The following is a 60,948-nucleotide window of genomic DNA, read 5'->3' on the forward strand; positions in this document are numbered from 1 at the left end:
TCATGCCACCAAGGAGGTACTATGCCACGTCGTGTCATATAAGTCAACATGCTATTTTGCATTGCATAGGTCTTTTAAACAGCTAAGGGAAGTAGCAAAGCTCACTCACGACCGCCATCCTAAAATCCCATTGACATTGCATGCAACCATGCTGCCCTTGAGACTGAAAGGAGTAGGTCGGGCGGTATTTTGATCAACTCTCGTGCAATGAGTATCGAAAGAGTATTCATCAACCTGATCGTGTTGCGAATGCTGGTATGCGAAACACATTTGCACATCCCATCACAATTATAGACAGCTCTCAATACGCGCTTTCTTGCGAGTTCACTAATTGCCACACTGCAATCAATACAGGTGTACCGATGAACCACACTTACAATTGATAACGCATATACAAGCGAGGGCGCAAATAGTAAATTTCCACTCTCCATAACAGCCAAAGAATACCCAGCTCCATTTGGTGTGTTTGACGTCATCATCATCATCATCATCACCACCACCACCACCATCGTCATCATCATCTTCATATGCAATATGCCCACTTGATTTTTATAATCAGTCTTTGCCGTGTTTGTTATGTCTAGATCTTTTATTTATAGAAATGAAGAACATCCGCAATTTCGAAAGAAGCTGGTCATTAGGTGCTCTAAGTCTATGACAGCACATCGCGTGTTCAACAAAGTAAGTGTCCGATTCTCACCAAATCGTCTGATTGGTGTCTGTACTGAATACAGCCGTTGCCCGCATCACCATCAAAATGTTGACTACAACACCATGACTGTAACCAGGGAGGTGGGCCACCTCCCTGCTGTAACATAAACCAGACAACGAGAACGGTACGTTCGGCAACTTCATCTCATCCATAAATCAACCCCACCCCCTTCAAAAAAAAAAAAAAAAAAAAAAGGGGGGGGCGGAAAGTGAGTCGATCCAAGCAAAGAGGCGTGTAAACGTAAAGCGGACAATTATGTTCAGTTCAGTTCATTTATTTGAATTCTTTTTTTCCGATAAAAACATAACACAGAATGACATAGAATTAATTGAATTGAATTGAATTGAATTGAATTGAATAAATCAGGAGTTATAAAGCATACATTCAACTGTGCAGCAATGACAGTTAATAAATAAAGATATACATGCAACTGGCGAAATACAAAGTTTTTTATGCTTAGAGGGAAAAAAATTGAGAGGTCCACTAAAAAGCATACTTGTCTACTGTGAACCACTTAAAGGATTCTTTAATCTATATGAAACATACTGTTTACAAATAATTAACATGAAGATAGTTTAAAACAGGACGGAACAAGACAGGATTAACACAACAACAAAAACGTGACTAGACTGAACGGTATACCATTGAAAGAAATGGGGCACAAGAGAATAAATGGAAAGAAAGGAAAGAAGGAGAATGCCTACACGCTGAACACGGGAAGCGGAAGAGAGAATTGAGGTGATTCGGACAGCAAACTTGGGCAATTATGACAATGTGTAAACCCAGTTTGAAATGACGAGAAATGCCGCTTTGTCACTTTCTGGTTTAATGCTCGATCTATTATGCCACTTCTCCTCATGTTGGCAGCTCTTGGAATAATTATTTGAAATTACCAACAATGATCATATATTAAAATAAATGAATATAAGAAAGAATACTGTCTACGAAAATACGTGATCTGGATTTTAGGCTGCAGAGTGTGATTAATTGGGTACCTCCTGAGACGTGGCCTGCCTATAAAGATTCAGTTTTCGAGGTTCCGTAAACTCCATACGGTGGACACGGTATTGATCATCATTTCATTTAGGCTCCATTTGCGATGTGTTGTTGTCATCATGAGGTGATAGGAGATGGGATGGGAGCGACCGGAGGTGGAGGGGGCTGAAGGTAGATTTGGATTGATTGCTTTAAAGGGATAGTACAGTATTGGTGAAGATGAGAATTGGACTTTTAACTTTTTGCGAGATACCAAGAAAACACTTACGAAATAATACAGAGCATATACCATTTTAAGAGGAATTCAAAGTTTATTTGATGAAAATCGAGTTTGGAATGACTGAAACATCCAAAAACAAAGTAAAACAAAGCGATTGTAATAAAGTGTGGGTCCCACACTTATAAGAATCGCTCTGTTTTGGATATCTCAGCCATTTCATAACCAATTTTCATCAAATAAATGTTGAATTAAATTCCTCATAGAATTACATGCTCTTTCATATTTCAGAAGAGGTTTCTTATTATCTCACCAAAAAATGTTTGAAACCTGAAATTAGGTCTCAACCAAAACTATACAATCCCTTTAACATGCATTAGATTGTAAGACATAACATAGAACCAGGATAGAACGAGTATAATGACAGACCCTTCATCACAAACCAGAACGCTCGTATCACTTCTCAAGTATCATGTATATACATGTGAAGCGGCGGGAAATAGTGGTGATCGTTAAGAAAGGGATATAGATGTACACTTCATGCAGGAAACATTTTCAGACCACACGAAATGTTCGTTTCCCTTTATCTTGCCCTCAGATCCAAGGAATGGGTCTTATCGTAGAGGCGACGCCCAGGTCTGTTCTGGGGCGTACATGATCGGCCTACAAACGTCCGCCTCCGTCCGATCAACTGACCGATATTGATCACCATAATGGAAGCGATGTCGAGACCCGGCTGAAGATCAGCACCGCTTAATGGCTATATTCAGAGGCCCCTGATGTTTCTTTTTCTTGGAGAGAGAGAGAGAGACAGAGGAGGAGGGGGGGGGGGGGGAGAAGGAAAGAGGGGAGGGGCGGGGGATAGAGAAGACAGAGTGAAACCATAAGGAGATGCACGGGAGATGCGCCTCCCCTGGTGCAGACAGACTCAAAGGGGCAGCGAAAGGGGGGGGGGGGGACTACAGGGCGGGGTTCAAGGGGCAGTGGTACCCCTCCCCCTTGTTGTGATTTTCTTTGTGATTTTTACCCCAGATTTTTTTCTCGCTTTTTTTAAGACCCCCCCCCCCCAATCAAAAAAAAAAAAAAAAGTGTGGGGGTGGGCCGGTTACGCGGCCCCTGAAACATACTGACATGGAAGGTGAAAGCAGACTGAAGTGCGCGTTTAGAAATATCACTGATCGAAAGACGAAGGGGCCAGATAAGGAACTAAGAACGGCAAGTAGGCCTATCGAAACATGAGAAAAACGAGATATGAATCCGTTACACCAAATCGTGGACATGAGTCAACATTTTCTTTTATTTTTTTTTTAGTCAACATTTTCTAACATGCTCTCCTCGATGACTGTTACTATTAATCAATTGCAAAAAAATAAACACCTGGGGCATAAATTCTCAAGATCTCCATCACGTGCGAAACTCATCGAATATACAGATTGAATCGACTATCTTCATTACGCACCTCTTTGATTGTGCAAATTATTGCATGTCTCCAAAATGTGTATCAAGATGTACACATTCCATATTATCATAAGTCCTGAGATCCGCTCAGACAAACGAACAAACATACAAACAAACAAACACCAGAAAGCCTGAAAAGTAATAATCAGATAAGCAGTCACAATAAAACAGATGTAAGCTCCCTACATGTAAAAACTAGAGGGCGAACAAATTTATTTCAAGAAGTCTGTGAACACGATTGAATAACTAAAAACAAACCGTGTAATCTCACCAACGCACTTGACAAATTCAGGCAGATGCTGTTGACTGAAACAATAGGACCCAGCGACATACAACGAAACTCACCAATGGGACTGTTGGCAGGGATCGTCGAACTTGATTTGAGATTACATGCTGGCGTGTCAACATGGAAGAGTAATTATCAAAGAGGGAGGAATACCCGACAAACATTAATAAATAACACGAAAATGGCAAACTAATGCCCTATCTAGCAGGAAGCCATCAGTCACGCCAGTGCCATCCTTGACGAGTTCGGAGAAACGAATTGGCGAACTGCATTAGTTATAGAGAATACGTTTAGCGAACTTTGTCTATAGAATGCGGGATATTCAGTGTAAAAATATCTGATCCGATTCTATGATCAGCGGACAAACTACGGTATGTGGTGATGCATAAACGTCGTGGATGTTTATTTCGTTTTCCATAATATTCATCACAGTCGGATCATCACCGCCACCATCACCACCACCACCACCACCGCCATCATCATCATCATCATCATCTCTGTTGCAAATAGCAGATTGTCTCTGTTTTATCACAGGAAGTAGGATTTTCCACATGCAAGAAGATGTTTATGTCTGAAGACCCCCTCCTTTTTTTTTTCAAGCAAGCTTGTCTAGTCCTCGAATTTTGTACCTCAATCACGACTTGCTGGACCAGATGGCTAACTCAATGGACTCGTTAATGATATCTGCATCAGTTTATTGATGTGTTTTGCACGCAAAATAATTCTGTAATCGTTAATTTTCTTTGTGACATATCAATATTGTAATGAGACAGTAACACGCAGCATAGAAGAACATAACAGAATGTGATGAAAGAAGACTTGCCTCATGATAGATTTATTTATCTTAAAGTGCGTAGAATGAACTGACGTATATATGTCAAACAAACAAGAAACGTAAACAAATAGAATCGAAGACAACACCAATCCACCTCCATAACTTTAATTAAATCATACAAACAAAGTGAAACGAACAGAATGGTTGAATTGTAATTTTTATTGTCAAATCTGACTGTAAATAAGAATGTTATGCCCTTGAACGGTCCACATGCTTGCCATCAAACAATGTATCCGCATAATCCACATAAATTAGCTAGGGCCTTTATTGTTATCATCTCACATGTGTAAATCTATGTTTTAATTAATTAAACATGACTGTTTTGTGAAAACTTCTGAAACATGTGAAGAGTTTGTTTGCAAAAACCAATAAGTCCATATCTGCCAAATGGAGATATTTGCGATTTAAGGTCAAGAAAAATAAAGAGAATAATAAAAAAAAATGCTTCTTTTGACCATAACTTCAAAAATGTACCTTCATATGTAGTGACCAATATATCATTTAAAAGGTATTAATTTGTACTTTATGACAGAGACCGTACTTCAAAATCTTCAAAAATGGACATCGGTTTTTGCGAACAAACTCTTCATGCTTTAAGTCCGAATTTTATGCAGATACCATCATTGTTTATTTTGCTGCAACTCAATGTTAACTTAGATATGGTATTGCTTCCAAAATTTATAAGGCTTTATTCATCGGAGAAATTTGTTTCTATGCCATTCAGAAAAAAAAAGAAGAAGAAGAAGAAGAAGAAGAAGAAGAAGAAGAAGAAGAAGAAGAAGAAGAAGAAGAAGAAGAAGAAGAAGAAGAAGAAGAAGAAGAAGAAGAAGAAGAAGAAGAAGAAGAAGAAGAAGAAGAAGAAGAAGAAGAAGAAGAAGAAGAAGAAGAAGAAGAAGAAGAAGAAGAAGAAGAAGAAGAAGAAGAAGAAGAAGAAGAAGAAGAATGCAAATGACCGCAGCGTTTCGCAGCGTTTACCCTAGGCGCAAGCATCACGATTCACTACAGAATTCAACGCTCGCACAGAGTCGTAGATGGCACTGTTTACGAGTGCCGCATCTCATCATCAGGCAATAGCTTCTTGTTGCGTAATTTACTCGCATGCATTGATGTGACGATCTCTTCAGACGGTAAGACCTAAAAGCTTTACCACTATTTTGTAATGGTTATTTCACAAAAAAAGTTAAGATTGTCGGGCCAGGTTATCAGTCATTATAGAGAGGAATCGATCCCAGATTTAATATGGCATGATATTCATCAATGTACGCTGAATCCTAAATATAATCAGCCGTGTTTTAGATCTAGTACAAGTTTCGCCCAGTCCCATGCGCGTAATTTCATGCTGTCTGTCGATGTTTACGCAACATGATGGTCACCGCTGTAAAGTAATCAGTAACGCTAGTATTTGAGTAGTATCGTAGACACTACTCACTAGCTAGGTCTAGATTCTATTTGGAATCTTCAGAATCTTCAGAATGTTGACCGGACATTGCTGTCATCAGCATCACGTCCAGACATGACTAAATGTCAGTGTGGTGTGGACACAGATTAATTTGCTTCCAAGGAGGATTGCAAGTTTTTAGAAGATGGCATATTTTTGGTTTCAATAGTACTACTAGTCAGGGCCGGTGTTCCAGTCTTTGATGGTTTGTGGCCAGAAACTACATGAAGGTATGCTTTGGTTATAGTAGGTCTATACAATGTAAAGTTGTAGGCCTAAATCTATTGTTGTCATCTCCTCTTGAACAGTCTGCTTTTATGATGTAGGGTGGCATCTGGCATATCTACAGATAACCGCACTTTCCCCATGTAATATTTCATACTGCATTATAGAGTAGGGTAAGTCGAAAATGACGTCTGCTTAGCTCAAGCGTAGTCAATTGTAGATCTTGGAACATGGCCGTGACGCTGGAAGTCCGGTTGAGGACTAAGCTCGACACATCCACGTGGCATGAGCTCATTAACTGGAACTGAAGTTTTAGAAGTGCAGATTTGCTTTTATATGTCCTACTCGTATACTGGTCCCAGAAATCATGCATTATCTATTTGATATATCATTAGATAGCACTCGACCAGTCCTCCCCAACTTCTGACAACTGTTTCTGCAGGTTTGGGAGGAGGTGGAGGTAAATATTGTGTTCCACTGCATTAGCTACAGTACACTACGTACATAGCACATTATGGAAGCCCTGCAACACGAATGGGTACAAGAAACTTGATATGCCTAGTCCGGTGCCAGAGTCGTGAAAATCGATAATAAACGAAGAATATGTGCCAAGTTTTGAGTCTTGGTTTCAATATCATCATCATGACCATTTATTGCTTAGGATGTAGACCAAACTGCAGAAAATTGAAGTTCTTAATTCAATATCTTTGATTTTCTTTCAAGCATTTGCCATTGTCGTCTGTTTCAGCATTCGTTAATCTTGAGCACTGTGAATTAAGCTCAAGGACAAGGACAAGCTCAAGGACACAGTGTGTATAAATATATAAACATGCTAATTGGCCATGACTTCAATCTCTGTCTGGAATTTTGCCTTTCCTGCAAATCTCTTGTCTTTGTAAAGTTATATTTTGCTTACAAATTGAATACAATCACATGACTTGTTTTTAATGGAACAAAAAAAAAACACCTCGCAAAAACAAATGCAAAACTTTTCACAACCTCTATTGTATCTGTCTTTGCATGCTAGAATAAGATTAAAAGGAATGCTTGATAATGATAATGGTAATGATGACGATTGCATTATTGATTTATTATACCAGAAGTGTTACAAAGGGTTGAAATGCCCTGCTTGTATGAATTGTATGTCACAAGACTTAGAAAGATGTTGCATATCTAATCCTAAAGTCAAGAAGCAGCTGCAAGAAGAATATTGATAACAGAAACAAGCATTGATAGTTGTCAGCTCTTTAATTGATTTAGTGCCTTCCAAACGAAGGTGTCATGTATATTATATATTTTGTGTAAAGATTGTTTTCCAAGTATTGCATTCTTTCTCCTTCTTCCAGCAGTTTGGGAGGAGGCTGTGGTCAAAGACTGCAACAGGATCCAAGGTGCACAAAGCTACTTAAGCAGTGACTTTAGGCTGTGCAGGTCAAATCATTACTTCAACATCACGATTTGAGTGCATACGGGTCTATCATGTTCAGGCAACGGAACACATTGCTCATCGCTGGATTCGTCAGCTGCATTGGCCTTGCCCTGTACCCAATTGTCTTTGCACCAATGCTCAACTCATCAGGATGGAGTAAGTATTCATTCTCACCAGTCTGCTGTGCCTTCCATTCAGAAAGACCCCACCCCCACCCCCCCCCCAAAAAAAAAGAAAAGAAGAAAGCATGAGGAAGGTATGCTTGTCAGAAAGAGTGAGAAAATTCAAACTGTATCAAAGGCTGGATGTCATATACTCGCCCTGTCCTAGAGGAATCTCTGCAGCTACAGAGGTCAAGTGACTGCAGTGCCATTTGGAATGCTATCTATTGTATACGCCATATTTAGTGAGTCTAAATTTTCGCGAATCGGGACTACCCGACGATTTCACGAGTGGTTAAATTCGCGATCGTGGAGTACTGTACTAAAAGAAGAAATGTATACTTGTCTGTGTGTGTCACATTCATATTGGGATCAGAGTCTTTCATTTTGCGAATAGCACCTGACTCGCAAAATTCGCGAAAATAAAAACCTCATGAAATATTCCGCATATACAGTATATCCTTGGCCTTATTCAATTACCTGTCAAATCAAAGTGAACCCCCCCCCCAAAAAAAAAAAAGAAAAGAAAAAAAGAAAAAAAAAAGAATCCCTACATCATTTTAGATTTTTAGATTTAAATATAGACTCTTCATCAAGGAGTACATTTGATTCCAATTCTTCATGAAAGTGATCATTAATTATTTTTTGACCAAATAAAAAGGTACTTGATTTGCCTATTGATTGAATCAGTCTATGAACTTGGTATGCCCAATGCCCTTTGTAGCTGTGTCAGAAAACCCACCTTGGTGAGCTTCCTTTTGTCAAGAACAACATTTGATATTTTATAGATGCCAAATGCTTCGCGAATTGGGAGTTGAAGAAAACTGTTGGTCTGTGAGCTACAAGCATGGAATGTGCCCAGAAAAACTAAGGGCTTTAGAAGACAACAAGAAACAAAGAAAACAGAACAAAAAATAAAAGCACAACAAAAATGAGACAAGTCACACCTAAATATGAAAGCTCTCACAACAAAAAATGAAAGTTTTTCTCATCTGGCAGGTACTTATCACTTGACAGTATTGGACATGCCTGTACTAAGAGATGTAATTGCCATCTGTCGTAATCCACATATGAAAGTATTTGAATATGAAGAAATTTTTATTCTCTTCTTAGAACATGTGTGTATTTGACATCTGGGTCTTTTTTTAATTATTATTATTATTTTTTTTTGACAGAGGAAGTTCAGAGAGAAACAAGGAAAGGTGTAGATCAGAAGACGATACAGCCAGGTGGTAAGTATACTTTTGTATGTTACTAACAATAAAACAGAGAAATAGACATGAAATTTCTATTTTCCAGTTTGGCATAAATGCTCCAGTCCTAATGTTAGCCTGACTTTATCAGTTGAGTGATGGTGTCCTCAAGGTTATCGCACCTAACTTTGGTTGCAAGAAATGATGTATGACGTGATTATGATATTTGATTAGCCTCCCATATCAAACTATGATTGCAGACACATGTATATCAAATAATATTTGGCAGAGTACCTGTCAGTAGTCTCAAAATTTTGCTTAGAGTTTTGTGCTATTGGTAGGGTGTGCTTTCTAGTTCATAGAATGCACATTGAATGTTCATTTACAGTGTGTCTTGAGAGATCAAAACTCGCTCAAACACACACACACACACACATTTGTTTTAAAGGGATCGTATCATTTTGGTTGAGACCTAATTTCAGCTTTCTAACATTTTTTTGGTGAGATAATGAGAAACCTCTTGTATGATATGAAAGAGCATGTAATTCTACTGTATATAGAATTCAATGTTTGTTTGATAAAAAATGGTTTTGAAATGGCTGAGATATCAAAACAAGATCGATTTTAATAAAGTGTGGGACCCACACTTTATTACGATCGCTTTGTTTTACTTTGTTTTTGGATTTTTCAGACATTCCAAACCGGATTTTCGTCAAATAAACTATGAATTCCTCTTAAAATGGTATGCTCTGTACCATATCATAAGTGTTTTCTTGGTATCTTGCAAAAAGTTAGAAGCCCAATTCTCATCTCCACCAATACTGTACCATCCCTTTAAACTTTAATGAATTATGATTATTAAGTGAATCGATATATAACATTGGTTGCATGTACTTCATTCTAAAGTAAATTATCTGTTGTGCCAGGTAAATATCATCTCTACACATGCTGCTGCTGTCTTCCAGGGACATGTTGTTTGTGATAGTTTCTGGGGTTTTTTGTGTGTCTTGTCTTGATTTTTTTTTTTTTTTTTTTTTTTTTTTACAAAGCTATGATGTGAAAATATAAATTGCAGTTTTCATGTGATAATTGAGACATGCTTTATGAGCACCACCACTTACATGTTATTGCACATCCAACAAAATTTGATATCACAAACTGTTTATGTGTTATTTTCACCACTTCATTGGGATATTGGCTGAAGCACTTTAATTGTCCCTTATTGACATGAAATGATACCTAAATCCACAGGGCGTAGTGTAGTTTGTGGGACTACACAGTAGAGTGATATGCTGGCAGTGATAGGCCTATGGATCCAGAGACTCCAACTCTCCCGCTTTCGACAGGAGATCTCCTGCCGAAAGCCCATTTTTGCAAAATCTCCCGTTCTCCCGCTTGAGATTAAATTTCTCCCATCCTGGCTCTGTGTCTCCTGTTGGAAAGGATTTCTTTTTGCTATCGTATGTTGAAAAAAAATAAGCCTTTACAGCACCAGAGAACATCTAGAACCCTAGGAACTTCGCGCTTCGCACACATCAATTTGGAGTCTCCCATTTGCTAATGGTTTCGGGCGGGAGAATCTCCAGATCAAAAGGTGCTTGGGGTTGGAGTCTCTGTGGATCGCTAACATCTCCTCCTCACCCATGCACTTATTCCTTTTAGTCTACACAATGTCATAGCATGTGTGTACATGTTCCTGTTGCTCGGTAGATATCAATTGGTTTAAGAGTGATTGTGCATGGTTTAGTGTAATATACATATAAACACTATACAGCAAATATTTCGCGATGTTTTTATTTTCCCGAATTTTGCGAGTCGGGTGCTATTTGCGAGTCGGGTGCTATTTGCGAAATTAAAGACACGTAAATATTGACTCTGATCCCGATGTGAATGTGACATATGCGTGTACATTTCTCCGTTCAGTGCAGGACTCCACGGTCACGAATTCAACCACTGGCGAAGTCGTCGGGAATTCCCAATTCGCAAAAATTTAGACTCTTGAAATACATGGCCTATACAGGACTGGTTTCATGTGGGGTGATTTGCATGGATCTATACCAGCCACCATTTAAGTGGAAGAAAACTTGTTGCCCAACCCCTCCTGATTAAAGGATGGGGGCCGATGCGCTAGGTTTTTATTTACATTTAATATCTAGACTAGATTAACTGCAGTTTGAATTTGTGATTAAAAGAAACAGCAATGAAGAACCTGCCCTGACACTCTATTCTAAATCAACAAACAAGAATAGAACATTTGATATTGAGTCAGAAACTCCGAGAATACAGGTTCAAGTGATCATTCATTCTCATTTTTATGTTTCAAATGTCCAATTGTCTGTTTGTGCTTTCATGAGACTGGAACAGTGGAAGCCAGCATTATCCTGCGTGTGCTTTCTTTGTAGTGCAGGATTACACTCTGCCGCAAACTGTGCCATAATGTCTTGTGTAACCTGCAAGACAAAGCATACAGTTTTTATCATTTTGTGTGCGTTTGTGTGTGTGTGTGTGTGTGTGTGTGTGTGTGTAAATATGCAAATGTGTGCAAATGTTAATTTGATAGGATGAATATGGAAGATAACATGCCGATTGTATATACAATCACTTTTGTGTCATTTTTTCCTCTCTCTCTGGTAGAGCATAGTTATTCACAAAGGTTTCAATTCATGATATTTTCCTCCACCTACCGAGTACTTCTTCTGAACACATACTAAGAGCTAGCACTTGTTTGTTGGCTTGTTTCATGTTCATTTTTACCTATGCTTTTCTGGAATTTACTACTGTATACGCTATTATTTTTTCGTTCAGATATTTTCGCGAATGACGAGATCATAGACATTTTTGCGAGATGTTGTTATTGCGTATCGACGCCGATGCTTACATTAATGCTCTATATTAACAAAGCGCATAGAGACATTTTCTCGTGTTGTTAAATTTGCGATTTAACTGTGATTCGCGAAATTCGTGAAAATAAACCCTCGCAAAAATAACAGCTTATACAGTATTCTGAGCAGCAGCAAACCATTTGATTAGCCTAATTTGAAAATCTCCTACGCAGGGACACATTAGTTAGCTAATTGCTCAGTATACAAGGCATGAAAGTTTGATAAAAAAGAAATCGACGAGCAATAATTATTAAATAAGCATGGTACTTCAGGGAATGTGTACTTTCTTTCAAAAAAAAAAAGAAATCTTGTGAAATTCTCTGTATATATTCCTTATATTGTTCTATGCATGTGACATCATCAATTGTAGTAGTCTTCCTATCCAGCAGTGACTGCACAGAAACTTTAAATATTCATAACTTTTGAACGGATTGTCCAGTTATTTTCCTCAAACTGTCACTGATGTGTTCTACTTATGTTGCTGCATCATCTCAATCCACATGTACTTTTAAAGTGGATGTTTTCGCGCAACTAATTTTTCGCGCTCGGCGGGGTAAGAAGAGTTTCGCATGTTTTTAACTCTGCGGAATCAAGTCATCACCTGCTGGAACATATAAATGGCAAACAAAGTATTCGTGTGCTTTTATTTTCGCACTAGTTTTGGGTTGCGCGAAACGCGTGAAAATTTCAACACCGCGAAAATTTCCACTTTTACAGTATATGAAGGTGAACTTGTCCTTTAATCATCCGAATTGGAAATGAATCTAAAAGTTGTTTCACTAGAGACCTCTTCTATCCAAGGGGTCTGGGGAGCATGCTCTTATGAACAAAATCCTTCTGTCAATGGTTGCAATTCCCCTCTGTCCCCTTCTTCTGGGACCATGGAGGTTGCCAAAATCAGAAATGTATACAGTCAATGGATATATAGAAGTGTATATGGTAATTGGTTGGATGAAAAATGAAGGTCTATTCATTGCCCCAAGCGGTCCTATTTCACTCCTTCTTTGGGCTCATTCCTGTGTTTGTATTGCACAGAAGTTATAGAAAGACTTGCATCTGAATGAAACAACGTTTGGGCTGTATCCAGGGATTTTAAGTCTTTTTGTTTTCATGTCTGGTATTGTTTCTTTGTGTGTGTTCTATTTCAATCCAGGTCAACAAATATTTGTTGACTTGCATCAGTAATGGAACTGGAGATTTATGAACAGTGGTGGATCCAGAGGAGGGGGGGGGGGCGCACCAGGCACGCACCCACTCTTCATTTCTGGCTAAAACAAAAGAAATCAAAAGGAAAAAAGGGGGGATGCGTGCGCCCCCTTTAATTTCGCAAAGGTGTCACCCCTTTATGGAGTTCCTGGATCCTCCCCTGATGAATACAGAGTGGCATGCGGTATGTTTTATGAATTTGAGATAATCAACACTGTGAATGGCAGAAATGAATGCTGCAAACAATAACAACAACAACAAATACAGCAAATGTATGAAGCTTTGCACTATGGAGTATCTTTTGAGGTTTCTGCTGAATATATCCCCTAAAAAACAACTAAACAGCATATAAATAAAACCATTCACGCTGTAGCAAAGGTTTCTGATTAATCTTCCCCCTTTCAGAAAAAAAGGACAAATAGATAAAAACAGAAAGAAAACAAGGCTATGTCCCAAGGGCTTCTATGGAAACCTGAAAAAAATTGTCTGTTTGTCATGCTTTTTGAAAAAGATGCCATAGACAATACTTTCTCCAGGGATGTTGTAATCTCTTCTTTCTTGCTTTATTTGGAGTGTATGTGCCAGTTTTCCCCCCACACTTAATATCAGACCACGTTCCTCATTTGTGGGTGACCTGTTTTGAAATTCTCCAAACAATATCTTTCTGTATTATCCTTCTCTGCTTTTGACGCACTTCAAGTTCAGGCCTAGTGCTCACTAGTTGCCTGCCTTACCTCAAAAGATCAAGTCTTCCATGAAGAAGCTGTAGGGGCTGCAATTTTTTCAATGCTGCTCCAGTGCATCCTTCCGGGCACACAAACAAACTGAATTCTGCCTGGCCCGTGGGGGCCGGTTCAAAATGGACCAAAAATTCTCCAACTGCAACTAGAGCTTGCAGCTTGTGGCGCTGCTAAGTGGAGCTTTAGGGTTGAATCCCCAAATGGCGAGGCAGTCTTAACTTCCTCCCATGCGTCTCCTTTCCCAGTTGCCTGCTACAAGCAAACGAAAGACTTTGAATCAATAGTTAAGAGCCTCAAAGAGATGGTGGTAGTTCAACAGGATTTTCTATTTGCATCTTTGGGAGAAAGAGAGACAGTCAGACAGAGGAAGAGAGAAAAAAAAAAAATCGCACCAAAGAAACAAGAATTTACATCGCAGCAAAGAACTCAATTCAGGCTTTCCTCCCACATCACCTGGCCTGAAGATGCGGGAGAGCCAAGCACCTGTCTTCAGGTGATGTGCCGTGCAAGTAGATCAGAGTTTGCATTCAGGTCGATGCTGCGCTCAAAGCATGGTGGCAAAACAAATTTTTCCCTTCAGCTGGTATTTGTCTGTGTATTTATTTTTTTTTTTTAGTGCTGATGTCTATCTTATTTGTGTTTTTTATGGTAATATATATTAACAAGGCTCATCACTTACATTTTTTTTTTTTTTGTGGCCCGTTTGAGCCACCAGTATCATCACATTTTAGTTTCTGGTGACCTGACAGTACGTTTCTGTTTTCTGAAAGAATAAGAAAAGTTTAAAAAATGGAATCATTTATGAAAATAAAGAAATGATCTATGATAATCAAGTGAAGATTGGCAGGTATGATAAAGTACTTTAAGTACCACACAATTTGACTAAAAATGTAAGAAAGAAAAAAAATAACATTACAACACATTGAAATGATTCATAATGATAATTATGTGTAATTTGGCAAATGTATGATAAAAGGGTTTCTGATACCACATACTGTGACTACTTTCACTATATTCATGAAATGAGTAGTTTTAACATATAGGTATACCTGAATCTATTATTGGATGAAGAAGATTTGGTGATGAGACGAAAAAGTTTGGCCAAATTTTGCTGCAAAATAAACTGATTTTACCACGAAGACTAGTAGCAATCTGTAGCATCCCTAGTTGCAGCAGCAAGCTGAAATGCATGCAGCTATCAAACACTATAAAGCCACAAGTTCTCCCCTATTCTCCAATTGTGTGCACAATTTGTGAGACAGCCTTTATCATTGTGATCATTATCTTTTTCATCCATCAGCAGTATATATGATAACATTACCAGTCAGTATTAATGCTTTCATTATGTCATATTCATACCATTCTCATTGTTGCTATCAATACGTCATCATTGCCAGTGTCATTACATGCAGCTCTTGAAACAACAGAAGGTTGATATTTATTGTTTCAAAATTTTAATTCATCCTTTTCTGGTAATGCTCAGGATTTTGATAGTTTTTGCTGTCTGTATGTGTGTGATGGAAAAAGGATTTGCATGAACCTTAAATTGTACTTTATTTATAGTGTGCTGTAAAGTACAGGCCCATGCCTTGATAAGATATATGTAATGATAATCGTAATTACACAAATGAGTGAAAGTATGTGACTATGATTTTTTCACTTTTTGTTCTGTGACAAGAGCTAGATATATTAAAAGCAAATGCTACTTTGTCCACTTTATCATAAATCAGTTCAATTTGTTGGCAGCATGTTTATGTACTGCATGTCCCCCCAAAAATTACAATTGGACTTTCCACAATGATAAGTTTAAAAAGAGCGAATCAATCTAAATGAGATTTCAAGGTATGAAACTACATGTATGACTTATTTAATACCTACATCTTACAGAAAACCCCATCCGATTTGCTTCACTGGTCAAAGAGAAATGAGGATCTTTGTAGAGCATGTCAGGAATCCCTTCCCTCCAAGTTTTGTCCATTATGTTCACAGTTCCAAGAGCATCCAAGTGCTGGACTGGGAAGAAATGGACCCATGACATGCATTACAATGATCCACATTTCTCTGTGACCACTAAACAAAATTGAATTGATTTTTTTTTTCTGCAAAATGTAGGTTAAAAGTTTTAGTTTGTTTCCCTACAATAGCATTCAGATTATTTAATCATTTTGAAAGTTATCAATGTGGAAATTTGATTGCATATTTGGGGGGACATACTGTACATTGCAAAAAGCATATTAGGCTTATGGTTCTTAGAAGTTTAAATCATGCCAGAGGGAAGATGTCACTCAGCAGACTCTGACAAAATTTCAAGAATGCCACGAAAGTAAATACCAGAATCTCTCATACGCATCACTTGGGACAACCGGTGATCAATCAAACTTTTTTTTTCTTTCTTTTTTTAGTGCTGTCCCTGTTTTTTAACAGTTATATCTTGCAGCAAAATAGCACCACTCAGTGGTTTACAGCTATTAAAGGGGAATTCCACCCTGATGCTATGTTGTTTTGTATGAAAGCAGAAAAATGAGAGAGTTAGATTATTGAAAATATAGGGGGAGGGGAATCAGATGCACAAAAAAAAGTTATGCTTTTTTGAAATTTAGAGAGTCAAGACAAATTGGCAACTCTTTATGACATAGATGTTGAGCAGCTCTTTGTTCGGTCTGAACACAAAAATTCACAAATTTCTTTTCAAATTTGTTTTTGGTTTAAATTTTATGATAAGAGTAATGCATGTCCCCCCTCAGCGGATAAGCTCTGTCCGTGCCAAAATGTGTGAGAAAAATGAAAAATGAGTGAAATTTTGTGTACAAAACAAATGGAGAGGTGTTCAACACCTATGACACACAGAGTTGCTAATTTGTTTCTCTGATCTTTCTGTTTTTCATACAAAGCCACATTATATCAGAGTGAAATTTCCCTTTAAAAGTAAAGAGCTGTCTGCTTGTCTTCTTTCCTACGGCATCAAGAAGTTCTTCTCAACCGACGACGAGATGGATTGCTGCTTATGACGTGCCAATTTGCCTGGAGTAATTTCTGCCGTGCATATATCAATTTAGCACTGCCGCAATCTGCTTGACAACACGGGACATTTATTAGCAACATTTACACAAATGTGAATATGCCTGTGATTGATTGCTTACGCGTTCAATTGACATTTATTTGAAACAAATGGAAAATTGGACTCTAATTGTTTCTTTAAAGGTGCATTTCCCATTAAAAAAAAGTAATATGAGGGAAAGCAATCAGTGACAAGTTTACCTCTTTTATAATGTAGCAAAATTTCCTCGCTGGGTTTCAGAAGTGAAATATGTTAATCATTGAAAATTTATATGTGCTTGCCTCAAGTTAGTAGTGCCTTGAAAAGATTTTGAGAGATGTCATTTGTTGTTGTTGTTTTTGAAGGGGGGTTAAAAGCAGTACAACTCATAATTCTCATCATATTTTGGATCTTCACCCTGTCAAAAAAACAATGACCAAAATGCAATGAAATGCAATGAAATGCAATATGTTTCAAGCCTTTTAAAGATTTTTTTTTTCACTCATACAATGTACCTCATGTACATGCCACCCAAAATCAATCTCCCTGAATGTGATATAAAATGGAATCCCATTTCCTTGGTTCTTCCTGTATTCACTTTCAACGTCATGCTAGGTTTGTCAAAAGCAGGGCATTGCAATTACACTATCGATATATCTTTCACCACAATTTGATCGAAATCCTGGAAGCATTTTTAACGGCCATAGTTGTAACAGCACCCATAAATCATTCCTACCCCCTCCCGAGAGACATAACTTCTTCCCAAAGAATAGTTCCTCCCGATGATTTTCAAAGCCTGACAAAGTCAAATGAAAATGGTTAGAACTCTGAAAGTGATGCGATTTGCATCCACTAGTGCACTGTCATGAGAGAATTTTTCATGAATCTTGCATGCAAGTGATATTTCACATTCTTGGCATTTCGTTGCCGTTGTGGTTGTTGGGTTGCCATGCTTCTAATATTTAGCTGAGCCTCTCTTTCTTGTTCCCTCTCAATTCATGTATTTCTCTAGTCCTCCTCGCTCTCTCCCTCTCTCCCCGTGTCTTTCTCTCTCTCCCTCAATCCCTTCTCTCTCTCTGTCTCCCCTCTCTATTTCATTCCTCTTTCTAATCTTAGTAACTTATCATCGATCTGTCTGTGCAATGCGTCTTTTTGTCTGTCTGATGTTTTCCTTGCCATCTTGTCTGTCTGTTTGTTCATCTACTGTAAAAGTGGACATTTTCGCGCGACTAATTTTTCTCACTTGGCTGGTTAAGAAGAGTTTCGCGTGTTTTTAATCCCGTGGAATCAAGACATCAACTACTGAAACATATGTGACCGTGCACCTCAAAACGAACATAAAGTCGCACACACTGATTTTGCGTGAGGATTGAAAATTGAGTAAAATGGGTCAACCTAGCCGAACTTGAGTTTTTCATATTTTCTGAAAGGGCAGGTCTTCTTTTACATTATGCTAAAATTTGGTATCATAAAACGGGCAGGAAAGTGTGGTTTTTAGCAGTTTATCTCGAACATTTTTGGTAGAATAGTGTGACTAGGTGTGTCTTTAGAATCCCTTTTTGGTTTCTGAAAAACCTTGTCCACACTCTTCACTTTCAACTCTAATAACTTTTGAAAGGATAGTGTTACTGCTTTGAAAGTTGGCATCAATTATGGACAGAATGTGTTAATGAGGCATGCATAATTTCAGTTTAATCTGATAATCCCTTCATTGTGGTTACTCTGTTGGTTTACTTCCTGTTTTTTGTCCCATTCATCGCACAGCCAGCACGGTTTGGTAAAGATTAAGTGCTTGAATAGACACTACTTCAGAGCCTCTTTTCTCAGTTCACATTTTCCTGAGTTTGTGCTTTCTTTCCAATATTTAGATAGGTTAGGAGAGTCCATTTGATTTGAGTTATACATCATTTTAAAGCTTAGAGTCTGCTCTTTCAGAATATGGTCTTAACTAAGAATTCATGTCTGGCGACTTTTTGTGTGTTTTGAGGTGCAGTGTCACATATGGCAAGCAAAAATACTCACATGCTTTTATTTTCGTGCTAGCTTCTGGTTGCGCGAAATGCACAAAAATTTCAATTCAATACCTTGCCTTCTGTTTGAATTTTCCAGTTTGGTGCTCAATATTCATTAAAAACAAAAAAATGAACAAACAAAGAAAATGACTGAGTTTTTGATACAAGAGAGTAGTTAATAGTTATTATTACATAACGCCTAGATAGATCCTTGTCATTTGATTGGGTGTTTGATATTGATCATTTGTCTTGTGCAATTGTGGCTTCATTTGCCGTGCAACCTTGGATCCATGCGATTTGCTCCATTGCACACTACGTGTGTAAAACGCTTGTGTTTGCAGTGCGCATGTGATCAAGCATATTGACGAGATAGCGCGCTAGTGTCTAGCTAGTGCTCAGCACTCTCTCAATCTTAGATCTCACACATTCTCTCTTGTTCCTAAATTCATAAAAAAACATGAGTGACAAGGATCTATTTTTGGGTGTTATATATAACAAATGATAAATGTCTTTCATTCGTGCAAAGGACAGAATATTTCATATAGCAAAAGATGAAATTATTGATCCATTCAACGAGGTGAAGCCAAGTTGAATGGATCATTTCATCTTTCACATCATGAAATATTACTGTCCATTGTACTCATAAACATTCATTATTTGTATACTATTTGACACACACGAATATTGTGTGTGTGCATCTGTTTGTGTGTTTAGTGTGTATAGCTTCACTTTCGCAACTTCCATTTCTTCCTTAATTGTAATCCTAAAAACAGACCCTTCTGAGCATTGTAGTTCCTGTATCTTCCTTTATTACAAAGGAGGCCGACCAGTTTGTGCTTTTTCAGTGAATCAGCCTGGCAGCCAAATATTGGCACCCGAATACTTCAAATGAATAATGGATGAATGCTAAGTGAAGCTAGCTGAATGGGATTGGGGCAAGGGAAAGGGGGAGGAGGTGTGGTTATAGTGGAGGTACATTCAGCTACAACTCCAATTTCTATTCCACCATTTCCTCCACCCTGGAATAATGTTGTATGTCATAGGGTTGTCTTTTCTCTTTAATTCCTCAGTATCATTTTCTTGCTGTTGTTGTTTTTTTTTTTGTGTGTGTAACCATCTCTTATTCTGGTTTCCTACTGGTATCTCACACATGTGTGTATGGTATCAGGGCTCAAAATTAGCTGTGGCCCAGCTGCCCAGTGGCCCAGGGCCACCCAGTTTCCAAAACAGGCTGTCTGACAGTGGCTTGATCAGGCCTTTATATGATTCAAAATTTATTGTTATGTTTCCATTTATTTGGGGCCACTACATTTCTTTTTTGGGGCCCAAAAAATTTCAGATCTAAAGATGTAGTGACCCAACCAAGCCACCTGGGGAAAAAAAAAATAGTGAGTGTTGAGCCCTGATATAGTATTTACCTATTTAAGGGAATGCTGTGTTTATACTCAACAAAGTGTAGTTGTGACAAAATTTATTATACTGGTATTAAATTATATTAAATTTTGGTGAATGTATCTCATCAATGAGAAGACCTTTCTGATTCCCGAAGAAAAGGATTAATCAATGATATCAAGAAAAAAGAAATGATGGGAAGTACATGTACATGTACTTTGAACGAGAGAGTGTACAAAGAACCCAACTATTTCAAACGAACAAAGAAAACATCAAATATGGACAAAAGCGAAAAATCAACCCACAAATATTTCTGCATATCACTACTTTGAGTATCAATTTGAAATCATAAAACTTCAGCCAATGATTTGGTATTTCCATCAAGGGCATCTGATTGAATAACAACTTGTTTGTGCCCTGCAGCTCCATCCAGATTTTCCAATAAAAAAAACACAACAACCCAGAAACAAACAATTAAGTTTCATGTTGATTGAAGGTTCTTTAAACGAGTGCCATTGAAAATTATAGAGTGTAGTTGTGTGAAGCCATATACGTGTACCAGTATTCGTAAAAATAATTGTTTTTTGGGGGAAAGTGAGTGATGATGATGAACTATGACTCGTGAGTGAAGTCATAGATGAAGTACTGTTAGAGGTCACACATCAGTTTGTGCAGTCATCATCAATCAGCATCATTTGGCAAAGACAAAGTGGTCATTGTATGACTCAGACTTCTGGGATAGAAACAGAAAACATGTTTTTATAACTTGTGACAAAAACTGCACAATAGTTTGTTGTCTTTTTTGTTTTGTTGTTATTTTGTTATTGGAGAGGAGGTCAAATGAGAGTATAAGGATGCCTTCACATGAGTGCTTAATTTCTGTTTTATATTTACCACAAGAGAATTCTCCTCTGAGCATCCAGCACCATGGAATTTATTCATTTTTCAGGACACTCATCCATCATACTTTCCCAACTTTCAGTCTAAGTGTAAAAATTAAAGCCAGCTGAATTGATGTGGACCCTTATAATGCCTGTAAAAGTACTGAGGTACAATTATACTTTAATATTCTGATCGTGGTTCATTTACACTACATCTCACTGATGTATGAGATACGGTAATGCATTGATTCACTGGCGTAGCTGGGGGGGGGGGGGGGGTGATGGGGGCGGTCGCCCCCCTAAGATTTGGACCGGGGATTTTGAAGGCGGAAAAAAAAATTGCGTGTATACTGTATGCACGTACATGAAGCGGGTCTTTGAACTTAGACAGTTTTCCAAATATGCCACAAAATGTGTGCACCAAAACGTTTAACTGCAATCAGAAAATACAGAATCTCCCTCGTGTAGGAGGGAGAATAGGGCTTATCCCTTCCCACATCCTCCTGCTTTGTCTCCTTCCACAGACTTGCATGCTACACCCTCTTGTGCATGCTTTTTCTGATTTATTGCATAACAGACAGCGTTCATGATATTCATTGTAAGAATAATGGTGTACAGGAAGTTTATTTAAATGATAGCATTTTATAGGCAAATTGTTAAATGATAATCCACATCAAAATATACTGCTACTTTAAACAAATGCGACTGCTTCAAGTCGATAAAACGCGCAGAAATATGCATCAAATTGCATGCGCACCATTTACAATATCAAAATGCAAAAAGTTATCACTGTGGAGGGGGGGGGGCACCCCCCTCCCACCCCATCCCTCGCTCGCTCTGCTCGCTCAGGCTCGGTTGTGTTCATGATATTCAGGGTAAAAGTTAATACAAGAAGTTTATTTAAATGACATCATTTTATAGGCGAATTGTCAATAATTACATCAAAATATACTTCTACCTTAAACAAGTGGGACTGTTTCAAGTCGACAAAACACGCAAAAACATGCATCAAATTGCACCATTTACAACATCAAAATGCAAAAAATTTCCACCATGGGAGGGGGGGGGACAACCCCCTTCCACACCCTCCCCCTCCCCTCGCTCGCTCCGCTCGCTCGAGTTCGGTCGCGTTCATGATAATTAGTCATTGTAAGAATTTTACAAGAAGTTTATTCATATGATACCATCTGATAGCCAAACTGTTCAATAGTAATAGACATCAAAATACATTGCTACCTTAAAACAAATGCGACTGCTTCAAGTCGATAAAATGCGCAAAAACATGCATCAAATTGCACCATTTACAACATCAAGAACTAAAAAGTTCTCACCGTGGGGGAGGGGGGACATTAATACAAGAAGTTTATTTAAATGACACTGTTTAATAGGCAAATTGTTCAATAATAATCTACATCAAAATATACTGCTACCTTAAACAAGTGGGACTGTTTTAAGGCGATAAAACACGCAAAAACATGCATCAAATTGCACCAAATTGCACCATTTACAACATCAAAATGGAAAAAGTTCTCTCCGTCGGAGGGGGGACATCCCCCTCCCACACCCTCCCCCCTCGCTCGCTATGCTTGCTCGCATTCAGTTGCTTCGCTCCTTCGCATACTAACCGCCCCCCTCCTAAGATCATATCAGGGAGGTGTCTCTTCTCACCTCCCTGATCATATCCTGGCTACGCAGGTGCAATGATTAGTCCCAGAAACTGTCTTTTGATGTGTTTTGTTGTGTGTGTGTGTGTGTGTGTGTGTGTGTGTGTGCGTGCGTGGTTTTGGGGTTTTTTGTGTGTGTGGTGATGGGGGGGGGGGTGAAGGGCTATTCAAATTGGTTAATGACTCGACAGTGAAAACAGAGATTGTTCAAAGACTGAAACTATTCTAAAGTGATCTTCTTCTTTTTTTCACCAGTTCACACAGCATTAATCAGATTTTCATTTCATATTGTATAGAGCAGGTATAGATTGTATGTGAAAGGGTATTTTGATGACTGGAATTTGATTTTGATAAAGAGTGGTTGATAAAGGTTGGTATGTGTATATATGTTTAATTTAACAAGTGCTATCAATGTTCAGTACAATGTACATGTAGTGTACTATGCTCTTACTGTATAGGTCTCAGGCTTCAGAGCACAAGTATATGTTTGATGTAACAAGGGTGTTATAAACACTGCCACTTTATTGAATCTGCTGGGAATGTGAGAAGTTGTAAACAGAGGCATTTCTCCCTTGTACGCTCTTGTATTCTGTCAGTTGTGAGTGAATAATTTCACACATCACACCAAAAGACGGCCTAAAGTTTGTTCTGATGGGCTGTACTGTCGCAGGAGAGATGGTTCATGCCAATGGCCGGAACGCTGCGCATAACATCCATGCTCTTGGGAGGAAATACTACACCCTTCTAAAAGTGGATGGAGCGAATTGTGATGTTTATTGTATTGCACTCACGAGTAAAAGTGTTAGCTCTCACCAATCACAACAAATCATGGTGGAGTTTCTAAGTGGTCTCGTTAGATGGTAGGGGAAAGACATGGGTTTGGGGAAGACAGTGTGTCTTATACCTTGTTTTTTTTTTCCCCTAGGAAATGTGGAGTGAGCCACCCCAGGGAGATTATGCCATTGACCGTCTGTGAAAAATGATACTTTTGAGTCTTATTGTATATGGCCATGTATCATGAAATGGAGCGTGTCGCTTAAATGGCGGAAAGAGCCTGAAGTGAGAATGGTCAGAGTTAATGCAGGGGCTAAAAATACTGTTCCTGGGAAAGTCTCAAGAGCTATGAGAAAAAAAAAGGATTTTTGTGTGCTCAATATAGCTAAGTTTGTTTCCTCAAATTCTTATCTCTCTTTTCCCAACACATTGTACTCTGTTCAGAATGATAAACATCACTGCATCCTGTTTTCCATCAGCTAATTTTTGTTCCTTTTTATGTCAATCTTTTTCTTGTGTGAATGGTAATTGAGTGCTCTGCCATTTTTCCTCTTGATGTTCCTGAAGTGATTCCTTAAAATTGATTCAGCCCATGTTATTTATTCTCCGTTGATGACTGTCAGGGGTTATCATATGATCTCTTTCATAATGCAATCCCTTTATTCTGTGTGTCACAGGAATGCGAGTGTGGAGCGACCCTTTCAAGCCGCGATCGGACAAGTGAAGGGGTGCAACGTCTGTGAGATACCAGTGAATGTGTTCAGAACAATGTACAGAACAACAGAGGGTACTGAACTACTAGTTACACGTATATGAACAGTCAAGAGGACTCTTTGACAAGTGATCGCAAACCTCTGTGAGTAGCTGGACGGACGTACAGACGGACAGCCATCGGTTGGAGTGTGGTCAAGGATGTCTTGCCAAGAAGTCAGCAAGAAAAAAAAAAAACAGAAACGTTTGGAGTTGTGATATTGTCCATTTACATGAATTTGATACTTCCAGGGGCTACCAAGAGTTGACCTGGTTGAAATTGACCAACATGCATTCTAAGCATTATTTCAACAAAAAGGTGACAGTTGTACCGACTTTTTGAGCAGTGCCATCTTGTGTGTTATCTTTCATTTCTGGGACAAACGGAGGGAAATTTGCAAATTCTAATAAGCCAGATGCAGTCAAATCTCTCTGTCAGGAACACAAAGGGCACTGAAAAAGCTGTTGCGAGGGTTTAATTTGTTGCAAATTTCGTGAATCACCCTTGGGCTGTGAATTTATCAACATGCAAAAATGTCGCTACCTGATCTTTATTGCATTAAATTTACAGACAGGCATGACGCAGTGTCAAATCATGAAAACATCATCTTGCAAAAATGTCTGTGACCTCATTCACAAAAAAATATCAATACAGTGGACTCCCGTTATAACAAAGTCTTCGGGACTGGCAGTTTTCTTTTATTATATCGAAATTTCGTTTTAGCCGAACAAATAAACAGTAAAATAACAAAGATCTGGTATTGTTGCGGCCTGAATTTTTATTTCGTCGTAACCAGAATTTTGTTATTACCATGTTCGTTATAACAGGAGTGCACTGTATGTGAAAATAGAGCATTTACAGTGAAAAAGAGAGAGTTCTGCAGACTGGGAGTGTGTTTAGATCAGGGACCTGTAGCATAAAACTATGGCAACTTTACAATTGATGGTCACTTTGCAGTCAATGGTAACAATAAGTGATTTCTTGGCTATGGAGTAATGTTGCTATGGTTGTTACCATTGATTACAGAGTTATCATTAATTGTGAAGTTATCATAGTTTTATGTAATGGGGCCAAGGTCATTTGCAAGAATAATCTATACCTGAAGATGGTGCAGATCAAATGCTGCAGCCTTTGTGCACAGGTTAGTTGTTGTGCTTTGACAGACTAGAAAACAAAACAAAACAAAAAAAACTATAAGCGTTCATTTCTATACGAAGGAGATTTTATAAGTGCAGTATTTTCCCTGGGCAAGATTCAGCCATATGTTCTTCTTTTTATTTGTTTCATTGAAATCGATGTCACTATCTTGATATTCAGTCTGCTTTTGAATTTCCTTGCTGGAAAAAAGCTGTTAAATTTGTGACACTTTTTCACTGTCTCCGTGTGCAGTATATGCTGCAGCATGGACAGTGTATATTTCCCAAAACTGTTTGTGATATTACACAAATATGGATTGATGAATAATAAAAATAAATGATGTAGCAAATGTTGTGAAGTGAAAAAATGGGATTCTATTGGGATTCGAACCCGAGACCTCCGGATTGCTAGCCCGGTGCTCTACCGACTGAGCTATGTGTGTATAGAAAGCCCTAGTTCAGTGTTTGTCCCAGAAACCCTAAATTCTCAATGCTCTGATGATCAGAAGCAATGGCGGTGTGTTTGTGTGTGACACACATGCACACACTTAAATATTGTGAAGTTCAGTATGAGTAATTTTGAGAGTTGAACCAAGAATATCTAATCTAGAATATAAAATATTACCACATGCTTGAATATTGAACTATCCTCTTGTTTGAATGTGTGTTTATATGAATGGCATTAATTGCAAATACACACACACACACACACACACACACACACACACACACACACACACACACACACACACAAAAGACACCATAACACCACAAACCAACAACAAACAACTAAAGCCAAGGGATCATGTTATTTATGTTGAGAATAACCATTTCTTTTTCTTTCATCTGTAAGGATCTGTTGCCTTCATGGATTTTGAGCAGTTGCAATGATTTTCTCTGAAATTCTAAACTTGTAGCATTAGTGGACTTAACCATAGGCATAATATATCCCGTAACAAATCTTCACTGCAACAACACCAATACTTAAGAAGATTTGCTTAAATTTGCTGATTTAAAAAAAAAAATGCTTGTGAAATCTGTTAAAAATCAGGTGCCTAGAAGAATTTCACCAGATTTCTTTTTGTAAAGCCTCATCACTAAAATGCAATTATGTCTGTTATTCACGTTTTGCAGCAGCAGCAAAACAAAACTGTGATGCGTGTACAGTTGTACTTTCAAACAGTCCTTGGTTGGTGGGGCATGTTTTGAACACAGTTCCTGCAATCATGTACATGTATTACAGTGGTTTGGATGAATATATGACGATTGTGTAAGACAAGTAGTGTGTTCTGCTTTCTTGTTGCAGGTGAATAAAGAAATGCTCTCAATCTTGAAAATTCAACAATAGTATTACAAGGTGTCACTCATTGTGTTTAGATGCAATTAAATCCAGGGATTCTTAGGATTATTTGGTAAGTGCTGCAGTGCTTGAGTTGGAATCACATTGAGACTGAACTAGTAACCTATCTCTGACCTGTAATAAATTGCTCTTTGGAAGCTGTCTAAAGCTTCACACTGCTAAAGGAACAGTTTGATACATGATGATGTACATTTGAGAGTACACTAGTAATGCAATGTGGTCATAGGTCAAGTGAATTCCTTGACATGGACATTTGTAGTCTGGACCTTAGGAATGAACACAAATTGATTCATTTAGATTCATTCAGATTTCACCTACTTGATGCACAAGGGTAGCTAATACATTGTATGTGGTGTCAACAGTGCACCCGAAGATCGAGTGTGTTTACAAGTTTTTATTCAGGGACTTTCCAAAATCTTCTGTTAATTCTCATCAATTATGTTGGCTGGATTACAGTAAATACAGTACTGTACATGAACAGGTAACCTTCAAAACTCCTCGGGACGTGCAGGATTCTTTCATATATGCAACAATATGCGCCCTATCATTTTTTTATTGTTTATTTGTTCAGTTATAACAAAATTTCGATATAACGAAAGAAAACTGCCGGTCCCGAGGACTTTGTTTTAACGGGAATCCACTGTATATAGATTTGATTAATTATAATTAATAATTTTGAGACATGAATTCTTTACTTTACTGCAACAAAATTTTATATACATGTACTGTAATTGTGTTCGGTTTAACGGGAGCACACTGTACAGGGAAGCAGCGTCTATCCTCATGTCTTATCTATTAAAGTTTTTGTGAGGAATTGTGTGTACATGTGTGTAGGTGTATGCATCTGTGTGTTTGAGTCTCTCTCTCTCTCCCTCCCTCTCTCTCTGTTAAAAAGAACAGAAGATACATTGTATTCTACTTTATCATGAAACAAATACCATGTGTAATTTCATCTGCTGGAATAGAATATACTTTTTATTATCAATGTTAAGAATACACATGTACATGTATGTCAGTGCAGTGTACAGTGTACAAAACAGTTACAAACATCACATACATGTACATAAAACCTGTAAAGAATTACAGACAAGAAAACAAATCAGTTATGGTGCTGCCTGAGTGCACCGAGTATGATGTTTTCTGTTATTTTCCTTTTCACATGTACAAGAGATTGTAGATACAGTGGACTCCCGTTGTAACGAAGTCCTCGGAATCGGCAGTTTTCTTTCAATATATCGAAATTTCGTTATGTCGAAATTTTGTTATAACTGAACAAATAAACAATGACAAACAGAGCTGATAATGTTGCGGTCTGAATTTTTACTTCGTTGTAACCATGTACGTTATAACGGGAGTGCACTGTATTGGGTGTTCAAAGACTACACTCAGACTCCACAATTGCTTCTCCATGCGTTACGCTCTGTACCTGGGCATTGACATTTGTATCAGTAAGTCTGAATATGTATTCCCTGTGCTGATCAGGTTTCAGAGAAGGCAACTGATTCAGTATCTGACTGATGTGTACATTGTATTCTGGTACTTATAACTGTATCTTCTGCCAATTGTAGGTGAATTGCACTTTGGGGAAACTCAAAGTGGGCATTCAAATGAGGGCAAAAAATACAGGCAATCTGGCTGATTTACAGAAATATCCGACGCTATCACAGCCACTTCCACAAAAAATTTGCCAACAGGAATAACTAGATAAGCACTCTAAGAGCGCAGCCCTCCGCCAGGCATGCAGCTCATTTCCACCACTGATCTTGTTCTTCCGTTACATAGAGATATCAGTGATTTCCACCCATACGTACTTACAGCAGTGTGTGCTAAAGTCGCCTGATTTCCCAATATAGAAGCCTTTGTTATGTCATAAACCCTCAGCTGCACGACGCGCCTCGCCCTATGCAGAAACTAGAGCACGCACTTTAGTGCATGCATGCAAACCTCAAATACGCGCAGCCTGAACTCCCAAGTTCATTGACCCTACCTGTAAAAATATCAAAAATCCTTCATAAATTCCCAAAAAATTCTCGGATCACTACCAAAATTTAATCATCTGTTACTTGTATCATTCTAAACCTTTCCTGCAAGTTTCATTCAAATCCGTGTACTATATACTTTTTGAGTTATTTTGCACAAGGTCAAATACACAAATACACAAACACACAAACACACGAACACACAAACCAACAGTAACAAAAACATAACCTCCTCCCTTGGCGGAGGTAATAATCCTCATTTTGTAGCATATCTGTACAGTATGACTGTACATACCCTACATGATATTTCTTGTATGTTGGTTTGGCACTCATACCACCACCATTTTGTTTTTCTATTTTGCCTTTTGTAAAGATGTGACCCGCTACAACAAAAGGATCCTGAAGTCGCTGACGGCCAAGCCGAGAAAATCGAGTTTGAAGTCACATCATCAAAATTGGTCTAAACAATCAGATTTTTTTTTTGCATAATTTTGTAGTCTAATGTTTTGTTCATCATCTGCCAAAATTTCGAAGCTAAATGATCAAAGGAAAGGCAAGAAATCAGCATTTTTCTGGATCATGATTTTCCGACTTTCAATGTAAGAGAAATGTGTCTGAAGATTTGGATTTAGCGCCGCAGCCAGACTCTGCCCCTAGCAACGAGGGAGTGATCTGATTGGTCAGTGCGTGGCATCCTGATTACCGATTGGTCATGGATGGACCACTGGCGCTAGGCTTGAATGAACATGGCAGAGGTCGCTAGGAGAGTGCCTTCTATTGTCAAGCCTCCCCTTGACCATGAGAGCGTCAGAAGGACAACTTTGAAGGCGTTTTTCTCAAAACTCTAATTTCCTCAACCACTCGATGTACACTGGTAAAATCATCAATATTTCCGCAAACAGAGTACTTTTATGAGTTGTGCTTTGTATGAAATTAAAGTAGAAGAGTATGGGAATAATGTCATGCCATTTCAGAAAATTGTCCTCCCCGACTTTCGGATCCTTTTGTTGTAGCGGGTCACAAATATCCACTGCTTGATATTTCTCCTGCTTGTCTTTTTTTTCCATGCAGCAGGTTGAATATTCTTACTCTTATTCCATATGAGGGCAAATATGATAAAATGTAAAAAGAAAAAAAGAACAATAAGTGTAACACAAGTGTGGTAACTGCATCATAACATGCTAAATTAGGCCTAAACAATACCGAGTGGTGAAACATGGAATGATGAGCTATGGACTCTTACATGTAATCTAGGCCTCCTTCCTTCCATATATACCACCACACTACTCCTTGCCACGTTTATAACCATCTATTTTCCAACAATGCCTGTAGATCATACCGCTGCTTGGGCAACAAAACCTTGTATATGTATCTCTAAAGATAATGTCAAATGTTCCGGAGAACAAAAAAACATGGCAAAGCACTGTAATTAACAGATTTGCCTTCCCTTTGACATGCCTCGGTGGCTGTATTTTTTGGGTAAGACAGCTAGGGTTCGACAGGACATCACTTAACTGATTATCTGATGATCGATCAAAAAAAAAGTGATTTTCCCCAAAATTTTAGATACAAGGTCTTGTCACCCCAGTGACAATACATCATGAACAGGAGATCAATAAACACAATCTATTACAGTTGTACATACATTATGAGGATACTACGTCATATTTATTTAATTTTTTACTTTAAAAATCTTATCTGAACAGGTATCTTCAAGCACAAATCTGTTTAATAAGAGAAGGGCAAATATCATAAACAGGGCAATACAAACTACTGCAATTCTCATTACAGTATGAAGTCTTTGATATCGTTCTACGTACTGCATGTACACAGACTCAACCTGCTGGAGCTGATGAACACCATGGAAGCAAATATAAAAAAGAGTCTATCCGGAGTCTTCAACGACAGCTGTCATTGCTCATTAACACTGGTTAATTGTTTGGAGTGATAATAAATCACAGCACATAGATTCTACATGAACATATAAGTGGACAAGCGTTAAGAAAGTATTAAGAGTGTCGGTGTTGGTGAGCCACATCAAAGGCATTCAGGTTGGGACTTCCAAATGGTCTTTATTTCCGAACTGCAGCATCTATTTTACAACAATCATTGAAGTGGTATTTCCCTCCTAAGGCTGTAGGGTACACGTTCCTGGTACATTTTGTGTACACTTTGGGAAAATGCTGGGCCATTAGCATACTGCCTGTGTGACATGCATCATGACACCCATGTCTCCATCTAGTATGCACACATTAAAAACTGCTAAAAATGTTGAATACACAGGAAGGATGGGCATTAACCTGCGAGCTACCCTCCACACTAATGGCGCCTTGCTCATTAAGGATGATGGTTCAAGCTTTGCCAAGAATCGATTTGCATTTCTCCTCTACCCGAGTGCTAAATGCACTTCAACCTCGAACAGTAATCATTTTTACCTCATTTATCATTTGTGAATTTCTACCTGAGTGCTAACTGCAGCACTTTACCTTGAGCAGCAATAATTTTTACCTCATTTATCATCTGTGAATTTTTACCTGAGTGCTAACTGCAGCACTTCACCTTGAGCAGCAATTATTTTTACCTCATTTATCATTTTTTAAATTCGTATAACTGATCACGGCTGGGTACCCCATGGACACTCTGCTTACTGCTTTGATGCAACCACTGCCAGGAACGTTCGTTGAAGGATATTTGGTCCCTTTAAGCTTGGATTATCGAGAGGTTGATAGCAAATTGTGCTACCTTTAACACTTCAATCTTCAAACTGGTCACTCTATGCTATAGATGTATACATTCTTGTCATGGTATGAGAAAACGGTTTTCTTTCCACAAATTAAAAAAAAAATACATATAATAATATATTCCACATGCCCAAATGCCAGACATTCTTTGATCAAAGGTCATTAACTGTCTCAAATAAATACAAGGAATTCAAAATTCAAACATTTAATCTCATAACATTTTATTCTTGCACTTCGTGATTAAGAAAGAATTCACAAGCCTACCATCAGTTGACAACTGGATGAGTCTTGTAAACCCTTTAGGCTGCAATTTTATCTGCTTCTCACATAATGTCATGCCATAGAAAAATTAAAAATCCTGCATAAAACTCCAATAATATATTCATGCTATGCTACAATAAATAGTTCTTGTCTCCACATCCCCCTGGTGAATTAATGGTCCATTCTTAGAGGGAGGGGAGAAAAGGACAGCCACCCGATCAGGAGACGCTACACTTTGAATCGCCGGACGAGCTCTGCGACTGTTGCTGCTGCAAACAGAACAACAATGACAGCATTAATACACCACCTGGGACGTAGAGGAAAAACAGAGATGAGGAGGAAGCGAGATTAACAATTTCAGCATGCATGGAATACATCCTGTGTATTTGAGTCACTCTCACTTATCAACAAAGGATACATATATCTGAAGTAGAACTACTTTGTATCCAAAATGAAATCAAAGTCTATTTTCCATAAACAGATTGCTTTCTTTTGTGTCTTCTGTGTTGGAAATCAGATGGTTTGGAATCTACAGGAAAGCCTGTCATTCAACCTTGTGTGAAATATGAATACAAATGGAATTCATAAGTTCTTGGTTTTTTCACAATCTTTATAAATCGAAGAAATGTTTCTCCTACTAAAGCCTGTTTAAATTTGAAGTGGTGAGCTTCCAATCTCTTTCATTTCTCTCATGTTCTTTTTCAAGTTCAGTGTTTCCATCAACAAGCAGTTAACCCCACAATAATTACAAGAGTGATTTCTGCATATTGACATATTCTTGCATATAATGCAAACACCCTAACAATTTCACAGGGATGGTGGAAACTGCATTGCACATATCAGCCTGGAATTGAGTTTCTTTCTATTCTAATGCTTGCAATTAGATCCTCATCTCAATGCTACAATTTTCTGCTGAATAGAGGAAACTGATTTTGCTGTCTCATGCTTAGATATGACCGACAAATTTGAATTGTAATTGACAAAAGCAGGTGACTGAGAATGAAATTGCATTACAATATTTCAGAATTTATAAAAAAAGACTATTACTGAAATAAGCATCTGCATGTTACAAATTGTCCAGGACGAAATTGAAAACACAATTTTTGAAAACTGAATGAAATGATGGCTCAAAACGGGCAGGAAAACTTACAACAAAATAAGTATATTTTCGTTTTTCATTGTAGTGCATTACAATGAAAAATGAAAATATAACTTCACTTAATTTTGTCATTCTCATTGGCAACCGGATGGTACACAATGTCAATGGCCACCTGATAGGGTCAAAGAATCATATGATATAACTTCAATAAAAATGTTATTATCTCAATTCCCTTTAGATAGTTACAATCAAACGTTTAATCTTCATCTGACTATAATCTAGCAGCAACTGCCCTATGCATTTTGCATGCAGACTGTAACACCAGACATTTTCGCGTACATGAAACTTTTGCAAATTTTGCAAGGAGCCACGATTCATGAAAGTAGAATGCACACAAAAGATTTGTCTGCACAAGGCACTGAAAGCCGATCACTAATTTGCAAAAGTTTCAGGCCAAGAAAAAAAAGTTGGCTCAAATTCACACAAGTTTCATTCCCTGAAAGTTTCAGGTTTTACAATATGCATTTCATCCACATTTCACCCCGGAGAGAGACAGGGGAAAAAGAAAGGTGAAGAAGATTGTCGAGGAATGTATCATGAAGAGGTGTGAACGGGAAGTAGGACCTCACCTGTCGCCTCCTGCGATTCCTCTCCTCCTCTTCACTGGCTGCCAGTGCTCTGGCTAGGGCCAGGTCCTCATCCTCCTGCTGGAGAGTGGCTGGATTCTTTGGCTGGGACGGTCTGGCCTGAGACGATGAGTTGCCCTCGGCTAGAGACATCTGGATGGCCCTTGCCATGGCCTCGTCTTCCGACTTTGATACAAGAAAATTAATCATAACCATTAGTAATCAATTAAATAAATTATTATTAAGCAGTGAGCAATGAGCACCAAAAAATTGATGACATTCCTCAAACAAAGAAATACTAATGGCTGATACAGTTTATTTTCTACCCCACTTTCTTATGTTTTGTACATGTATTTTTCTTGAAGCACCATGCACACAAAAGGTGGACCTGTGTGCTACATAAGTAGGTGCTACATAAGTAGGAACTATTATTATCATACTGTATTATCATAATTACCAATTTGAAGCCACAGGTTACCATTTCAACAATGCTTAGGACCTTTTGGCTCACTGTGTTTGTTTTGTTTTGAGGGGAAATGCTTATAACATGACAAAGTGGCAAATGGCTACTGCAAGTTTCTGAATACAGTGATTTTCAAATTTTCTTGTCAAGGTGGAAAAGGGCAAATCACTGGTTTTCTATAGTTATCACACTCACTTGCATTGCATAGCACATATGGTGAAATGTGAAGATAACAATTTTTTTTAGTGGGTCATAGTATCAGTCAGAACAGAAGAAACTTTATTCAGGATCATTAACAAAGAAAATTCTTTGAGAAGAGGAAATGAATGACCATTCCTCAATTCGTCACACAAAACATGATCTCACCATGCCTGCCTGCATGGAGTAAGAGTTGTTCACCGCTGGCTGCCTCCCTGCTGCGAGTCTTTCCCGCCTCTCTCTACACGTAAGATAAACAGGAAATACAAATGACAGACAAAAAGATAGTGAGAAAAGCTGGAAATATTAATCTCGACAAAATCTTGCCTAGATAGACTAGACTTGACTGGGCAAGATATCACATAAAGATTAAGTGATCTCATAATAATAACATATTCATAACAGAGAAATGAAGGGGGAGAATTAGTCTTGCTTTTAACCCTACAAAATATGCTTTTCAGTATACTCTTCTAGGTGTCATTATACCACTTCATTATTATTATGCATAACAGTAATTGTATTTCTACAACTCCTATTATTTTGTCCTCTTTTCATTTATTCATCTGCAAGTCTTATTTCAGTTTCTTTTCTTGTATAAATCTTGTGATTTCCCATCGGATCTAGACCCATGTCAGAGACAGGCCAGACACAAGGGTTCTTGCAAATTAACTAAACCACTCATGGGGGTGACTCAGTTTGGCACCATGTGTAGATATGATGTCATGGCACCCTCCCCATGAATGTATTTGGGCTCTGAGGCAGATGCAAGTGCAATGAAGTGCTCTGACTGATTACCTCTAGATCTCCAAGCTCCTTGACATTTTTCACAAGTTCAAAAGCCAAGAGCATCTTCCCATCAAGGCACTAATGTATTCTGCCCTGTATTTTACATTTTTAGGTGATAGAATCAGAAACTTAAACACCTTCCGATCTCTTTCCAAATGAGTTCATGTCTACATTAAAAATTTGGAAAGAGATCGGAAGGTATTAAAAATGCCTCAACAATCAGCTCTGTATCTTTCACTACAAAACTAGAAATGTCGCTACAGCGACTGGTTATACCCCCGCCAAACCACATTTCATAAGCTTTGGTCAAAACAACATTTGATAAGCTTTGGTCAAAAAACTGAGGAAGTAGTTAAATCCGCAAGATCTTTCCTTGATCTTCTGCCATTAATATGCCGTTACCATGGCAACGTACTTTCGGGTACTGTCGAAAAATGCGTCTTGCACATCTACAACCAAAGGCACACATCTGTACTAAAAAAGTTTCATGGAAATTGGGCAAAAACTGAGGAAGTAGTTTGCAACACAAAATTTTCCATCATTTTGGCTCATAATATGTGAGCTGTTACCATGGCAACATACTTTTTGTCACTGTCAAGAAATGTGTCATGCTGACCTATATCCTAAGACAAACATTCAATATGAATTCCATGAGAATTGGAAGAACACTGATGAAGCAGTTTTGCCATGAAGCATTTTGCCCTATATTTTACCAATAACATGCCGTTACCATGGCAACGCACTTTTTGCCACTGCGGAAATATGTGTCTTGCACATTAACATATTCAGATGAACATCTGTACCTAATTTCATAAAAATTGATCAAAAACTGTGGGAGGAGTTCGCGACGCAAGATTTGTACCCATTTTTGCCCATAATATGCCGTTACCATGGCAACGTACTTTTGGGTACTGTCAAAAAATACGTCTTGCACATCTACAACCCAAGGCACACATCTGTGCCAAGTTTTATGGGAATCGGTTGAAAACTGAGGAAGTAGTTCGCGACGCAAGATTTGTACCCATTTTTGCCCATAATATGCCGTTACCATGGCAACGTAATTTTGGGTACTGTCAAAAAATACGTCTTGCACATCTACAACCTAAGGCACACATCTGTGCCAAGTTTTATGGGAATCGGTTGAAAACTGAGGAAGTAGTTCGCGACGCAAGATTTGCAACGGACCGACCGCCCGACCGACCGTCCGCTGATTCCTATATACCCCCTTCAAACTTCGTTTGGCGGGGGTATAAAGATAGCAACAACATCATGAGATCAAGCCGTGGTTGTGAATATGAAATATCAATTTGTTAAATTCCTGGTTTATGCATGATGTAGTATGAATGAGGTGAGGAGATATCCCATGATAGAGAATTGTAAAAACTGTATCTGCAGTACCTGTTTGGGGTTTTGTTTTGTTTTGTTTTGTTTTGTTTTTTGAAGTGGAGATACTGTACATATATGGCTTGCTTTAGTAATTGTTTCACTCTGTCAACATCCCCTCCGATATGGGTATGTTAGCATCAAGGATGGGATGTTAATCATGCACTGTGGGTGCAGAGTTCAATGTCTATCTTGGGAAATTCCAAAATTCCAAAATGGATGGGAAAAGCTTTAATGAGGCTACTACAAACCCGCAACACTTATCTGGGTAACTAAATTTCACTGTCTGAGAAGTATACTGCATTGAAAGTTTCCTGCTGAAATATAGGGCTGTTACCCACAGATGCATTCAGGAAAGTATACATCGACGTATGAATGATTTTTGTCACGCCCTGTTTGGTTACACTGACCTGTCTAGATCTCGGCCGTAAGTAGCCATTGATGTCTGCTGAGGTCTGGAGTGGTTCCTGGAAGAAGATGAACTACCCATTGCTCTTCCTCCACGACTACTGCTGGCTTGTTGCCTATTTATTGCAGCTGCCCTGAAATCACATCAAAAGTAAACTTCACACTGAAACAAAGTGAGCAAATGACATTTATTGGTTGCACAACAGACTGGCCAAAGCAAAAACAAAAACAAAACAAAATCTCAAAGCAAAAGCAAAACATAGGAGAGTGAGGAGTTTTGCAGCCGCCAGCTACAATAATGTTAAGTATTCTGATGGGTATGATTAGTACAGCAAAATGGATTGTTGGTGCTGATTCAATAGATATTGGAATGAAACTATGTGGTAGACATTGATATGCAAAAGTACATGTGCAACAACATGTGCAACAATTTATAACTGGCATCATCAGTCCTTAATGGATCTTGAGCTCTTACAGCTATCGAGACAATTGCTTGAGGATGGCATTTGTAAGCAGCTGGAGACTAATAAGTTGAAGTCTTATTGAAAGAATGAAGACTCTGAGAGCATTGCTTATCATTCAGAAGACTCATAAACACAGGAGATGCAGTAAGATGCCTCAAGCTTTCAATAAATTTCGGGCCTTTACATCAAAATTTAATTGAAGCAGTCCACTGTGTGTGTGTGTGTGGGGGGGGGGGGGGGGGAGTGGTGGGGGTGGGGAAAGGCTTTCGCAGATGACCCTTTTTAGCTTTTCCTGCATTGTATATAACGTGAGATGACCTGTGAGGCAGACACTTCCATACCCTTGTTTGGAAACACTCTTCCCTGAGCCCTGGAATCCCTGGCAATCATGGTCTGAAGTGTGTCTGTGCTTCAGGCAGAAGTTCAGCTGGCAGGAGGAGCACACGATTGGAATAAGCTGGGACCAAACAAGACAAGAAAAAACAAAACAAAACAGAATCAAATGAGAGCACAAAGTTTTAAATGACAGACATCAGTATCGTAACTAAAGGCATGTCTTCATCACACTGAAGTTCAAACCAGTGGGCCATTTTGCAGTTTAGGAAAATAGCCCGATATTACGAATGGAATGTGCGTATTCTTCAGCTCGAAAACAGCCTACTTGGGAAATTAGCACGAAGGTGATGCATGCGCACTTTGCATCATTACTGGGCTCGTGATCACTCAACTCATTCGGCCAGAGATCACTTTATGTAGAGTTCTGAAGGCTCAGAGCGCGGTTCACATTATGGGATCAAGAAAATTGCGGGCTGATGGAGATGGGAACCAACTGGTGCACCATCCCAAATTCGCACGCTATTTCACAAACTAGACTAAGATTTTGGGGAAAATTTTCCTGATCAAGTAGCATGCTATTTTGCACAAAGAGCAGGTTACCTTGACATTGGGCTAATTAAAACCTGAAACTACAGTATGATGAGATAAAGACAGGCCTTACATGATCTCATGATGCGAGAATGCAAAAGAATGAGTGATTCATAGATAGTGGCAAGAAAAAGATAATTGCAAGTCGTGTCTATGCTTCAGTCTTTATCCACTAAGCAGCCACACAAGGGTTTTGCCATGACACTGCCCTTCCTTGCCATGAAATTGACAGCCTTATACAACTATATGCAACAATGTACAGGCAGAAATGCATCATGTTCCCGGCTTCATTTATTGGTAATGCTAGCTAGCTTTCATCATGTCTTTCCACATAAGATTATATGCACTTTCTCCTCTTAAAATCACTCACAATTCATGTCAATTTGAAATTTATATTATTAGATAGAAAAGAAGGAAATAGAAGAGGAAGTGTAGGTAAAAAAAGGTGAAATTTTGAATTCCATGAAGAAAAAGAAGAAATTTGTAATTCCATGAAGATTTTTGTTATTATGCTAATTATTGCAAATTTAAAAGACCTAATTTGCATAAATGTAAAATGAAGCGTAACATATGGGACAACAATTTAAAAAAAAATCATACTTATTCACAGGAACACAAATGATTTTGATTCATGTGTCCACCAATATACCTCTTTCTGCTTGCATCCTTTCTTGTTGCACCGATTTGCGTACACTTTCCTCTTCTTCACAGCTGGATCTGACTGGCACTCTCTGTCAATGTGATCGGACACACCTATATCTGGGGGTTCCCCTCTTTTGATAGGCACTGGTTTGTTGCACAAGGGGCATACTGGCACTTGAACATCCTGCAATTCAATGTTGGGTTGGTTTAATATACAACTGTATGACCAAAACAATAAACCAAAATCGAACCATATTCACACTAAAATGCAAACATCTCTACTGATGCCTAGTTTGAATTTCTCCTTCTAATGTTAACTTCTTTTTAATGTGAAAATAACGTGAAATTGTAAGACTGCAGTCAACTTTACAAATACACATTGTATGTGATAACAAGTCTTTCACAGCACATGACTGGATGAGCACTTTATGAAGTAATACATAATTGAGGGTCTAAATTCAAAAGGGTAGTCAAATCTAGGCCTTAAATCCATTCCTCTAAATCTATGGAATAAAACAAACATGAAATACATGTTGTAGGCATACCTTTCACAAGCTCATGTCAGCATGCATTCATTATTGGACCTCTATTGGCATCACACAATCTGTCATGCACATTTATGCAGACAAATATGCTTAACCCATGAGCTAAGTTTACACTTCCTCTGTGGATTTGGGCCATTTGTAGTTTGTAGACAGATGAACTTATACATTATCTTTTTTTTTCATTGTCTTATGCCTATGCCGCTGTGACTCTCACATTTTTGTGTCAGCCATCACAAACTGTAGCATTCTTCTCTTCTCATGATGGCTGCATCACACATTTTGAACTTTCCAATAGATTGTCCAATTTTCCTCAAACTTTGCTAACGTGTCATTCTGATCTGCATTCACTAAATCCACAAGTATATTTGGGTTCATCATCAGTATGATACATGATCGTATACCACACTTCAACACTGATTAGCCATAAAATGTTATTACAGCAATGTCAGTCCTCTAAGAAAATGTCTCATTGAGAACTAACATGCCATGTAAGTTATTAACATCAAAGAGAACAGCCTTCTGTACATTGGTATGAGCCACAAAAGTAAGATACAGCATCCACTGCGTGCAATGACAAATGCTTTACTTAATAATAATAATAATCAATACATTTATAAGGCACTTAATACAGATGTTTCTAAGCGCACAGTTAACCGGAAAATTAGTATTTAGTCCAAGATAATACAAAAATACAAATACAAAAAAAAAAATATATATATGTAACTTGATTCAACTTCCACTTATGTGATATCACATTAACCTCTATTGAAGGTGCATAGTCCCGGTAGTGTAGAGGGCGCTGTTGATGATACCGCTGATCACCGTTAGCATTGATACGAAGATTACCGAAGTTGAGCTGTCATCAAGAGTAAAGTGCATAGGTGTTGCTAAGTAACGTTGCCTTCGTTGTCTTCTCTGCGCATCGCACAGTCTGTAGTAATGCCAGGGTGCATGCATATGTGCTTCTTATCATGACATCACAAAAGAAGTTTGCTGAAGCTGTCATCCCCCTCAGCCAAATCACGAGCCGAACTGTGATCGGACCACTGACTACAGTGAATCGGACTTCTTCGGACTCGGGGAAGTGGGCCACAGCATATAAAAGCGCTAAAGAGGAGTCGATAGCGTAGGTCTCTATAGGAAACTTGCACCGGGCGCCTGAATTCGCATTTGACTAAACCACCTGGACCATGCACCTTTAAGATACAAGTTCACATAATTGATCCTCAACATGAAAGAGACCTACCTTTTGGAAGCCTGCAGCACAGTTGTGTTTCACATACGTGATGTGATCTTTACTGCAAAACAATAACAACACAGCAAGAATAAACAATCATCATTACTACAATTTCTTCAATTGTTGAAGTTCAGGGTGAAAAGCAGCCATCAACAACACATTGCAAAACAGAAATATTTGCCAAGTGTCTTCAATTTCTCAATTCAATTTAAGTGCTCATCAAATTTTGGCATGATGACAACATTTTGAAACAGACTATCAGTTATGGTGTATTCAGTTTCTAAGAACATCACCAACTGAAATATGTATTTACCATTAATTAAATCATCATCAGTGTCAGATAGACTCTACTTGAATATGACTCTAGAGTAATACACGTATATTTCTTCTTTCCCCTTAAATACAACTCTTTCCATTTGCTTGCAAAAATTGTACAATTAACATTATTTACAATTTTGAAGAGATTTACCACTAAACAGTTAATATTTTTAATCTTTTGTTGTTGTTTTTTAGTCTTTCTGGGTTTCCTAGGAGAGACATTGCTGATGAAAGTGAGAGAGAGAGAGAGAGGGATAGAGAGCTGAATTTTAAAGGAGGAGCTTTGCTTACCAAAACACATTTGAGCAGGCATCACATTTCATGGGTAGAAAGTCTGCAGGAGTGATTGAATATAATACAGTAATCATGGTATTAAAATGCATAGTTACTGGTACTCTAATACTAGGAAATGTAGGACTTGAGCATGCAGTGACATAATTACAACAACTCAAATGAAAAGATTTAGAAAAAAAAAAAAACAATAGAAAGGATGCTGACAATGCGAGCGCCAAGATTCACGAAATTAAACTGCAATCGAAAGTCCTTGTTTACACTATATGCATTGAACACCAGTGGCACTTCGCAAAAATGTCATGCCACGAAAAAGGCTATCGGTTTCAATTCGCAAAAAATTCATGCCACGAATATATCATGTTTATATTGCATACTATTATGCCTCCAAAATAGATATGATTCCAGTTCCACAACAAGTCAATGCTTTTTGTACAGGAACTGTAATAAAAGTGACGTTGTCGTTGGGTTAAAGACATGTTTTTGCCAGTCTTCTTCTTCTTCTGCACTGGTTAAGTCTGCCTCCTGACATCAGTTCAGCTCAGGCAGCTGATATGAAGATTCTTGCAGTTGGTTGCTGTCTGTCGTCTGTCACCAGTGCCACACCAGTCACCGCAACCCGGCGCAATGAACAATTAAAAGACCTTTTTTGCAAGAACTTCAAATGCCCCTATAGAAATATTTATCTGCCTGACACCTGCGTCACTGACACTACACGGCAGTTCATATTATTGTTCATCTAACTTCTAAGATATAGCTGTAGCCGTTCTTTGGTAGTTACAGGATGAGTACACATCAGCCGTGCAATGTAGTCCCACATATTGCAAAGTGTGTCAATTTCACATAGTTGATGGGCAAGAAGTCGTTCTTTATCAGAAGCAAAAAGTCAAACAGCAAACGTATTTTAATAATTCAACTTACCTAACTGTTTGCATGTTGACTCATGGCAATGTTGTCCTAATTCAGGAAACTCCATACTTTCTAATTTAAAACAAAAACACGATTGAAGCCCAAAGTGGCGTTACGTCCTGTCACCGAGTCGCGACTCCTCCACACAGTTGTGTTTGGGAAAATGGCAAAATACAGTACACACGCACTTTATGTAGGTGTGCATAATGTACCAAGGTACTCGTACATAGTAAGATGTACAGTATAACTTTTGCTGTGTGTACTGTTGGAAATGTGCTGACGTCATGCGACGAAGCGTCACACTATATCACGTGACAGAGCTGGGGATCCTACCCTATGATGTCATGTAATTATTTATAACTCACAAGTTTGTAAGAACGAACAAGAAGATTCCAGACGTATACTTTGTTTTCATCGAATAGTACGTAGTACAGTAGGACGTTTACAGCGGCAGTTCCTCCTGCATACTGTACATTAAAGGCTTAGGGGTACTGACGTCATGTTACAGCTGTGATAATTACTAGTATGCCGTATGTAGGCCTATCTGGATCCTGGATCTGGATCTGGATCTGGATCTGGATGTAGGGCGGGGCCTATATATACTATGGTGTATAATGTGCAGCTAATCACAACAGAGGTGACGCTGGAGCGCATCTTATCAAAATTATGAATCTGTTTGATATTGCTTGTCAGAAAACACAAACACACACACGTAGGCCTAAAAAAAAAAAAAAAAAAACACCAAAAGAAAACAAGATCGAAGCAGAATGTCCATTGAACGAGTTACCACGTCGCAGAATTTACTTTCCACGAAACCAGTGTATTTCAGGGCAAGGCAATAAGGCTTACAGACCCTATAATAATCAGTTAACACCGACAAAATCAAAATGAAATTGTTTCTGCCACTGTTCCACAGTAATTAGGTTAATCAGTTATTTTGTTGATTTGTGACTCATGACCACAATTAAGGGGAGAAAAGTGCAGTAAAAGGTGCCTTTCATAGACTCGATCAGCAGACCTAGGCCTATACCCCGCGAATGCAATTTGACTTGATAATTTGCCATGATATTGCTCTTTAATGGTCATTGCTTAGTCGCTTTTATTTGCTGTCGCTGATACGGCTATCAGCGACTTTATAATGCATCGCCTTCTCAATCGCATTAGAGTGTCCCAAAATAACACACCTATATCAGCTGTATATCCCGAACCTATCTATGAACTTTAAAGTAAGTATCTTCTTGCTGCCCCGATTAAATATCAGTTCGTTCAGAGTGGACATTAGTTACAAAGCACTTTCAAATTTGACGTTTTGATTATAGCAATGATCAGAAGGTGGGTCTTTTCTGACTGAAGTGAAAGCATCATTCCAATGTTCTGTTTATTGTGTATAATTAGGGCCAACTCTGAACAAAACCATGTTATGTTAAGCTGTTCGCAAAATTTCTTTGAATTTCTAATTCTTTTTCGTACGCAATTATGGCTATTCTGAAGCTGTAATATTATATCTGACTGATCATATACCATTATGAACTGAGTCAACCGTTATTATGTTTTAAATTTTTATAGCATAGGCCTATCAATTGAATTTTCGTCATTGAATTTTTGTTTGTTTGTATACTATACCAGTAGAAAATTGTGAGTCGATGGCATCTGCATCAGGCTCCCATTTGCATTTTCATATCAACTGTGCGAGAGATGTTCTGCATGCATATCTTCCCTAATTTGTATATCCGATTTTGATCAAACTTTCACTTTCTTTCCAGACTTGACTAATTTTAACTAGTCCCGAACTCCTCTTTAAGGTTCAATTATTATACAGTGGAAATCCACCCCTTCTAAGTTGACTCTAAAGATCGGAGAAGACCTGGAATGGTGGAAATGTTAGAAATACCTGGAGGGAAGTGAGAGAATGACCGGGTACTGAATTTCATTAGGCCTGTGTCTTGTGACACCGTCGAGTGTCCTACCTCCCTGCTATACCTCTTCTTCTTCTTTTTTTCCTTTTTTCTCTTTTTTTTTTTTTTTTGGGGGGGGGGGGACTCTCTTAATATTTTCTGCATTTTCTGTATTGTCGATGCGTGACGTCACAATCTGTTGTAGTCTTCTCATCTCATATATGTTTCGGTTTCATTCACCTTTGAATAAGCCTAAACTGGGAACTGTCTGTAGGTAGATCAGTTTACCTGGTACATGTATGAAATTTTATGGACTCTGAAATCTGATTTATAAAGAAAATGTTAATCGACAGAGCTCATTATCCCCCCCCCCCCTTGCTATTGTATAGCATGTTGTTGCTGCTCTTTGGAGGATGGTATCAAACTTGCGTTGCCAATAGAAACATCCATAATTTTGATATCTGATTCATCTCATTATATTGATGAGTTCAAGAATGACTGAAGTACGCTACGACTATCAAGACCCTCGAGATCACTGCTCTACAGTCAGCAGTTCATCCTCGCCTCCAACAAACACAGATGAGAGTCAAGACGACTGATCTCCACAGCTCCATTCTCAATCTCCACCGCACCGTTCGTTCGAAATTCGGGTCGGTTGTGGAGATCGCCGAAAGTAGTACAACACAACGTGCGCGCGGCACGTGCGTCTGATCACCTTCGTCGCTATCGGTGCTTTGATGATTGATTGCTCATGATCAACTGCGAAAGTGGAAGAACAGAACTATCAGTTGATCGTGTCGTTGAAATCTGTCCTGAGAGTTTAGAGAGCCTTGAACTGGTCGAATTCAGTCAACATGACCAACGAAGTGCAAAATCCCAGAACATACTTTGATATTAGTATTGGAGGAGAAAAAGGTAGGTAAACAATGTAGATCTAGTAAGTCACCCACGTGCAATTCGGTAGGCGAAGTGCTTACCATCTATTGTATGTAGTACCATACGTTAAGTTTCATGTAGGGCTACTGACAAGAAACAAAAAATCTTGTTCATTCATTCAGTATTCTTCTTCTTCTTTTGTTAGTTCTGCCTCCTTCAATCCCGAAGATTCCTGCAGATATACTTGTGTGTGTGTGTGTGTGTGTGTTTGTCTGTGCATATGTATCACAAGGGCACCCGAGCGTGCAAGTGCCTGGACGCTAGGTGCACGTGCATAATTATTGATATTATATCTAATGCACTTGTCAATGTAATGACGCACCCCACTACCCCCGGACATGGGTGCGTCATGGTCATTTTTTGACTGACCACACGGGGTTTTTGACGCACCCCCACAGTCACTTTTTGACGGACCACACGGGGTTTTTGACGAACACCACAGTCACTTTTTTGACGGACAACACCGGGTTTTTGACGAACACCTAGGTCACTTTCTTGACGGACATCCTCGGTACATTTGACGCACCCCGTAAATACTGAAAGGATTTTTGCATACGCCTTATTCACGCAATTTAATTTTCTTTCGGTTCGTAAACACAATTTGTCAAAGTTTCGGCAAGTTTCCCTTACCCTGGCCCTGTATTACTAGCACCATACCGTCATTCACCGTACATCACTCTGCTGCTACGATATTCCGAATGTATGTGTGCATGCAATCCATAGTCACCTGGCCATGACTTGTCTGCAGATGCGCTGTATGTGCGCGGCCATTTCTAGTCCGGTTGAATGCAACAAATGGACGATGTACGTTCGATGAGGAATAACGAGCACGCTGCTCACTTGCGAATTGCACAGCGTTAGCGAGCGAGTCGCGCACCACTAACACTCGACTTGCCTGCTACTGCAGGTACGCGCAGTACGCACCACGCAACGGTATACCAAAGATCGTATACGGAATTCCGTATACGATCTTTGATTTTACTATTTAGTACTGTGAGGTTGAAGTCGTTATATCGCTAAACAGTCCGTCTGGCTTGAGATTGAGTATGCGTGATTTCATGAGTTTGTTGGAAAGAAAATGTGAGGAGAAAGGGTGGCTTTTAAATCATTTGCTTGCCAGATTCGGGCAAGCATTTTTCCCTCTTAGGCCTACTCCAAAACGCTTCCCGACTTTGATTTTCACTTGCCGCCGCGGGAAAGCGCTCACTGTAAATTCACTCGCGGTACATACGTGTATCCGGTACTGGTAGCGTGCAAAAATGCGTGCAGTTTTCCATAGCCAAGTGCATACCATGACGCACCCCTCGGTCAAAAATTTGATGATAATGATGGGATTTTGACGCACCTCTCGGTCAAAAATTTGACGGACATAGCTGGTAAAATGACGCACACCTGGGTCACAAATTTGACGGACCAAACGAGGAAATGACGCACCCATGTCTGGGGGTAGTGGGGTGAGTCATTACATTGACAAGTGCATAAGTTCTAACAATATGTATGGTGCAAATGAAATCCTGTTGTGTTGCTAGATCCAAATTTTACTCCACATCTTCCATCATGCGATGATGAAAGACCTCTACAGTCGGTGCCAGGATGAGCTCTTTGGGCAGGCTATTCCACTGCCGTACCGTGTGAGGAAAGAAGGATTGTTTATGTTGTTCTGTCCTGCAGATGGGGACCAGATCAGACCAGAACAGAATGCTGCTGTGGTCAATTCATTCATACTCATTACACTAGTTTGCTGTCTTCTCTCCAACAGTTGGTCGAATTTTGTTTGAGCTGTTTGCCAGAGATGTTCCAAAGACAGCAGAAAACTTCAGGGCTCTGTGTACTGGCGAGAAAGGGGAAGGAAAATGTGGAAAACCCCTTCACTACAAAGGCTCAACATTCCACCGTGGTGAGTATGGTTTCCACTCAGTGATGTCTAGCGCCAGTGGAGCAGCCCAGAAAAAATGACTGAAATCAAAGTAAATTCAGTACTTTGAACAGTTGCAGTGACAAAAACTGGTCAAAGAGTGTATGAGCAATTGGTACTAGGTGTGTAAAATATGTAGGAAATGATTTTTACAATGTCCAATACTCCAAGTATCTTGGGGAAAATGAGTTTTGTGTACATATGAAGCAGTCTGACCACCTTAGGATTTGCATGTATGTGTTGCTTCGTTTGGATACTTTACTTTTTACTAGGAGGTGAGTAATATCACATTCTTAAACCTAATGTAATATTTTGTGTGTCTTTATAATTTCTGGTGCAATCACACCATTTTCACTGAAATAGTGTATTCTTTGATAAACCTTTGGTACACATGTACAAGAAAACAGTACATGGTCCGTGCTCAAAACAATTGAATTACGACTCGAAATAGACATATTGGGTAAGGTCACTCCCGTTACTTGAATACGCTTCAAGTGTGCAATGTATGTGGTAAGATTAAGGAGTACTTTACCACACACAGGATTTTGCTTGGAATTAAGTAAAAGTAGAATTACAAATCAGTACAAATTTTGTCAAAATTCATACTAATATAAATGGACGTACAATCAACTATATGTTTCTTCTTTTCGTGCTTCCCAAAGGAAAGACTACATAAACTTTCCATAAAGTACCTTCAAGCAAGTCTACAATCATTATGTAATTGAGATACAGATATATCATGTAGAATGATTCAGAAAGTTTTTATCTACAACATGTGTAAGTTTTACAAGATATGTGTTAAATTCTGCTGCAATTTTTGCTAGTCTCAGGCTACCCTTGAATTCAGTCAAGTAAAACATATGTGGTTTAATTTCTCTTTTCTTATGTATTACAATGCATTATTGTTTTAGTCATCAGGAACTTCATGATTCAGGGAGGTGACTTCACTATGCATAATGGAACGGGAGGAGAGAGTATATATGGAGAGAAATTTGAGGACGAAAACTTCATCCACAAGGTAAGATCAACATTATCGGCAGTATCATTATCAAAGTGTCATACATTGTATGTGTTTCATTTCACTGTAAAGACATTTTAAAGTAATTCTGCTGTGAAATAGGAGCAAGAAATAAAGGCAGTAAATATTCTGTTTGCTCTATTTTATGCACAATGTTTTATGGTAGAAATTGTGTTTAATCTGGCAGTTGTTGAATGTCAGTGCACAACTTTCCATTTCACTTACCGTAATTTGTGTAGCACCAACATTTTGTCAAAATGACTCGCATTTTTGTAGTATCACTAAGAATCAGGAGTCAAATTAGAATGAACAAATTATTTGATTGCACCAATTTTCAGATCCACATCACTTATTACTGATACATTGTAGTGTGACTTGTCGTCATAACCAGTTCAAGCTGTGTCCAGGCAGAATAGATTCTGTTACAGATATTTTATGGAACACTTTCTTGATTTCATTGCTGGATCAGACTTTGTAAAAATTATTCTAATGTTAATCTGATTCTCTTATTTCAAACAAAGATTCAGAATGCCTAGAAAATGATTCTGGACTATTGTGCCAAACCATTGTGACATCCTGATCTGCTAAAATGTGAATTGATTGTACACTCTTTTTGCCCATTCCCTTCAACTCTCTGACATATGCCTTCCAAGTAGCCATCTCCTGCTTCAAAGGTTTTGTAGCATATGAAATGTGTAGAATTACATTTTATTTATCTCAGCTGGTCACATGACAGTGATTATTTCCTTTTGCTTTCAAGCGCATGGAGACAGAATACTCCTCTCTGATAACAAATTTTCACAGTGCATTTTACAAATAGTTTGCTATGTTTTCTGCATAATACATGTATTGCTGTACATTGCACGTCTTTGTAAAGCATGACAGACCTGGTCTGCTGAGCATGGCGAACTCTGGTCCCGGCACCAACGGCTCCCAGTTCTTCATCACCACCACCGAGACACCTCACCTGGACGACAAGCATGTCGTGTTTGGACGGGTCGCGAAAGGAATGGGTGTGGTGAGAGCAGTCGAGGCCAGCAAGACGCTAGAAAATGATGTACCCATCAAGGTGAGAGCAAGAGAGAGCATGGAAGCCCCAAGCTGGAAAGTGTTGTTGCATTTTTTTTTTTTTTGCTTCCTTTCTTTTCATTCTCAGAAATCATAGAATGAAATGCTGCATCTTTTTGAAGAATGTCTCAATCAAAATCTAAACTGAACTTTGAACTTTAAATATAATGAGTTCAATATGGTCCGTGCAAAATCCACTATATTATAATGAGTATTGTTTGATTTAGCCAAGTAGAATAGACAATAAAACGGGGAAAAAAAAATCACAAAAATGTCGTTGAATTCTTGCCATTTATTTCAAGAGAAACTCTTGGAAAGTGACTGATCTGACCACAACCTGAATATTGTAGTGAAAAGGAAGAGGAAGGGTATCAGAAGCTTGTATTTGTTTTTATCATACCTTTTTTTTTGTTGTTAAATAATTAAATTTACAGTGCCCTTTTGTTGTCTTTCTTTCAAAACGATTCATACTCAAAGATCTGTGTAGATTGTATTGATGTAGCTTTATGTGTATGAAACACTGTCTCTAACTACTATTAATCGTCACGAGTGAAAACTGAGCAAAGAAAATGGGATTTGCTCAATGTTCACTTATGACTTACATACATTTCTGGTCAGTTTTCCTTTGTTTGCATTTATTAGGTTTTAACTCAATACATATATGTCTTGCAAGTAGACGGTGGAGATCTCAGATTGTGGTGAACTCAAGGCGGGAGAAGATGATGGGATGGCTTGTGTCGATGACGGAACCGGAGATGCCTTCCCCAACTTTCCAGAGGATGCAGACTTCAAAATGTCAGAGGTACAGCCAAGCAAAATGTGTTATTATTCTTTTAAACCTCATGCTATTAAATGGTGGATAAAAAAAAAATGTAATGCCAGTTCCGTGGAAGAAGGTTTCAACACTTTTGTGGAAATGTCATTAATTATGTAGACTTAGCTTGATGTTTTGTGCTGTCTGTTGTTCCATGCATTATTCCAATGCCACTATTAGCTGTTTAAATCAAGGAGGAAACTTATCTTTCAACAGTATTAGTACAGTGGAAACTCGATATAACGAGATGGTCGGGACCGAGTCGTTTTCCTCGTTATAGCCGATATCTCGTTATATCAGTAGGCATAAAAGAAAGCATAACATAAAGACATTAATTTGCACATGTGGGACTACCCATCACATACTGATAACTTGATATTGTGTGTGGGGGAATTACTCACCTTTATGGGTAAGAAGATGTTTTTCACCAATGAAATCCAATATCAAGAATGTGTTTCTTATTAATTGTAGGTGTTTGAATTTGTAAATTTATGTAGCTTGCGATTGTGTCAAGATTGTGATCTGTGGATTGGTACACGTGTATGTGGTTATAGTATGGGTGTGTCTTGTGTGGAAAGATTGAATATGGTCTGCACAATGCTGTGTGTGTATGTGACACATTCTGTATGTACTGTACATAATGACTGCGTGTGTGTGAAGATGGGGATTTCCCTACGTAGAAAGCCAATCACAGCATCAGATTGCCTCACACCTGCTAAACGTCATGATGATGTCATGTATACGTAATATGGCCATCCCACCACATTTTCTGCATGTATCAGTGTGCGCGCACACACACACATACATGTACAACATGCAGTGCTAGCTGGAGTGCACTGAATAAAATAATTATGTGTGTACAAGACAGTTTTTGGCGCATTGAGCTTTACAATCTCGGAAGATGATAGCACAGGCGAAGTAAAGCTGTACCGAAGACATTCTGCTTTACCTCGTTATAACAGGTTAGATTGGCTATGTTTTTCTTTGTTTGGAAGTCACAAAATTTATCTCGTTATAGCAGTTATTTGAATATTTCGTTATAGCCGATCTCGCTATAAGAGTAGCATTTTACACAGACTTGTGTGGAAGGGAATTTGGGACTGGGAAAATTTCCTCGTAATAACCGATATCTCATTATATCAGTGTTCGTTATACAGAGTTTCCCCTGTACGTATTATTCTTTAAGCTATAAAATCATTTTGTATTAGTGTCTTTACTTATTGGCATACTTATATTATTGATGTGTAATTGTTGTGCTGTTAGTGGTGAGGAATTGTCATTCTGTTTTGTTAAACATATGGATAGAAATTACCTAAGCTGAATTCTGAACATAGTCAAAGAGAAAATTGCTTTGAATTAGTAATGATTCCTTCTTCATGAATCATAGGACAGACGGTACAAAGGGAAATCATTATTGTCCCCGCCGAACGAGTTCGAGCAGGGGACTATGAAACGGGCTCCGTACGTGTGTGTGTCCGTGTGTCCGTCCGTCCGTCCGTCCGTCCGTCTGTGTGTCCGTCCGTCCGTGTGTCCGTGTGTGCGTCCGTGTGTGATCAAAATCTTCAATTTGCTACTTCTCTGTCATTTATGAGCCAATTTTGATTCTGTTTGCTTTATATGATAGCACTACATGGGAGCTTTGAAACTTCTACACAGAATTTCAGTCGTGACCTTTGACCTTGACCTTTGACCTATGGGCATTTCCACGGTAACTCACGTTACATTTTGAACTCAAAATTAGGTCGTTGAGATAAATATCCTTAAAACCTAATTAGTGATATGAGTTACTATATGTGAATGAGTATCATGCACCTCCATCCTACCTCACAGCAACATTACATCCACAGACTCTTATGAGAACTATGAGAAAAAACACTCCAAATGTCGGTAATTCACGTTACATAATTTGGACATGCAAAAATTTGGCATGTCTTATATTCAAAAGTTTCCTCAAACAAGAAACAGAGAGACTTTAAAGTCTATTGTGTCAAAGTCATGGACTAACAACATACATCACCGAGTATGGTAAAAATTCAAATTGTCTTACATTCTCCAGGTATCGTCATGTGAAGCGGTAACTCACGTTACGGTAACTCACGTTACAGTTTGTCCACATGATCACAAGACGATTTTTTGTCTTAATAATCCAAAGAAAACTTACCAAGACAACTTTTTTTCACAAACAAACTCCATGAATAAAGAATCTAAATTTATTTGAACATTGATCTGACGGTAATTAATCCCATTTTATCCATGAGATTACCAAAAGGCAGGAAACTTTACATTTAGAATACCAACTTGAAGATAAATTTCATTTTTAATTGAGTCGTTTTCCAAGCTTTCATTTGTACTGAGACAAAAATTGTATTCAACAAAATGATATGAAACAGAGTCTATTTCATTAAATTACACTCTTTTCCAGTTAACAAATGCATCAGAAATTGAGGATTTAATTGAGAATTTGATTTGATTGTTTTTTTATTTTACTAGATTTAAATGGATTTCAGGCTATCTAAATAAAACAAGTCATCCATAAACTATTCCATTTAATACACTGAGTCACGAGACTAGAGACCTGTACATGTAGTCTGTGGAGAGTTTAAAGGTTCAGAAATGAATATTTCAATAAATCTTTTAACTTTTAAACAATGCAATTTATATTCCAATTATTTGATAATTGTTTGAATTACTCAATAATCAGTTGTTTGTATGTTTGATTTGTTTACAAATTCTTATACTAAACTGGTACAGAAATTAGACTTGAATTACAGAACTGCAGATAAATTTTAGTTATCTGCTACCAGTATTGATCAGTTTAATAAAACATGTTCATAAATGTTTAAGCCTTAAAAAACAATGGCTTTGGTCTATGAAATGTCAAGTAGCCATTATTTAAATTGTACATACATGTAAAAAGTATACTAGTATTTTCTAGAGTAATCAAGCAGACTGAAGCAGTAAATCCCAATGAAAAACATGAATAGTAAATATTTTGTGATCAGGAGGCTAACTATCAATATCACAAAATGTTGATAGTTTGCTTTAAGGTACATGACTGTCCAGCTCTTAAAGAAAATGTCTGATAATGAGGTTCACATTCAACAAGTTTTTGGTAATAGATCAGCATGTAAAGTAAATTATAGTAAACATGGAAAAGTTTCATTGTAGGATTTTGCAACAATATAGCTAAAACCTCACAGTAGAATAGTATAAAACACATAAGCGTGTCAAATTAACAATGTGCAGTTCTCAAAAATCTCAGAAAAAATAGCAGGAAGCGAGCTCCAATCTTAAAATTCTGTTCATACATGTAAATGTTTCAGCCTCATAAACAATGGCTTTGGTCTATACAGGTAGATATAAACTATGAAATGTCAAATAGTAATCACTTGAATTACAAAAACAAGAACTTTTCAAGAGTAATCATGCAGTGATTATCCCAATCAGGAGGCTATTAATAGTTATCACAAAATTTTGATAATTTGCTGGAACAAGGTCCATGCAACTTTAGAAGAAATGTCTTTTAACAACTTTCGTAACAGATCAGTATACATGCATTGTAATATTAAATAGTAAATATGGAACAGTTTCTTTCAGAAGTTAAAGGACAAGTTCACCTTCATAAACATAAGGATTGAGAAAATGCAACAATATTAGTAGAACACATCAGTGAAAGTTTGAGGAAAATTGGACAATCGATGCAAAAGTTATGAATTTTTTAAATTTTTGTGTTGGAACCGCTGGATGAGGAGACTACTACAGCTTGTGAGTCATATGCGTACAACAGTATAAAGAAAATATAAAAGAAAATTCAACATATTTTCACTTTTTTCGCGTAATAAAAGAGCAATCGACTTGCCTCTTTCTAAAGGCAGGGGGAATAATATTACCCATAACATTTATCGGTAACGAGTCAGGGGAATGTGTACTTTTTTCAAAAGATGGAATTTTGTGAAATTTTCTTTATATTTTCCTTATATTGTTGTATGCATGTGACATCTAAGTTATTCATACACTGCAGTAGCCTTCTCATCCAGCGGGTACTGCACAAAAACTTCAAAAATTCATAACTTTTGAACGGATTGTCTGATTTTCCTCAAACTTTCAATGATGTGTTCTACTAATATTGCTACATTCTCTCAATCCTTATGTTTATGAAGGTGAACTTGTCCTTTATGTGATGAACATGTGTAATTAATACATTGTACATGTAGACCAGTTGGTTTGGTGATAGAGAGAGACCAAGAGAATAACAATCTACTGGAAATAGAATCTTAATACAAGAGTTCAGTAATCATGTACTCATTGGTTACTTACAACCACAACCTTCATATCATTTCTTGGTATTAAAGAAAAATCATGTCGGTAACTCACGTTACATTGTGGTAACTCACGTTACATGGTAACTCACGTTACAATTTTAAGACCTCTGTTATGAGAATTTGAAGCAAAGACTATAAGTCCCATCATATTTCTTGGATGTGTGCTGCATAGTTATTTGATAATCCAAAATACCATGTCTCAGTTGAGCATAGTAAAATTGCTAGGTTAAAAAGTTCATGTTTCGGTAACTCACGTTACAGCAGCTTCTCGAGCTATGTAAGAGCACGCTGGTGTCCGAAGTACATATCTTATATCGAGGTCTCCACTTTATTTACTGCTAGATTAATATATTTTTGATTTGTAAAACCAAACAAAGTTTGATTTGAGCCTCAAATATAAAAAATAATCACAAAGAGCAACATCAATGCATTTTTAGGGATTTTTAGGTCAAAAATGCTTTCTGGTTTCAAAAGGTATAAAAATGCACAAAAGGGAACTTTTCTTAAAGGTAAAGTTGGTTTCACACACTTCAAACTATGGCTAACAAAGTAAGATTATCAGTTGCCCTGAAATATGCGGGTAAAATTTTGGTGGTCATGTCGCACAACTCACAGAAATGCCCCTATATTGTACATTTTGCTACAAAATGCTACTCCTTCGCCATTTCTAACCCGATTTCGATTCCGTTTGCTTTATGTGATGGCACTAGGTGAGGGCTTCAAAACTTCTACACAGAATTTTGACCTTTGCCTTCTTTGACCTTTGACCTTGATTTTTGACCTATATTGTACATTTTGCTACAAAATGCTACTCCTTCGCCATTTCTAACCCGATTTCGATTCCGTTTGCTTTATGTGATGGCACTAGGTGAGGGCTTCAAAACTTCTACACAGAATTTTGACCTTTGCCTTCTGTGACCTTTGACCTTGATTTTTGACCTATATTGTTCATTTTGCTACAAAATGCTACTCCTTCGCCATTTCTAACCCGATTTCGATTCCGTTTGCTTTATGTGATGGCACTAGGTGAGGGCTTCAAAACTTCTACACAGAATTTTGACCTTTGCCTTCTTTGACCTTTGACCTTGATTTTTGACCTATATTGTACATTGGCTACAAAATGCTACTCCTTCGCCATTTCTAACCCGATTTCGATTCCGTTTGCTTTATGTGATGGCACTAGGTGAGGGCTTCAAAACTTTTACACAGAATTTTGACCTTTGACTTCTTTGACCTTTGACCTTGATTTTTTACCTATATTGCACATTTTGCTACAAAATGCTACTTCCGGCGGGGACATATATTACGCACCGCGTAATTTCTACTTTTCCTTGTTACTTAACTGAGATGATTCAGGCGGAATGATGTTTTGCAGCTGAACTGTCAGCCAATATTGTGGTTTGATTTTTTTTCTCATACTATTCACCATAATTATACTTTTTACATTCCCTCTTTCACTTGAAAGACCTTCTCCATGATGTTCTTTTCCCCTGCAACTACTCGATGGCTTGGATTAAATTTAGTACAGTTAATAGCAGTTTTTTTCAGATGTGCAAGGCACTTCACACAATCTTTAAGGTGAACATTTGAAATTATGAACGTGTCTATGATGAACATATTCCAGACAAAGATATCAGTGACAATATGGGTTTAATTCCTTTTGATCCATTATCACGATGGATTCTCATGGCGTTTTCTGTGTGCTTATTTCCACCATCCCCTACCACATCCATTAATGGACCTTCCTCGTCCCCAACAATTCAAACCCTCCTGTGACCACACATCTCTCAGTACGAGAAGGTCATAGAAGTGGCATTAAAACTGAAGGAGATTGGAAATGGCAAGTACAAGACCAAGGACTACGGCGTAGCTGCACAGAAGTACGAGAAGGCAATAAGGTGAGAAGATGATCCATCATGGCACTGTTCTTATAACAAAGTCGTCGGAACCATCGTTTTTTCCTTCATTATATCGAAATTTTGTTGTAGTCAAACTGTTAAGTATATTAACCCGTTGAAGACTAGTCCCGAGTATACTCGGGCGGGTGTCTATGGGAAATGCATGTTATAGCAAAATCAGCCCCTTCTCAACAGGTTAATATATATAGTAGATGATAATTTTGGGACCTGAATTTTCACTTCATTGTAATGAGAATTTTGTTATAACCATATTTGTTATAATGGGTGTGCACTGTATTCTTTTTGAAGATTTCATATCAAGGAGACTGATATGACAAAGGATGATCTACAGGCTTTCTGTTGTAGCTTGGAGTGATTTTTTTGTTATTCCAAAGTGTAATTAAACAGAAGTAGTTTTGAATATGTTAAATGAAGTCTATTTTGTCTATTCTATTCTATAAAGTCATGTCAGCTACGCCAAATTTCTCACAAGCCCTGAATAGGCACCAATATTCAACACCCAGCTGCAGATTGCAAAATACCCTATTCTATATTTACTGTGCTTTCAGTCATAAGTTAGAGTGCTTGGATAAGAAGCAGCTCTTAGGTTGATGGGGGGGGGGGGGGGGGAGGGTTACTTCCTTTCTTTTTCATTTTCTTTTTTTTAAACTATGATTTAGATTTCATGCAATGTTTGTTGTTGCAATTCATTTCTAGGTATCTTGACTTTGTGGATATAGACAAAGAGCTGAAAGATTCACCAGAGGAGAGGAAAAAGGTCCTCCTAAGCTACCTGCCTCTTAGGCTCAATCTGGCTGCCTGCAAACTGGAGCAGAACTTGAATCAGGATGCCATTGAGCAGTGTGACAAGGTAGGTTGGCGCCCTCTAGTGGGCAGTCTGCCATGCACCGTGTGTGGTGTGTGGCAGTAGTCTTGATGAGGACTGTTGATTTTCCTGGTACAAGTAGGTAGCATAATGTTTGAGCTATGCTCAGCCGAGGATATAAATGTGATTTAGGATGAGGGTCAGAGTTTACTCAGTTTATTGCCCTAGGACACGAGATCAATCTTACCCTAACTCTAACCCTAATCCTAACCCTAATCCTAACCCTAATCTCAAAGCATATTCATATCCTTGGCTGAGCATCGCTCCAACATATGCTACTGTACAAGTATCACTCAGTTGACAGTTGCACAACAAAAGAGGGCAGCATACCATCACTGGGCTAACGTACAACATAGGTGATCCACTTTGTGCCTAGGCACTTAGCTTGCCAAGCTTTTCATCAGCATTCAGCAATCAAAACTTGACCTATGTTTGGAATTAGGAAGCCCACTTAGGTGTAGCAATGGACCTCATATGTTTATTTCTTATTTCATATTTATTTCTGTTCTGTTACCACGTGCTGGCAGTGAAGGCATAATATCATATCATAATTTTCTTGATCTTGATTGTTTTTGCTTTCATCATTATAGTGCAGTTGGTCATCAGGCAATGTCAGTGAAGTGGAAGCAGCATCACATCATTCTTGTTTTTACATTGTGATATGTGCAATGGTTTGAATTTATTTGGCGATGTTCCTGTCAAAAACATTCATTGAATGCAGTGGTCAATGAATGAATCATATAAGCAATTAATGAGTCAGTTTAGAGTGGAAACTACCATAAATAGATTGAGGAATTTTCAGTTCCTCTCTTTCCTCTCTTTCTGTCCAGATGTGTTCATCTATTCTTGTGTTAATATGCTAAATGGTATAATGGACTTTTCCATTGTAGTGTATGACCTTGTCTTGTCTGAAGATGTCAGGGCATCTTTAGTGAAAGTAGAGTTCGCTAGGAACATGCAGCCATAATGGGTGAACCTGTCTGACAGGAGTGTCCACACACAGTGTAGTAAGCCAGCTGATTCCCATTCTGTCCGTCCCTGTAGGCTCTGCTTATTGACAGGGACAGCGCCAAGGGCTGGTTCCGAAGAGGCAAGGCACAGATGAACATGAAGAACTACCAGGGCGCCATTGAGGATTTTGAGGCAGCCTTACAAAGGGAACCTGACAACAAGGGTAAGTTAATTACAGGATTGTTATAATTATCATAATATTATCATAATAGAACATGTACATGTAACACCGAGGGGGAATGGGGAGGAAGGTGTCTGCAGTGGCTACAGTGGCAATGATGTCCAACATTAAAGGATCCTATAATTGAAGCTTATGTAGCAGTGACAAATATTTGGAGCAAGAATTATGTCATAGAAATTTTGTCTTATACCAGGGATCTGTATGTTTTATGTGTTGGGACTTAGCAGCCAACCAAGTTTGTGTGAATAAATAATTATGATTTTTATGTGTGAATGCAGATCTGCATTGGACACAGCTGCAAGCTGCACGTGTAAATGCTTTTAAAGGGGATGGCTAGTAACTGATCAGTGGGAACCAGTGGGAATGCAGGAGGATGATTGTTCCAATCCTTGTGGGATTCATTTAAGAGTACATTATATATCTATTCTTGTGTGAAAATTATTTGCTTCAGAATGGTCTCATATTCAAGTAATGTGCGGTTTAATGTTTCCAGGTAAGCGTCCCTGGTCAGTGACGGGGCATTAATCTGCACATTACTTGAATATGAGACCGTTCTGAAGCAAATAATTTTCACACAACAGTAGATATATAATGTACTCTTAAATGAATCCCACAAGGATTGGAACAATCATCCCTCAGCATTCCCACCGATTCCCACTGATCGGTTACTAGCCATCCCCTTTAAGAAATATTAAACAGGAATGGAAGAATTACAGTAATTTTCACAGTGATTTTATGTTGGAGCGTTCTGATGCTTTGCTACTGCCAAAATAAGGTTACCAATATTCAGAGCCATTCTGAAATCGGACGACAGTACAAATTATTTTTACAATTACTTTGCCCTTCCCTGCTTTTTCCCCTGATGTGATCACTCTTCATTTGTGAAAATGTTGATATAATAGATGCATAAATGTTTAAAGGATTAGTAAGCATGGAGTTGTCAGCACTGTTCAGGTCATTTTATTGTACTTTCTGTTCACTACTTCATGTATGTATCCTGACAGAAAGAAAGTGTGCAACATTCTGCATGGGCATTATCTGTTAAGAATATGGAATGTATGTATTCTTTATCAATATTGAAGTGTTATGTGACTGATGGTGATTAGAATATGCCAAATTTGCTTGCAATGAATGGTCGGCACATGTTTTATGATACGAAAGTTGATATTTGATTTGTTTTTATTTATTCTCCTATTGCATATACATTCATTATACACAAATATATGAATAGTTTGCACATAGAATATGTCATGTACATTTTGTGTGGATCATCATACACTCTTCAGAGCTTATATGCATCACTAAAAGTTGCCAGAAGTGATGCAGCCACTCCATTGTCTCTCATCATCTTAAATTTAATCCTGATTTGATTTCAGCTGCAGGTAATGAGCTGAAGCGAGCCAAACATTTCATCCAGGAGAGGAAGAAGAAAGAGAAGCAAGCCTATGCCAAGATGTTCTCAAAGTGAAAGAAGCTATCTTTCTCCCAAATTTGGTAGTTTTGTACGTGTATCAGTGCAGTTCAGGGAATTTGTTGGAAGGGTTTACGCCTCTGCAGCATCCTGGTACGTTGCACTCTCTTCATACAGAAAACTGATACAGTGGAGAATTGTTATAATGCGGTCGGATGTGGTGAAGATACTTGATGCACTTTATAATGAGGTAATTTAGCAAGTCCCATTCCTTTTATTTTCTTTTGTCACGTTAAGCCCTGATATAACAAAGAAATTTCAGTGGTTTCAAGCAGTTCATTATAATAAGGTTTCCCCTGTATAACAATCTCCTGTCATAGCAAAATACATTTTTCTTGCCCCAGAGTTCAGAGTTTTCACGCTTTATATGTATCTTTTTTTTTTCTTCCAAACCGTGATGTACAAGTACCACAATTTCAATGTAAAGAAGTGATGTTTTATCCCCATGAGTTTATTACGAGAGTCCACTGAGTTGACTCATGTGCGGTAGGAAAACTGACATTTTCACCACTTCTATGTAATTCTGCCACTTTGACCTCAATGGCAATTTGCAATTGTGCTTATAGTCAGTAGTCATTTAGAAATGTTACTGGCAATTTGGGGGAAATAATGTGATGAGATGGGCTACAGCAGGTCAATACACACATTTCAGTTTTGACCTTCAAAACAATATGAGGAAAATAGATTTATGACTATCACTGATGCAAAGTTGTACATTTTGCATTGGAAGTTATTTGTAAAATACTTCTTTCAGAGTGTGTTGGTTGTTCCAGTGTCTCAAAGTATGTTTGCGCAAATGGCTGTAGCATTCAATTAAAATGGTGATGTAGGGTGTTCTTGTTTATTACAAAGTTGCATATATCTGACACTTGTTTTTATTGACTTTTGTAAGTAGAGGGTATTAGAAATTAAAATGTGCTGTGATAATTGGTGCTTTGATAGTCGTACATGGTTTCAAGGTAAGACATCTATATGTGGTAGTTCACCTATTGGAATTTATGACAGATTGAGTCAAGGTCAAAGGTCACTGCCAAATTCTGAAATATCAGTGTTTGCCAAACTTTAGCCAAACTTGGCAATTGAAAGGCATGATGTGTGTGTGTGTATGTGTGTGTGTGTAGTGGGGAAAGGGGGGGGGGGTGGGGGATGGATACATCTTGCAAAGTAAAATGTTTGAGGTCAAGTCTAAACCTCCTGTGCTTGTGCTTGTAATAGACAAAATATTTGACTCAACGTCTTCAAGTTCGGCACTTTTGCTGTATCCATGAAGCCAGTTTACTACGATGCAAATATGTCTGTGGATTTGTTTCACTGGGGTTTCAGGCTGCTTCAATTCACATATTCCTCCTAGATATATCTTATGATAATATTGTATATATGCTTGCAATCCAGTGTGCATGCATTATTTGTGCTATGCAGGGATGATATTGAGGTTTTTTGAAAAAATCAGAAATCAAAATTTTCAGGTGATTTT

General features: G+C 38.2%; 2 protein-coding genes and 1 long non-coding RNA gene across 3 annotated transcripts; 2 read left to right on the top strand and 1 right to left on the bottom strand.

Moving 5' to 3' along the window:
* Positions 1 to 7,648: 7,648 nt before the first annotated feature.
* LOC139722246 (uncharacterized) lies at positions 7,649 to 24,340 on the top strand. The gene is made up of 3 exons (XR_011710277.1): positions 7,649 to 7,752; positions 8,933 to 8,989; positions 24,216 to 24,340. It is a non-coding gene; the product is annotated as an uncharacterized lncRNA (long non-coding RNA).
* Positions 24,341 to 32,008: 7,668 nt separating this feature from the next.
* On the bottom strand, positions 32,009 to 42,154 carry LOC139722247 (AN1-type zinc finger protein 2B-like). Its single transcript, XM_071633555.1, has 9 exons — positions 42,072 to 42,154; positions 41,151 to 41,193; positions 40,551 to 40,602; positions 38,767 to 38,943; positions 37,535 to 37,650; positions 36,732 to 36,863; positions 34,321 to 34,393; positions 33,495 to 33,677; positions 32,009 to 32,073 (listed from the first exon to the last, which is right to left on the bottom strand). Exons 1-9 carry the CDS (start codon positions 42,124 to 42,126, stop codon positions 32,062 to 32,064), a joined length of 843 nt encoding a protein of 280 aa, XP_071489656.1. The 5' UTR covers positions 42,127 to 42,154; the 3' UTR covers positions 32,009 to 32,061.
* A 2,590-nt stretch (positions 42,155 to 44,744) lies between these two features.
* Positions 44,745 to 59,471, top strand: LOC139722269 (uncharacterized). Its single transcript, XM_071633578.1, has 9 exons — positions 44,745 to 44,869; positions 46,650 to 46,787; positions 47,717 to 47,823; positions 48,701 to 48,892; positions 49,568 to 49,693; positions 55,819 to 55,925; positions 56,643 to 56,796; positions 57,856 to 57,985; positions 59,380 to 59,471. Exons 1-9 carry the CDS (start codon positions 44,809 to 44,811, stop codon positions 59,469 to 59,471), a joined length of 1,107 nt encoding a protein of 368 aa, XP_071489679.1. The 5' UTR covers positions 44,745 to 44,808.
* Positions 59,472 to 60,948: the final 1,477 nt, after the last annotated feature.

This window comes from Diadema antillarum, unplaced genomic scaffold (assembly GCF_040938485.1).
Source record: "Diadema antillarum isolate AM-2024a unplaced genomic scaffold, OU_Dant_1.0 scf00000162, whole genome shotgun sequence".
Taxonomy (NCBI): domain Eukaryota; kingdom Metazoa; phylum Echinodermata; class Echinoidea; order Diadematoida; family Diadematidae; genus Diadema; species Diadema antillarum.

What these genes read in the sequence shown, in the direction of transcription:
- LOC139722269 (XM_071633578.1), top strand. Translation starts at nt 44,809, where the DNA reads ATGACCAACGAAGTGCAAAATCCCAGAACATACTTTGATATTAGTATT. An exon ending in AAAATGATGTACCCATCAAG is followed by an intron (nt 48,893 to 49,567) that starts GTGAGAGCAAGA and finishes TCTTGCAAGTAG; the next exon opens with ACGGTGGAGATCTCAGATTG. An exon ending in CCATTGAGCAGTGTGACAAG is followed by an intron (nt 56,797 to 57,855) that starts GTAGGTTGGCGC and finishes CCGTCCCTGTAG; the next exon opens with GCTCTGCTTATTGACAGGGA.
- LOC139722247 (XM_071633555.1), bottom strand. Translation starts at nt 42,126, where the DNA reads ATGGAGTTTCCTGAATTAGGACAACATTGCCATGAGTCAACATGCAAA. An exon ending in AAGGATGCAAGCAGAAAGAG is followed by an intron (nt 37,651 to 38,766) that starts GTATATTGGTGG and finishes GTTTGGTCCCAG; the next exon opens with CTTATTCCAATCGTGTGCTC. An exon ending in AAGAGTGTTTCCAAACAAGG is followed by an intron (nt 36,864 to 37,534) that starts GTATGGAAGTGT and finishes ATGTGATTTCAG; the next exon opens with GGCAGCTGCAATAAATAGGC.